This window comes from Muscardinus avellanarius (genome assembly GCF_963383645.1).
Source record: "Muscardinus avellanarius genome assembly, chromosome: 10".
Lineage (NCBI taxonomy): Eukaryota > Metazoa > Chordata > Mammalia > Rodentia > Gliridae > Muscardinus > Muscardinus avellanarius.
Window position 1 is genome coordinate 62,258,683 of NC_137796.1, and position 69,556 is coordinate 62,328,238.

At 52.7% G+C, this 69,556-nt stretch overlaps 3 protein-coding genes across 4 annotated transcripts; all 3 read right to left on the bottom strand.

Annotated features, from left to right (window-relative positions):
* Positions 1-1,744: 1,744 nt before the first annotated feature.
* Positions 1,745-5,681, bottom strand: JOSD2 (Josephin domain containing 2; the record flags this gene model as incomplete). 2 transcript variants are annotated; one of them, XM_080702561.1, is made up of 4 exons in its annotated part: positions 1,745-1,844; positions 1,947-2,141; positions 2,734-2,859; positions 5,522-5,681. In XM_080702561.1, the coding sequence occupies 4 exons, from the start codon at positions 5,665-5,667 to the stop codon at positions 1,745-1,747; spliced, it is 567 nt and encodes a 188-aa protein (XP_080558687.1). The 2 variants fall into 2 exon arrangements, with proteins under 2 accessions (XP_080558687.1, XP_080558688.1); XM_080702562.1 differs by lacking the exon at positions 2,734-2,859 and having other exon boundaries at positions 5,522-5,667.
* Positions 5,682-6,871: 1,190 nt separating this feature from the next.
* On the bottom strand, positions 6,872-9,474 carry ASPDH (aspartate dehydrogenase domain containing; the record flags this gene model as incomplete). Its single annotated transcript, XM_080702554.1, has 7 exons — positions 6,872-6,915; positions 8,036-8,190; positions 8,262-8,482; positions 8,563-8,712; positions 8,808-8,892; positions 9,120-9,264; positions 9,420-9,474. 7 exons carry the CDS (start codon positions 9,472-9,474, stop codon positions 6,872-6,874), a joined length of 855 nt encoding a protein of 284 aa, XP_080558680.1.
* Positions 9,475-13,222: 3,748 nt separating this feature from the next.
* On the bottom strand, positions 13,223-45,943 carry LRRC4B (leucine rich repeat containing 4B; the record flags this gene model as incomplete). Its single annotated transcript, XM_080702543.1, has 2 exons — positions 13,223-15,082; positions 45,647-45,943. The coding sequence occupies 2 exons, from the start codon at positions 45,941-45,943 to the stop codon at positions 13,223-13,225; spliced, it is 2,157 nt and encodes a 718-aa protein (XP_080558669.1).
* Positions 45,944-69,556: the final 23,613 nt, after the last annotated feature.

Below are 69,556 nucleotides of genomic sequence, written 5' to 3' on the forward strand. Positions count from 1 at the left end.
CCCGTGTCCCGCAGGACCCCTTCGAAAACCCACATATTGGCTCCAGGGCCCAGGCGCCCCTTCGTCTTCTCCAGCGCTTTATTTTTGGTCCTGGGGATTGGACTTAGGGGTGTTTTATCTCTGAGCTACACCCCTAGCCCTTTTTATTTTGAAACATGGTCTTGCTAGGTTGCTGAGTCCTGCTAAATTGCTGAGACTGGTCTAGAACCTGTGATCCAGTCTCGCCTTCCCAAGTGCCAGTATTACAAGTGTGCCACTATGCCAGGCTCTCCTCCAGCTTTGTGTGTGTGCGTGTGTGCGTGTGTGCGTGTGTGTGTGTGTGTGTGTGTGTGAGAGAGAGAGAGAGAGAGAGAGAGAGACAGACAGACAGACAGACAGACAGACAGACAGACACAGACACTGAGCCTAGGGGCATTCTACCTGTGAGCTACACTCCCAGCCCTATTTTATTTCGAAGCAGTGTCTTATTATTTGCTGAAGCTTCCTTGAACCTGTGCTCCTCCTGTCCCAAACTCCCAAGTACTGGGATTACAGGCGCACCATCATGCCAGGCTCTCTCCCAGCTCTTGAGCCAGGAGGGTGGGCCATGATCGCTCCAGTCCTGTGTCCACCAGCAAGGCCAGACCCGAAGGAGCCTCTCTGTACTCAGGGCCTGGCAGGGCTGTTCTCCAAGTTTTGTGTTTTTTTGGGAGGGTGGGAGCTTTCTGTCTGCTCCTCACTTTCTTCAAGTTTTTGTTCCTCCCTCCCCACCATTTATTATTTATTTATTGGTACTGGAGATGAAAACCAAGGGCCTTCTACCTCTGGGCTACACTCCCAGATCTATTTTATATTTGATGTGGAAACAAGGTCTCAGTTGCCGAGAGCCTCACTAAGTAGCTGAGGTTGGCATCGAACCTGTGTGATCCTCCTGTCTCAGCCTCCCAAGCGCTGGGATTACACCATGCCTAGCTTCTCACCACTTAAAAAAAAAAAAAAAAAAAAACAGGGAAGGTCTTGCTAAATTGTTGAGGCTGTTCTCAAACCTGTGATCCTCGTATCTCAGCATCCCAAGTACTCGGATTACAATGTGGTCTTTTTTTTTTTTTTTGCAGTACCGGGGATGGAACCCATGGTCTCACTGAGTTGCAAAGAGCCTCACTAAGTAGCTGAGGCTATCCGTGAACACGGATCCTCCTGTTTCAGCCTCCTGAATGCTGGAATTACAAGTGTGCATCACCAGGCCCGGCTTGGTCTTCTACTTTTAAGGACAAGGGCAATGTCATGGGGCCCTCTCCCAGAGCAGAGGGTCATCTCATCTGGCTGCTGTGGGGTCAGCAATCAGCAGCCTAATTCTATCTGCTACTAACCCCCCCTGGTGCTGGGTTACCTGACATATTCACAGGCTCTAGGGTTTGTGGACATCTTTGGGGACCATTTTCCTGCCTGCCTCCCGATTGAAACTCAAAAAGTAAATCCTCGATTTCTGTACATGCGAGACCAAAACAATGTGTCTGCTTGAAGTCTGGCCTCTCTGACTGAGAGTCACCCAGCAGGGGCTAGGGGTGTCAGAAGCAGGCCAGGCCGGGTGCAAATCAGCAGATTTATTGAGGCAGCAATGGCACCGGGGAGCAGGGAATGTGGGGAAGGGGACGGAGCTTCTTGAGGGTCCATGAAGCACAGGCCCTTCCCCGGCACTTGGAACTCAGGCTGGACGTGGCTGTGGGGACCGTACCAGGCAGGCGACTGCAGAGTCAGCCGTGGGTCAGTCTGTCCGCAGCCAGCAGCCCTTTTCTTCCACCTCCTTGGTCACCACCAGCAGCACCTCACACAGGCCTTGGGCCAGGGCAGCCGCCAGGAAGGCCCTGGGCAGGACAAACGGGACGCCTGAGGGCGGGCAGCGCTGCGCTTCCTTCCGGGGTTATCAGCGCTGAAGCCCCAACCTTGGCCACTCCTGCCCCGCTCACCTGACGCCGTCCTCGTTTCCCAGGGCCTCAGGTGCCCGCAGTTTGGAGTCCAGGTTGTAGTAGATGCCCTCCACCTGGCGCAGGGCCACCCAGTGTCGCCGGCGCAGTGGCAGGGATAGAAGCCCCAGTGACACCGGCGAGGGCAGGTTCAGAATCAGGCCCAGCACCTGGGGCAGGGCCAGCTGGGACAGGGGCCTGGGGGTGGGGATGCGGTCAGGTCTGCTCTGCTGGGCCCCATAAGCATCCACCGGCCAGATGCTACTGAAAGCCCAGGCGGGTGAGGGCCACGGGGTCCCATGGAGCTGCACCGACCCTCTCTACTTACCTGCTCACGCACCCGCTGAGCCTCCCTGCACCCAGCCAATCAGAAACCCCAGCCATTCACCCAACTGCCCAAATACCCACATTCACCCGAGCCCACCCACCATCAATTGGTCTACCCTATTCTTTTTTTTTTCCTTTTGCCAGTCTGGGGATGGAACCCAGGGGCATTTGACCTCCAAGCTACACACCTGCCCTATTTTTTATTCTTTATTTTGAAACAGGGTCTCACTAAGTTGCGGAGGGCCTCACTAAGTAGCTGAGGCTGTCCGCGAACCGTGATCCTCCAGTCTCAGCTTCCTGAGTACTGAGATCACCCGGCTCACCTGTCTTCATTCCCCTCCCACCCCGGGGGTCTGCCAGCCACCTTCGCGCATGCACAGCTTCCTCAATCCACTCCTGCTTCCCTCTCCCCCTCCCCACAGTGGTGGTGTCACCGTGCCACACAGAGCACTGTGGGTCCTACCTCCTCCTGTCCCACCACACGGCGGCCAGGCCCAGCCCCTGCAGGGCAGCCATGATCACGTTGACGTCATAGTTGCCAGTGCCCAGGAGGCTACGATGGGGATTCAGCCGGGAGTCTGGAGCCAACCTGGTGGTGATGGGGTGATCGGAGTCTGAGTTGGAGACCCAGAAAGGCCTTACCCATCCCACACAGCAGGAGGGCCCTAGGGCTCAGACTGACTCCTTTTTCTCTTTTTATTAATTCCATTTCTTTTAGAGTACTGAGTATTCAACCCGGAAGCATTCTATATTTGAGCTACACCCCTTGCCCCATCTTATTTTTTATTTTGATTCAGAGCTTAAGTTGTGGAGGTTAGCCTCAAACCTGTGATCCTCCTGTCTCAGCCTCCCAAGTACCAAGATTACAGGGTTGTGCCACCATGGCTGGCACTCTTCTTTCTCTTTAACCCAGACAACTCATTAGCACCAAGTCCAGTACCTCCTGGCTCTTCCCAGTGCCCAGGGCCCCAGTGTGGGCTTTTGTCTTCGTTTACCTGGACCCCCCCCCCCCCAGCCTCCAGCCTTCCCCTCCGGTCCATCTACCGCATGGCCTCAGAGCTGCACCTGTGCTTCCCCTGCTCACAGACCTCCCATGGCTCCCCAGTGCCCTTGGACAAAGTTGTTAGATGCATTAAGTCTGTAGTCCACCCCCCGCCCCCCGCCATGGGCTAAGCGTCCGTCTCCTGAGAGGCCCTGGTCCGACCAGATAAGCCACCACCTCTCCAGCTGGACCTGGTCAGTTACCAGGAACACTTGCCCTCTCCTGGTATGCCCTGGTCAATCAGTAGAAAGAACATTCCCTGCTGACCCTGGCCCAATCACCTGGCCACATGACCCCCCCCCCCCCCGGGGAACCCAGCCAATTAGTTCAAAAGGCATTTCTCCTAGACTATTAGCCCCCAACATGTAACCCCGAGCCGGTTTATAACTCTGACCCTCCTCTTTCTTTCTTTCTTTCTTTCTTTCTTTCTTTCTTTCTTTCTTTCTTTCTTTTATTCTTTCCTTCCTTCCTTCCTTCCTTTTCTTTCTCTCTCTCCCTCTCTGTCTCTTTCTCTCTCTTTCCTTTTTCTCCTCCATCTGTGTCAGCCCCTCCCCAATAAATCTCTTGGCTACAAGGCGGTCTCTGGTGTGGTCAAACTTTGCCCCTTTCAAAAGTCCCCTCCCTTCACCCCTCGTCACTGGTTCCCTCCTCTGTCCTTCAGGACACACCTCAGCTGTCACTCCCCCTGAGGGGAGTCTCCTGACCGCCAGGCTGGGGGTGAAAGGGAGCCCCCTCAATGCGCACGCTAACGGGATGGAGCGCCAGGCCCGGGTTTAACCCCACCGCCCTTGCTCACAGCCATCTGGTGTCCATCTCCCCAGGATGGAGTCCCACTTCTTTCCCACTTGGGCTTGGAGCCCTGAGCGTGGCCTTGGTGCCTGCCTCTCCGAGCCACCTGTCCCAGCTGTCTGCTGCATTCCTGTGCTCCAACCCTCCCTCCAGCTCCCCAGCCCAGGGGCCCACCCTGCCACCACATGGCTCCCTGAGCTCTGCTCCTTTGAACAACTGGCCCTTTGTCCCCCTTCTGGGCCCTTGGATAACAGAGCAGGGGGAGGGGAAGCATGTGTCTTATTTTTCCGCGCATCTGTTTTCCCGTGCCTTGCCCCTCATCAGGACAGGATGCATATCTGAATGAGCCGAGTCCCCCGCCAGGGCCTTGGCATGAAAGTGACGGACCCTTGTTTTGGGATGACAGACATGGAATTTTACAGCCATCAGCCTGAGGATGCCGGGGAGCCACGGAAGTCTGTGTGCAAGAAGGGAGACAGGGCCAGCTCTGGGTATACAGAGAGCTCTCTGCGATCACGTGGGGGCACTGACTGGAGGGAAGGGCTGGAGATGGGGCGGCTGGGTGGAAAGGACGGGCGGCAGAGGATCGGCCGGGACTGGGGCCAGACCACAGTGCTAAGAGGGGACAAATATAAAAAAATGACGTTTGAGATCTTGAGGAGGAGCCGGGCGTGGTGGCGCATGCTTGTAATCCCAGCATTCGGGAGGCTGAGATGGGAGGATCCTGGTTCGCAGACAGCCTCAACTACTTAGTGAGGCTCTCTGCAACTCAGTGAGACCCGGTTTCAAATAAAGAATAAAATATACATATATATATATATATATATATATATATATATATATATATATACACACACACACACACACACATGGCTGAAGGTGTAGCTCGGAGGTACAATGCCCCTGGGTTCCAACCCCAGTACCACAGAGGGGAAAAATATCTTGAGGAGAAGCAGCCAAGAGGAAGGAGTCATGTCAGGGAGAAAGAACGACCATGTAAAAGCCCAGAGGCATCATGGTGGACTTGCTCAGGAATGTAGAGAAACATGGTTTGAGAAGCTGTGAGACGCAGCTGTGGAGGTGGGCAGGGACCAGAGCACAGAGGGCCTTGATGTCAGGCCCTTCCCTTGAGGTACTGGGGAGGCCACGTGGGGCCAGGAGCAGGGGAGGCGCAGAGTCAGCTCTGAGGCTGTGTGGTGGATGGACTGGCAGTTGGGAAGCTCTGACAAGGGCCCGGATAAGAGAGGGCGAGGCCTGAGCTGGTGCCGAGGCCACAGGGACCGACAGTTGGAGGAGGCAACCTCTCTGTGTCTAGTCCTAAACTCTAGTCCAGGCTGTGAGTGGCCTCACTCTGATCCCCAGGTGGGATGCTCTGCCTCTGCGCCCTGCTTCTCCAGGGGCCAAGGGGGGCGACAGTCACCTCTTGCAGATCTCATCGGCAGCCTCCTGGCTAAAGAGCTGCTGCTGCAGGACGTTGTTGAGGGCGTGGACGGCACACAGCTCCAGGCGCTGCCTTTCGTGGTACACAGAGGGTGGGGTCGGCCGTGATCCTGGGGCCTGGGACATGCCGTCCTCGGCTCCTGCTGGGGGTTGGGAGGGGGAGAAGGTGCTCGAGGGCCTAGAATCTGGAGGCTCATAGTCTGAGATCCAACCTCCTAGCAAACTCCTAGGGCACCACCATTGGGCCCCTGGTTCTGAGATGCACCTCCATCTCCTATCCCTAGGGGAAAAAATGGCTCTCAGCTCACCTAGCAACAGAGAACCGTCTCCACCACGTCTCTAGGTAAAATGGTCCCTATCATTGTCACCTAGCAACAGAGGATCCTCCGTCCCCTGTCCCTAGGTAACAGGATCCCTCTCTGGTTACCTAGCAACAGAGGACCCCCTCACACACACTAGGTATCAAAGTCCCTCCTCTGATTACCTAGCAATAGAGGAATCCTCCTCCCTTGTCTCTAGTTAACAGGGCCTCTTCCGGTGGCCTAGCAATAAAAGACTCCCCTCTGCCTGTCATTAAACAAGGTTCTCTCCTCTTGTCACCTGGCAACAGGGCCCCCTTCCCAGTCCCTAAGCAACCAGGCCCCCTCCCCATACACCAAGTAAAAAAACCCTTTCCTCGACCCACACCCCAACCACCCGCTCGCCCTTTGCCTGGCAACGCCCCTCACCCCGCCTGCCTTTCCGCTCCCCAGAGCCAGCGGCTCCCGCATCCCCTTGGGCGGCGGCTCTGGACTCCGAGTGCGGGGCGGGCGGCACCGCGCTGACTGGGCAGGCAGACGAACTACAGCTCCCGGCGATGCCCGCGCACAGGACTACAACTCCCGGCGGGCCCCGCGGCACTCCCGCTCCGCACAGAACGTCCAGGCCGCGTGGCCCGGAAGTGCACTTCACCCCTAGAAATCGCGGGACTACAACTTCCGTCGCTTCCTGCGGCGAGTCTCGGAAACGCGCCTGGGAGGCCCAATCCCTCGCGTGCTGCCATGCCCACTACTGCCCAGAGGATTCTGGGAAATGTAGTGGGTAGGCTCTCGCGATAGCTTCCAGGAGGTTTGCTCCCACAGGTGCCGGCCCGCTTTCATGACGCCACGCACTGTGTGCGGACGCCGTGATCTCACAGAAGGAAACTGGGAAGCAGAGAGGCCAGATCTTACAGGGGAAACAGCCTCTTATCTTTACTGAGACCGGAGGGAGCTCCCTGTTAAGTGCCGCAGGGAAGAGTCGGGCAGTCGTGGTGGGGAGGTCTGACACAGTGTCCTCTGGAGGAGGGTTCTCAACAGAGATGGATCCCCGGCCTGGAGGGCAGCTGGCAGCAGCCTGCAGGAGGAAGAGACTGGCAATGAAGGACCGAGACAGAGGGAGAGAGGAGGAGACAGTGGGGAGAGAGTAATGAGAGGAAGGACCACCCAGAGAGAGAGAAAGATCCAGGGAGATAGCGACTCGAGTGTGGACAGAGAGACATGCTGACAGACCTAGAGAGCGACTTGAAGCATGGACAGCTAGAAAGAGAAACCTAGGAGCGGGCGTGGTGGTGCACGCTTGTAATCCCAGCATTTGGGAGCCTGAGACAGGAGGATCCTCAGCTACTTCTTAGGCCCTCTGTAACTCAGTGAGACCCTGTTTCAAAATAAAGAATAAAAAATAGAGCTGGGGGTATAGCTCGGCGGTAGAATGCCCCTGGGTTCTATCTCTAGTAGCGCGCGCGCACACACACACACACACACACACACACACACACACACACACAGGACTGGGGTGTAGCTTGAAGGTAGAATGCCCCTGGGTTCTGTCCCCCATATCACACACACAAAAGGAGAAACCTAGAGTAAGGGGACAGAGACTCAGAGATTGGGCACATGGGCAGAGATAGAGGCAGATACAAAGATTCAAGTTGTGGAGTGGGTAAGTTAAAAAGAGATTCAGAAAGACACGCAGGCATTGTAAACCTGGCTTAGTCAAAAGGATGGGTAGTTAGAGGCCAGCCTTAGCAACTTAGGCCCTCTGCAACTTAGTGAGACCTTGTTTCAAAAATAAAAAATAGGCCAGGCGTGGTGGCACACACTTGTAATCGCAGTGCTTGGGAGGCTGAGACAGGAGGATTGCCCAGGTTTGAAGCCAGCCTCAGCGATTTAGACCCTGTTTCCAAATAAAGTATAAAATAGGTCTGGGAGTATAGCCCGGAGGTAGAACCCCCCCCTTCCACCCCCAGTACCACCAAATAAATAAATAAATAAATAAATAAATAAATATACAATAGGGCTAGAGGTGTAGCTCGGAGGTAGGATGCCCCTGGGTTCAATCCCCACCACAAATAAGTAAATAAGTGATTCACAGAGACAGAGTCACCACTGCAGAGCCAGAACCTGACACTGTAAGCTCTGCAGAGCACTAGAGTGCAGGGAGAGGTGTCACCAGCTCAGGGGAGGTCTAGCCTCACCTAGGAGGCTGCGCCAGAAGGCGGTGAGAGTGGCAGAGCCGGTGACAGCGCCGGGCTCTGCAGGGTTCTCTCGGTGGGTGTGCACAGCAAAGCTTCGGCCGGTGGGCCCGGGAGATCCTTTCAGCTCCACGTCCACCACGTGCATGTCTGTGAGGCTGCAGCAAGCAGGGAAGTCAGTCTGGTGGGCCTAGCCCAGCCCTCCCTCCTCCTCCTCAGCTCGGCTCACCTGAGGTCAGCCACAAGCACCCCAATCACTTTGTCAAAGCCCAGGTGAGGTGCGGCCAGGGCAGCGGCTGCCATAGTGTTGGAGTTTCGGGGGGCGAAGGGGCAGAGGCCACGGACAGGGCCCTCATAGAGCACAGTGCGAGGCCCGGCGATGTGGGCTGCAGCCAGAGGTCCCTCAAGCCGGAAGCCATCTGGGTGTGTGGCCATGGTGACACGGAGGCTCTGGAAGTAAGAGCCAGGGTTGAGGGGGCTGGGGTATTTGCAGGCCCCTCTGATTCCTGGGGAGCCCAGTGGGCCCTTACCTGGAGGCCCCCGGCTGCATCCATTCTGGCAATGTCCTCAGTCCCCCACAGGGCCCCTCGGGCCACAAACACAGCGTGGTTCCAGCGGCTTGAGGCCTCTAGCAGCTGCTGCTCTGTGGTCTGGTCAGCCAGGGCTGAGGGGGACCCCACCTGGGGTGGATGACGGTAGGGAGGGTCAGGGAACACATTGCTGCTTTAGGTTGAAGGGGGACCAAGACAGAAGCGTAGGGGCTTGGGAGGCTCACCAGAAGGTTGGCATGGTGTAGGATTTGTGCCCCAGATTCGTGGATTATTTTGGGATGGGCCACTTCTACCACAAGATCAGGGTGCCTGGGAGGAGAGAGATGGGGCAGGGCCTTGGAGAAGAGTTGGGCTTCCCTTCCCTGGGTCCTTGTGGATTTTGTGGAGGGCTGTCATGCCTCTCTTTGGCCTGGCAGGGAGAATGGGGTGGGCTTGTCTCATTTCCTATTTGGGTGAACTAAGGCCCAGAGAGGGCACCTAAGGGAGGCCAGGGCAGGAGCTTCGGAAAGTCCCTCTCTCATGGTAAGGCCACTGACCTTTCCCCCAGGGCAGCAAGGTCCTGGAGCTGTAGGGAAGGTGGCACGCTCCCTGCCATTCGTCCTGGGTCACGATTCCAGACAAAAACAAGTTCTAGGCCCAGTTCGGATCCCTGAGCCAGAAGGTGGGAGACGATGAACTGTCCTGGGGAGAGGGAAAGGAGGGGGCTAGAGACCCAGGAAGAGGACGGAGAGGTGAGGGGGGACAGAGAGAGGCAGGAGCAGAGGCTCAGGCTGGGCAGGCAGGCAGGCCCTGGGAAGAGGCCTGAGGAAGGAGGCCTAGGATGGTCAGGGACTCACCGAGGCGGCCATAGCCCACGACTCCCACCTTCCAAGGGGCCCTTTTGGGTTCCATGCCCTCAGATCTCTCGGGAGCTCCCTCCACAGCCCCCTGCACAAGAGGCACAAGAGGCTGGGCAGCGGCTGATCTTTGGACAGGTGACCCTTGACCGTCTCCTAAACCTCCCCCACAGTGGGGGTGGGTGGCTTTGCTGGGGTTGGGGGGTGGTGAGGATCCTGCGCTGCACTCTCTGCCCTCCAGTGGGTCCTGCGGCAGCGGCCACTGGCATGGTGATCTGAGGCTTCAGCCTTCTGTGGCCCCTGCCTTCCCGTTCTTTCCTCCGCAGCCTCTACTGCCGCTTCCTGTGTGGAAAATTCCCTCTGCAGTCCCCCGCCCCCTTTCTGGCTGGCCAGGTTGTCATGGAAACTGCATCCTGCTGGGGTGGGGAGAGGAGCCTTGACAGGCACAGGGCCCTCAGCCGGTCCCCTTGCTTCCAGGTCCTCTTCTCCCCTCCCCACTTTCTGCCAAGTGGCAGAGGTCTTGTCACTTGGGCTCCATGCCCTCAGATCAGCCAGATCCTGCCTGCTTCTCCCCCAAAGGCAGCAGGGGCACATCCTACTGGGCCTGGCCATGATGGGTCCAGTCTCCCCCTGCCCCATGGAAGGGGTGTCCTCCTGTACCCTCAGCTCTCCCAGAGCCTCCCCTCCATTTTCTGATTGCCCTCCGCCCTCCAGCTCACCTTCACTTATCACCCTTCACCCCCTAGCCACAGTGTTGAACCTGACCCCCATTCTTGCTTCAGGTCGGTCCTGCCCTCTCCCCTGCCTGCATCCCATCCCAGTGGTGAAGCGGGACCTGGGGAGTCCCTGAGTGCCCCCAGGATGAGCCCAGCCACTGCGCCTGAAGGGCCTGGCACGGAGATGGCGGAGCTGCAGCAGGCTGGCTCCCTGCCCCCACCGCCACCTGGTACCACCGCAGTGTTGCCATGGCAACCAGGATCCGCTGAAAGCGCCCAGAGAAGCCATGAAAGATGGAGCGCCTGGGAGCAGCCCCCCTCCCCCATCCCAGGTTGACCAACTTGAGAGGAAACAGACACAGGCAGATAGGGCCGGAGACCCTAGAGTTGTCACTGGGGCCCTGAAGATAAGAAAAGAATTCATTTTAAAACCCTGGGTGGGGGAAGAGATAAGATGCTGTGTGTGCAGAGATAGCTAGGAAAGAGGGCAGGCGCCAAGCACGCAGACACCAGGGGGGTTACATAGGATGGATGCGGGCTTCCTCTGTCCCCACCTTCTGTAGTGCCCAAAGGGGCCCTGAGTGCCCCCCTCCCCATGCCAGGTCTGCCATGTGTGGAGCCTGGGCCAAGACGTGGAGAAGGGGGGCTGAGCTGAGTCCTGTAATTTTCTAGACTTTGTGTGTGTGTGTGTGTGTGTGTGTGTGTGTGTGTGTGTGTGTGTGTGGCACTGGGGATTAAACTGAGGGACATTCTACTTCTGACCTCCACATCCAGCCCTTATTTATTTTGAAACGGAATTGCCAAGAGAATCAGTAAATTGTTAAGGCTGGCCTTGAACCTGTGACCCTACCCTCCTGTCTCAGCCTCCCAAGTACTGGGATTATAGGCATGTGCCATTACTCCCTAGCCTTTCAGTAGCCCCGGGAGCCTCAGTCCTCTGGAGGTGGCTTCTTAGAGACCTGGGCTCTCAGACATGTCACACCCCCTCCCCAGCAGCTGCCTGCTGTCCTCTCCCTGGCCGTCAAGGGCTCTGTCCCTGATTCCAGGGGGCGAAAGGAGAGCCTCTGGCTTCCCAGGCTGGATGGCATGTACCCCTCCTGCGTCTGCAACCGCCCTGCTGCACAGGCTAGCTGCCTGCAGCTGGAGCCACCCTCCTGCCACCTGCTTTTTTCCAGAGTGGCCTTGAGTGGATTTGCAGTGGAGACTGACTGCTCTGGTTTGGCTCCTGTCATGGGTTAAATGATGTCACCCCAAAAGAGATGTGCTGAAGCTCTGACTCCAGCCCCTCACATGTGGCCTAGGCAAGGTGCTTAGGTTGGAGAGCAGGCACGTGCGGAGCGGAGGAGATGCAGGGTCACGGAGGAGACTGAACAACCCTGCTGCACGGCAAGGGGTGCCCGGGGCCACCAGCACGTAGAAAAGGCAAAGAAGGACGCCTCCGCCCCTTCCAGCGTTCAGAGGTAGCACAGCCTGGCACCTTGATCTTGGGACTTGCACTCTAGAACAGTGACCCTTCCTCCTCCAACTCCTCCTCCTCCTCCTCCTCCTCCTCCTCCTCCTCCTCCTCCTCCTCCTCCTCCTCCTCTTCTTCTTCTTCTTCTTCTTCTTCTTCTTCTTCTTCTTCTTCTTCTTCTTCTTGTGACACTGTGGATGGATTGAACCCAGGAGTATTCTACCTCTGAGATACAGCCTCAACTCCCAAGCCTTTTTGTTTTGAAACACACTCTCGCTAAGTTGTGGAGGGCCTTGCTAAGTTACCCAGGCTGGTCTCGAACCTGTGGTCCAAGTACTGGGCTTACAGGCAAGGCGACCCCTCAACACGTTTCTATTGTCCTAAGCCACCCAGACTGTGGAGTACTTTGCAGTGCCGGTCCTCCCCGGGATGATGTAGACCATGGTGTGTGTGAGAATCCCCAGTGCAGACCTCAAAAGGGGCTGCTGGGGAGATGAACAGGATCGCAGCCGAGTGCTGGGTGACCAAGGCCCTCTCTCAGGTCTCAGAAGGGTGAGGGGACCATGATCACCTGGAAGTACCTGGCCAGATGGGACCTGTGAGGTTTTCATTCTCCACCCTCTTATTCTTTTTTTTTTATTATTATTTTTTATTTCTTGGTTGTACTGGGATTGGACTCAGGGGCATTCTACCCTCAGCCCTTTTTATATTTATTTATTTATTTATTTATTTATTTATTTATTTATTTATTTATTTATTTCGGGTCTGGGGATGGAACCCAGGGCATCCGACCTCCAAGCTACACCCCCTGCCCTATTTTTATTCTTTATTTTGAAACCGGGTCTCACTGGGTTGCAGAGGGCCTCACTAAGTAGCTGAGGCTGTCGGCGAACCTTGCACGATCCTCCGCTCTCAGCCTCCCAAATGCTGGGACCACGAGCGTGCGCCTCCACGCCCAGCTTACATATTTATTTATTTTGAAACAAGGTCTCACCGAGTTGCCGAAGGCCTGGCTAAATTGGCTGAGGCTGGCCTTGAAACTACGATCCTTTTGTCTCAGCCTCCCAAGTACTGGAGTGGCAGGGCCTCTGGTTCCCACCCACATCTACTGTGTTTTTGTCTCCTCCGGTACTTTCATGACAATAATAATTAATAATAATAATAATAATAATAATAATAATAATAATAATTTTTTTTTTACTTTTTCCGTGTTTTTTTTTTTTTAAAGTAATTACAGAGCAGGTAGTCGTTGACGCAAACTTCCCTTCAGTATCAAAAGAGTCTGTGTGGGCGTGTGGGGCTGGGGCGCGGAGGCTACCCCCCACCCCCCAGCCATGGGCCGGGGCGCGGGAGTGGAGCTTGGCGCTGGGGACAGCGGGGGGTGTCGCGCGCGGAGCTCCTGCGGTGTCTGTCTCTTGGGTACCGAGGGTGGCGGGGGGGATGGGAGGGACAGGGACGGGCGTCAAACTGCAAAAAATGAACCGTAAAAGGAGGGCGGTTGGGGGCGAGGGGAAAGGAACCCCCCCCCTGAAAAAAGCTCCTCTCTCCCCTGGAAGGCGGCGGGCGGGGCGCGGTCAGAGGGCGCAGCAGCGCGCGGGCTCCGTCGGGCCCCCCCCCCCCGGGCCGGGCGGGGGTCAGATCTGCGTCTCCTGCACGTTCTCCTTGGAGCCGCTCTTGAAGAGCAGAGGTTCGTGAATGGAGTTGAGGCCGGCCGGGCCCTTGGCCCCGCAGCCCCCGCCGCCCGGGGCGCCGCCGTAGTGCGCCTTGAAGGCGGCCGCCACGTAGTGGTGGTGGTTGAGGTGGTCGCGCTCCAGCGCGGGCAGGGCCAGGTGGCTGTCGCCCCCCACGCCGGGCCCGCCCGCCACGGCGGCCGCGGCGGCCACCGACACGGCCGAGGCGGCGGGCAGCTCGTCCTCCACGTTGATGATCTCCACGGTGCGCGTGGGCCCGTGGTGCTTGTGGAGCTGGTGCTGCTTGCGCAGCTTGTAGAAGGCCACGAGCATCACGGCGGCCATGAAGGTGATGGCCACGAAGCAGCCGATGATGATCTTGGTGGTCTTCATGACGTCGTCCAGGTCCTTGAGCGCGTTCTCCGTCACGTCCGTGATGGGCACCGTGAACGCCTTCTCGGTGGGGCGCGAGGAGCGCGGGGCGGGCGCCGTGGTGGACGAGGCCGGGGCGCCCCCCGCCTCCCCGGGGCGCCCCCCGCCCCACGCGCCATCCGTCGTGGGCCCCGGGGGCTCCTTCTCCGTGCCCCGCGGCTGCAGGACCTCCTCCCCGGGCTGCGTCTCCAGGGTCTCCACGGTCACCGTGGTGAAGTAGGTGTAGCCGCCGGCGCCGCCGCCGCCGCCGCCGCCCCCGGGCCCCCCGCCGCCGCCCGCGCCCCCCGGGCCGCCGCCCGCGCCCCCCGCGGCCACGGGGTCCACGGCCGAGACGTTGAGCGTGGCCGAGGCCGTGGTGTTGCCCGCCGAGTTCGTCACCATGCAGGTGTACTGGCCGGTGTCCTGCACCGTGACGTTGGTGAAGTTGAGGGTGCCGTCGTGCAGGACGGAGATGCGCACGCGGTAGGAGCCGTGGGTCATGAGGGTCCCGTTGGGCGTCAGCCAGTTGACCGAGGTCATGGAGGTGCCCGTGCGGCACTTGAGCTCGGCCGCCATGCCCTCGGTGACGTTGAGGTCCGTGGGCGGCTCCACGATGACCGGCGCGTAGCAGGTGAAGTGGGACTGGTCCAGCTCGCCGATGTAGCGGCCCTTGAGGCCGGCCGGGGCGTGGCAGCGCGCGCAGCACGTGGTGTTGCTGGGCACGGTCTCCTTGAGCCACCAGCTCAGCCACAGCACGTCGCAGTTGCAGTGCCAGGGGTTATGGTTGAGGTGCACGCGCTCGAGGCGGTGCAGGGGCGTGAAGAGGTCGTGGGGCAGCGACATCAGGTTGTTGTGGGACAGGTTGAGCTCCTCCAGCGACTTGAGGTCGTCGAAGGCGTTGCGCTCGATGGTGGCCACCTGGGCGTGCATCAGCCACAGCTTGCGCAGGCTGGTGAGGCCCTGGAAGGAGCCCGGGCGGATCAGGTCCAGCCGGTTGCCCGACAGCTCCAGCTCCTCCAGGCGCACCAGGGCCGTCAGGTTGGGGATGTCTTTGAGGTTGCACATGCCCAGGTTGAGGTAGCGCAGGTTGACCAGCCCCTCGAAGGCCGCCTCCGAGATGTACTCCAGCCGCTTGAGCTCGCCCAGGTCGAGGCGGCGCAGCGAGGGCACGCGGTTGAAGGCGTAGGAGGGGATGCTCTCGATGGGGTTGTTGCGCAGCCAGAGCTCCCGCAGCTTGGACAGGTACTCGAAGGCCTGCGTGGGCACCGTGGTCAGCCGGTTGTCGAAGAGCTCCAGCGTGTTGAGGCTGGGCAGCCCGTTGAAGGCGCCCACCTCGATCTTGCGTACCAGGTTCTTGCTCAGCTGCAGGATCTCCAGGTGCCGCAGGTGCTTGAACGTGTCCGTGCGGATCACCTGCGTGGGTGGGGGGGGGGGAGATGGGTCAGTGACGCTGAAATTAATGGCGGCTTTATTTATTTATTGCGGCACTGGGGATAGAACACAGGGGCGTTCTACCTCCGAGCTACGCCTCCAGCCCTATTTTTTATTCTTTTTTAAAAAATTTAATTAATTAATTAATTGATTTTTTTTTTTTTTTTTTTTGGTGGTGGTACTGGGGTTCCTGGAAGCCCTTCTACCTCCGGGCTACACTCCCACGGGGTACACTCCCAGATCTATTTTTATACTTTTTTATGTGGAAATAGGGTCTCTTAAGCCAGCGCGGCTGGCTTCGAACCTGCGCGATCCTCCTGTCTCTGCCTCCCAAGCACGGGGATTACAAGCGTGCGCCACCACGCCCGGCATTATTCTTTATTTTGAAACAGAGTCTGAGTTGCAAAGGGCACATGTAGTAGCCGAGGCTGTCTGGAAACGATCCTCCCATCTCAGCCTCCCAAATGCTGGGATTACAAGTGTGTGCCACCATGCCTAGCTAATACTGTGTGTGTGTGTGTGTGTATGTGTGTGTGTGTGTGTGTGTGTGTGTGTGTGTGTGTGTGTTACTAGGGATTAAACCATTGGGGGAAGGGTGTGTCTATATTCCAGCCGATCTATCTAACTATGTATATGTATATGTATATTGGTGGTACTAGGGGTGGAACCCAGGGGCTTTTCTACCCCCAGGGGCTTTTCTACCTCTGGGCTACACTCCCAAACCTATTTTATATTTTATCTGGAAACAGGGTTTCACTAGGTTGCTGAGAGCCTCACTAAGTAGCTGAGGCTGGCTTCGAACCCGCGCGATCCTCCTGTCTCAGCCTCCCAAGCGCGGGGATTACAAGCGTGCGCCCCCGCGCTGCGGCTCTAACAGTGATAATTGTACAAGCGGCAGTTTCTGGCGAGGGCGACACGCGAGCGGGTTTCTCATACTTGCTTGGTGGGAGAGCCACTTTGGAAAACAGTCTGGTAGTTGCCTACAAAGTTAAGACCAGAGCTGCCACGCCTCCGGGGGGGGGGGCATTGTGCTCCAGGGCGCTTCCTCAAGAGCGAGGAGAGCAGATGTCCAAGCAACAGCTGACACGTGGGTGTTCACAGCATTTCTCTTCATTACAGCAGAGACTGGAAATGACCCAGAAGTCCACCAACGGCGGAACAGACAGCGCGGCGCTGCGTCCACAGGAGCACTACCGCTCCGCCCCAAAACCAGGGGCTGCTGGCCAAGGCCATGAGGAGACTCCCTCCGGGTCACACTGAGCGGGGCTGCCTGGGGTGGGGAGACGCTGCAGGCCAAGCTCTGGGGTCCCCATGGGAGTGGCTCAGCGTGTGCGTGCCCTGGTGGCCGGCTGGGAAGGGATTCCAGGGAAGGTTCACGGGAAATGAGAAAGTCGTACATAGGGGTGATGGTTCCTTGGGTAAATGCATCTGTCCAAACTCACTAACTGTACACTTAAAATGGGGGCACTTTATTATATATGTTATACCTATTTAAAACGAAAAAAGATTAAGAATAGTAACACCAAGACGGGCGTGGTGGACACACGCTTGTAATTCCAGCTTTCGGGAGGCCGAGACAGGAGGATCGCGGTTCTCAGGCAGCCTCAGCTATTTAGTGAGGCCCTCTGCAAATTAGTGAGACCCGATTTCAAAATAAAGAATAAAAAAAAAAAAATAGGACAGGGGGTGTAACTTGGAGGTCGAATGCCCCTGGGTTCCATCCCAGACCCGAAAAAAAAAAAAAAAAAAAGAAAGAGAAGGAAGAAAGAAAGAAAGAAAAGAAAGATAGTATAGCATTACACATTTATTTGGTGCCAGGCACTGTTCTAAAGGCTTTATGGAAACAACTCAGCCCTCCTAATTGCTAATGAGTCTGCATCCAATACCTGCAATCCCAAAATTCATACAGCCTTGAAAATAGAATTTTTCACAACTTTTCGAGGGGAGGGTATTGAGTATTGAACCCAGGGGCATTCTACTCCAAGCTACACACCCAACCTATTTGATTTAAATAATTTACTTTTTGCAGCACCGGGGATTAAACCCAGGGGCATTCTACCGCTCAGCTACAACCCTCAGCCCGATTTTATTTTTTTTTGTTTTGAAACAGAGTCTCACTAGGTCGGTGAGAGTCTCAGTACTTGCTGAGGCTGAGCTGTCCTCAAAACCTGCAACCCTCCTGTTTCAGCCTCCCGAGTACTGGGATTACAGGTGTGCGCCACCAAGTCTGATTTGGATTTTTTCTCACTTTGACACCACATGCCATTCAGTGACAATGCCTGATCAGAATTCATAGGAAGCTATTTAAAGTTTTTGGTTTTGTGTTATGGCGCTGGGGATGGAACCCACACCTGTAATCCCAGCACTTGGGAGGCTGAAACAGAAGATTGTGGGTTCGGAGTCAGCCTCGGCAATTTAGCGATATCTTTTTTCCAAGTATAAAATAAAATAGGGCTGGGGGTGTAGCTTGGAAGTAGAACACCCCTGGGTACTGTTCAATACCCAGTAACCCCCCCTGCCATTATATATATACTGTGCTGTAGTCAGGCATGGTGGTACATGCCTATAATCACAGTACTTGGGAGGCTGAGACAAGAAGATCACAGGTTTGTGGCCAGCCTCCACAATTCAGTGAGGCTCCCAGAAACTTAGTGGGACCCTGTTTCAAAATTAAAAATAAAATAGGGTTGGGGTAGAGCTTAGAGTAGTCTGGTATGGTGTCGCATATCTACAATCCCAGTACTTGGGAGTTTGAGGCAGGAGAATCAAAGGTTTTTTTTTCTTTTTTTCTTTTTTCTTTTTTTGGTGGAACTGGGGCTTGAACTCAGGGGCAGTCTATCGCCAAGCTACACCCCTAGCCGTACCAGCCCTATTTATTTTTCTTTGGAACCGGATCTCACTAGGTTGATGAGAGTCTCACTACTTGCTGAGGCTGTCTTTGAACCTGTGATACTCCTGTCTAGTACTTAGAAGGAGAAAGGTTTGAGGCCAGTTTCAGCAACTTAGCAAGACTCTGTTTCAAAATAAAAAATAAAAAAAGGGCTGGGGTATAGTTCAGAAGTAGAATGGTCATAAGTTTCAGCCCCAGTAATCCATGTCCTCCGAAAATCAAGGGGATGAACCGGGTGTGGGGACGCAGGCTTGTAATCTCAGCACTTGGGAGGTTGGGACAGGAGGATCGCACAGGTTTGAAGCCAACCTCAGCTACTTAGTGAGGCTCTCAGCAATTTAATGAGACCCTGTTTCCAAATAAAGTATAAAAAAATAGGTCTGGGAGTGTAGCCAGGAGGTAGAAAAGCCCCTGGGTTCCACCCCCGGTACCACCAAAAAAAAAAAAAAAAAAAAAAGGTTAAGCTGGACATGGTGGCGCACACTTGTAACCCCAGCATTCAGGATGGAGACCGGAGGATCTTGGTTTGCGGACAGCCTAAGCTACTTAGTGAGGCCCTTTGCAACTCAGTGAGACCCTGTTTCAAAATAAAGAATACAAAATAGGGCTGGGGGTGTAGCTCAGAGAATGCCCCTGGGTTCATCTCCAGTACTGGGAAAAAAAAAAAGAGGCTGGTATGTTTGGGATTAGACCCGGACCCTCCGGTACTAGAGTCCTGGTCTTTAGTCTCTGACCTTGGCTACCACTTGTAGGAGCTGGAAGTGGGGGACCACAGAAAGGGTAGCACTGGGCCGAGGATTGGGGGACAGAGTCTCACAGGATTCCCCTTACCTTTACCTCACCAGGTCCACTGAGGCACAGAGGCCACGCAACTATTAGATCACATGGTTTTGTTTTTGTTACTGTACTGGGGATTGAACCCAGAAGCATTCTGTCTTTGAGAAATACATGCAGCCATATATATATATATATATATATATATATATATATATATAGAGAGAGAGAGAGAGAGAGAGAGAGAGAGTGTGTGTGTGTGTGTGTGTGTGTGTGTGTGTGTGCATGTGTGTTACCAGGAATGGAATTCAGGGGCATTTTACCTCTGAGCAGCACCCCCAGCCCTATGTTTTAGTCTTTCTAGTTTTGAAACAGGGTCTCACTGAGTTGCCAAGGGGCCTCGCTAAGTAGCTAAGGCTGTCCACGAACCGCGATCCTCCTGTCTCAGCCTCCCGAATGCTGGCATTATACATGTGCGCCACCACGACTAGCCTTTTTTCTAGTTTTGAAACAGAGTCTTGCTAAGTTCCTGAGGATCTACTGAATTGCTGAATCTGGCCTCAACTCTGGGAGCCTTCTGTCTCAGCCTCACAAGTACCGGGATGAAGGGTGCACTGCCGTGCCCAGCCAGATCACGTTTGAAGCCTAATGGCATGCAGGTGCTTGTGTTATACATATTAAGGTAATCACAACCTCATAAAACCAAAAATTAGGTATTTGTCTACGTGTGCCATAAAAGCTGGGAAGAAAATCCTCCAAGCTGTTCTTAGGGCTGAACTCCAGCTGTTGGGGATTATGGGCATTTTTTTTCCTTTTGTTATATTTTTCCCCTTCAATGCACAAAAATTACTTTCATAAAAATCAAAAAGCAAAGCAAAAAACAAAAAAATTAAAGAAAAAAAGCTCTACCTGAGAGGCTCCCAGCATAAGGAACAGTAATATTCTTGGCAAAGTCAAAGTCATAAAATAATAATAGTGGCAACTACCTATGCTAAGGCTTCCCCGTAGAGATGCCGTGGGAACCGCACGTGCAATTAGAAATTTCCTAGATGCACTTTTTTTTTTTTCCCCGGGTCTGGGGATGAAACCCAGGGGCATTCGACCTCTGAGATATACCCCCTGCTCTATTTTATTATTCTTTATTCTGAAACCCGGTCTCACTGAGTTGCCAAGGGCCTCACTAAGTAGCTGATGATGGCCGCGAACTGCGATCCTCCTGTCTCAGCCTCCTGAATGCTGGGATTACAAGTGTGCGCCACCACGCCCGGCCCTATCTTCTATTTTTTTTTATTTTGAAACAGGGTCTCACTGAGTTGCAAAGGGCCTCACTAAGTAGCTGAGGCTGTCCTCGAACCACGATTCTCCTGTCTCAGCCTCCCAAATGCTGGGATTATGTGTGCCATCACACCTGGCAATGTTTAGATTTTTAAAAAACTGTGCATAGGTATAGCTTGGAGGTAGAATGACCCTGGGTTCCATCCCCAGCGCTGCCAAAAAAAAAAAAAAAAAAAAAAGAGTAAACATGCCGGGCATAGTGGTGCATGCTTGTTATCCCAGTTCTTGTGAGGCAGAGACAGAAGGATCGCAGTTTTGCAGCCAGTCTCAGCAAGTAGTGAGACTTTCATCAACCTAGTGAGACCCTGCTTCATATAAAAATAAAAAATAGGGCTAGGGGTATAGCTTGGAGGTAAAATTCCTCCAGATACAATCTCCAGTACTATAAAAACAAAATAACAATTTAAAATAGGGCTGGGGGTGTAGCTCGGAGGTAAAATTCCTCCAGGTACAATCTCCAGTACTATAAAAACAAAATAAAAAGTCAAAAGATGTAAACACATGAAATTAATTTTTCATTTTTTTAAATTGACATATGCCACTGGGCACGGTTAGCACACCTCTGTAATCCCAGGATTTAGGAGGCTGAGACAGGAGGATTGCAGGTTTGAGGCCAGTCTCAGCAACTTAGTATAAGCCAGCTAGATCTCGTATCAAAGAAAGAAAGAAAGAAAGAAAGAAAGAAAGAAAGAAAGAAAGAAAGAGCGAGCCTGAGGTTGTAGCTTGGGGTAGAATGCCTCTTGGTTCAGCCTCCAGGACCAAATACATAGTAAATAATAATAAAAATAAAAAGACTGGGAGTGTAGCTCAGAGATAGAATGCCCCTGGGTTCAAATCCTAGTATCACAAAAATTTTTTTTGATACATAATGAAATAAATTTTAATAATATATGTAATCCCATATATCTGAGATATTACTCTTTTACCATGACAAAAATTTATGAGTGAGATGTTTGCACTCTTTTCCTACTGAATTTTCAATATCCAGCCTGTTTAACACTCAGGGTGCACCTCAGGTGGCACTTACTTGCTTAGTTCATGTGCAACTATTAGACGACACAGGTTTACACCGTGCTTTCTCTGTGCTGGACAATGCTTTACAAATATGGTGGTATTTTCGCCTCCAGCAGCCACGCAAAGAAGGGCTCTGCCCATTTCATTCATTCATTCATTTATATTTATTGATACTTATATTTATTGATTGATTGATTTTTGCAGTACTGAGGATTGAACTTGGCATTCTACCTCTGAGCTACACTCCCCAGCCCTATTTTATATTCTTTATTTGGAAACAGGGTCGCACTAATTTGCAGGGGGGGGGGCTCACTAAGTAGCTGAGGCTGGTCCTCCTGTCTCAGCCTCCCGGCTAACTCTGCCCGTTTTAGAAGGAGGGAAAGGAGGCCCACAGAAGCGGTTAGCTCTGAGGCAGATCCAGGGAGGGCACTGCCCTGTGGGCCGCCTGGCACCCACCGCAGCGCTGTGCACACTTGGAAGACGCGGACACACAGGCCCGGGTGTGGAAGGCATAGCGGAGCTCTGTCAGATCCGGCCTCCCCTGGCTGGCTGCCGGCATCTCCTGAGCTCTCTGTGCTCTGCTCCCGAGGGGAAGGAGGGAAGAGAGAAGCCACTTCCGAGTGCAGTTAGGAAGATAAAAAGAGGCCACCGTGCAAGCGCTCGGGCAGCACCTGGGTTCTCCAGAGTGCTCGGGGGACTCTCACCATCCCCTTATTATTTTAAATTATTATGATGATTATTTGGGTACTGGGGATTGAACCCAGGAGCCTTCTACCTCTGAGCTACACTCCCATCTCTTTTTATTTTATTTTATTGGTATCGGGGATTGAAACTAGAGGCATTCTACCTTCATTCAACACCCCAACCCTATTTTATTTTTTAGTTTGAAAAAGAGTCTTGCTAAGTTGCCGAGGCTAGCTTCGAACTTGCAATCCTCCTGTCTTAGCCTCCCAAATACTGAGATTATAGGCATGAGCCACCACACCTGGCTTTTATTTATTTATTTTAATTTTTTTTGTGGTACTGGGATTGAACCCGGGGGCATTCTACACCCCGATTTTATTTTCTACTTTGAAATAGGGTCTTGCTAGGTTAATGAGAATCTCCCGGCTTGCTGAAACTGCCCTCAAACCTGCGATCCTCCTGTCTCAGCCTCCTTAGTCCTGGGATTACAGGTGTGTGCCACCACGCCTGGCATTTATTTTTATTTTGAAAAAGGGTCTTTCCGGGTGTGGTGGCACACACTCACAATCCCAGCACTTGGGAGGCTGAGATAGGAGGATCACGGATAGCTTCAGCTACTTAGTGAGGCCCTTTGCAACACTGTGAGACCCTGTTTCAAAATAAAGAATTAAAAAATAGGGCTGGGGGTATAGCTCAAAGGTAGAATGCCCCTGGGTTCCATCCTCAATACTGCAAAAAAGAAAAGAAAAGAAAAGAAAAAAAAAAGGGGTCTCATTAAATTGCTGAAGGGCTCGCCAAGTTGCTGAGGCTGGCCTTGAACCTGCAATCCTCCTGTCTCATTTTCCCAAGTACTGGGACTACTGAAGTACATCACTACACCCATCATATTCTTTTTAAGTATTATTGGCATAGAGTAACGGGGCCACACCCTTGGGACTAGGGCACTGAGCCTTCCAACCCAAAGCCATGCGCTCTGCACCCCGCTGCAGAGGGAGGTAGGTTCCACCATTTTCCGGGTCGCTCGCTCCGCATTACTTCCCCTCCTCTCCATCCTCACGGCCCAGCTCCACCTCAGCCGGGTCCTCCCCCGCCAGGCCCCACGGGGTCTGTTTATACCCACAGACCCGCTCACACCCCTCCTAGAACTCCCTGTCGGTTCTGGCTAGATTCTACCAGTGTGCTGCACGCCGGCGTGTCAACGGCAGTGAGAGCCCGGAAATAAGGCTTGGTCCCTACCCACGCCTGGGCTCATCCCCGGCAAGACCGCTTCCTTCGTTCCCGTGAGGCTCTCCCTTCCTCTCCTATGCTAGCCAGTCCCAGCAAACACTTCTGTCTCCTGGCCTTTGCACTGGCTGTTCCCACTGCCGGACACCTTTCCTGCTCCTGCTCCTCCTCCTCCTCCTCTCCTCCTCTCCCCCTCCTCTTTTTTTTTTTTAATTGTTGTACTAGAGATTGAGCCCAGGAGCATTCTACCTCCATGCTATATCCCAGCCTTAATTTTGTTGTTGTTGTTTTTGGTGGTACTGGGGTTCCCGGAAACCCTTCTACCTCCGGGCTACACTCCCAGACCTATTTTATATTTTTATTTGGAAACAGGGTCTCTTCAGCCAGCGCAGCTGGCTTCGAACCTGCGCGATCCTCCTGTCTCCGCCTCCCAAGCGCAGGGATTACAAGCGTGCGCCACCACTCCCGGTTTATTTTTTAATTTTTTATTTTTAAAATAGAGCTTACTAAATTGCTGAGGCTGGCCTTGAAACTTCAATCTTCCTGTCTCAACCTCCTAAGTAATTGGGATTATAAGAGGACGCTAACATGCTTGGAAGTCTCCTCCTCCTCCTCTTCCTCCTCCTCCTCCTCCTCCTCCTCCTCTACTGGGGATTTGAACCCAGGGGTATTCTATCTTCTTTTTAATATATATTAATTAAAGTCTCTCATGGAACAACAGATAAAACACTTTTCAAATGCCCTTGTTTTCTGCTGACAAAAGTCACATGTACTCATTTCAGGAAAAGAAATATAAGAAAAGGAAAAAAAAAAAAAGTGCTGGGTGTGGTGGGGCACACTTGTAATCCCAGCATTCAGGAGGCTAAGACAGGAAGATCGCAGTTCACAGACAGCCTCAGCTACTTAGCGAGGCCCTTTGCAACTCAGTGAGATCCTGTTTCAAAATAAAGAATAAAAAGCCGGGCGTGGTGGCGCACGCTTGTAATCCCAGCATTCGGGAGGCTGAAACCTGGAGGATCGCGGTTCGCGGACAGCCTCAGCTCCTCAGTGAGGCCCTCTGCAACTCAGTGAGACCCAGTTTCAAAATAAAGAATAAAAACTAGGGCAGGGGGTGTAGCTCGGAGGTCGAATGCCCCTGGGTTTCATCCCCAAACCCGCAAAAAAAAAAAAAAAAAAGAATAAAAAAAAATAGGGCTGGGGGTGTCGCTCGGAGGTAGAACCTGGGTTCCATCCTCAGTATCACAAAAGAAAAGAACAAGTCAGTAGAGTTAACATATATAACCTACTTGATATATATCCTTCTCATCCTTTTTTTTCTATGTTTTATCTTTTTTTTTATGGCACTGAGAATTTAACCCAGGTGCATTCTACTTCCAAGCTATATCCCCAGTGCTATTTTTAATTCTTTATTTTGAAACAGGGTCTCACTGAGTTACTGAAGCTGGTCTTGAACGGGCGATAGTCCTGTGTCAGCCCCCCAAGTACTGGGATTACAGGCGTGTGCCGCCATGCCCGGCTTTCATCATGCTTTGATTTTGTTTGCTTGTTTTTTGGCACTAGGGATTAAAGGGGCATTCTACCTCCAAGCTGCGCCATCAGCCCTATTTTTAACTTGTTGTTGGATGGAACCCAGGGCATTCCACCCCTACATTTCTCGGACCTGCAATTCTCCTGTCTCAGTTTCCCAAATACTGGGATTTTAAGCATGCACTACCATGCCCAGCTTTTTAATTTAATTTAATTTTGGTATTGGGAATTAAACCCAGGGGCATTCTGCTTCCAGTCAATACCCACAGCCCTTTTTATTTTTATTTTATTTTGAAACAATGTGAAGAGTCTTGCCGAGGCTGACACAGAACCTGTGACCCTCCTGTATCAGACCCCAAGTACTGGGATTACAAGTGTGTGCCACCACGCCTGGCTCAAAATTTTCATGATACACTTTCCTGGGTCCTGTACTTCTCCTTAATAGTATTATATTGTGCGCATTTTCTGATATCATGAACAATGCTTAAAAGCATGATTTTGATTTTGGCTGTATGGAATTTTGGCCCAGGGATGTACCTACTTTTGGACACGGAGTTGAAATTGACAGCCCTTCCTTCCTTCCTTCCTTCCTTCCTTCCTTCCTTCCTTCCTTCCTTCCTTCCTTCCTTCCTTTTTTGCAGTACTAGGGATTGAAACTAGGGGCATTCTATCTCTGAGCTACACCATCAGCCCTATTCTTTATTCTTGCCTTGAACCTCCTGTCTCAGTCTCCCAAGTATTGGGATTACAAATATGTGTCACCGTGCCTGGTTTGCAACTTTTTTCTTTTTGGCCCTGGGGATTGAACCCAGGGGCATCTACTTCTGAATTACACCCTGAGCCCCTCTCCTTTTAAATTTTAAAGCAGGGTATCGACGAAGGCAGTGGCACACACCTGTAATCCCAGTACTTGGGAAGCTGAGACTGGAGGATTGCAGGTTTGAGGCCAGCTTCAGCAACTTAGCAAGAACCTGATTTAAAATAAAATCTAAAAAGGGCCAGGAAAATATCTTGAAGGCAGAACACTTCTGGGTTCAACCCCTGATTTAAAAAAAAAAAAAAAAGTTTAGACTAGAGAGTCTGCACCGAGACATCGAGAATAAGGGAACTGCTGGTCCAGGTGCCAGCATGACCTCCCTGGAATTCACCTCTCAGAGGGCTCAGTCACACTGAGATGGCCAGGATGTCCCCAGTCCCCAGCAAGCACTAAGTGCTTGATTCCGCTCTGTCCTCCTCCCAGGGCCCCAGCTTTCAATGTGGCCTCTCTAGCCAACCTTTCCAGTCAGAAGCTGGGCTAGTGCCAGGCATGATGGCAAACACCTATAATCCCAATGCCTCGGAGGTTGAGACAGGAGGATATTGGGTTCAAGGACAGCCTCAGAATTTAGCGTTGTCCTTTGCAACTTAGTGAGACTGTTTTTCAAAATATAAAATAAGAAGCCAGGCGTGGTGGCGCATTCTTGTAATCTCCGCTCTTGGGAGGCTGAGATATGAGGATCACGGTTCGCAGACAGCCTCAGCTACTTAGTGAGGCCCTCTGCAACTTAGTGAGACCTGTTTTAAAATAAAGAATAAAGCCGGGCGTGGTGGCGCACGCTTGTAATCCTGCACTTGGGAGGCGGAGACAGGAGGATCACGCAGGTTCGAAGCCAGCTGCGCTAGCTTAAGAGACCCTGTTTCCAAATAAAAAAGTATAAAAAATAGGTCTGGGAGTGTACCCCGGAGGTAGAAGGGCTTCCAGGAACTCCAGTACCACCAAAAATTAAAAATAAATAAATAAATAAAATAAAGAATAAAAAATAGGACTGGGGGTATAGCTCAGAGGTAGAATGCCCCTGGGTTCCATCCCCAGTACCACACACACACACACACACACACACACACACACACACACACACACACACAAAATAGGGCTGGGGGTGTAGCTTGGAGTAGAATGCCCTGCGTTTCTGACCGCTTGACCATGGGTGAGCTGTCAGGGCCCACCCCTGCCACCCCTTTGTGAGGTCTCACAGCCATGCCCTGTGTATCCCCCCATTTCCTCTCTGTGCAGAGACTAATCTCATCCTCTCTCCCCATACCCCTAATTCAGCCTCCAGACTCCCCACTGAAGCCTGTCTCTGGGGTCTTGCAGCCCCTAGAGTTGATCCTGCCTCTGCCCTCCTCTAGACCCCTCCATGGCTCTCCAGTGCCCCAAGAGGAAATTCAGCCCGTGTGGGAAGCTCACCTGGCCGACACCTGCCTCCCTCTTGCTACCCTGTCTCTAGATACACAGCGCCCAGCGAGCGCCAGGCTGCCTCACCGGCACTCCGCCTCTGCTCCGGACACCCTTTCCTTTCATCTACCTGGAAAGCTCCTGCTTGCCCTCCTGGCCCAGCCCGAAGGCCTCTACATGCTCTCGCTCATCCACAAGCGTGGCAAGCGGCTGGCATCTGTGGAAGGGCGTCACAATGTCAACGGGGAGCATGTTGCGAAGACCCCGGGCAGTCCGTGTGGTTTCCTCAGCATGAGTGCAGGCGGCGATGCCGGGTCCTGGGCTGGCGGTCTGTGTTTGCACCTCCAGCTCCTCCTCTCCCGGGTCTGCCAGGCAGGTGGTGCTGGGCTTCCGTTTCTGAGACAGGGGATGGCACAGGAGGCACATGCCCCCAGGAAGCGCAGAGCCGGGCCTGACCGTGGCACAGCACCAATGCCCTTGCCCTCCTTTCTGCACGCCCGGACTCCTCCTGTTTACACCCCTGGAGGTGAGCATCACACCCCACTTCAGAGGCCAGGAGACCTAGCGACTAGTAGGGCGGCCAGGCGGCCCTGCGCAGCTGACCTCTAAGGCTCTCTGGGCAAAGGACAGTGACACAGCAGGTCCAGAAGAGTCTCCTCACTCCATGGGCTTCATCCAGGTTGCAGTGGGAAGGGAGTGTATGAAGGGGGATGAGGGAGTCCCTGGAGTGCTCCATGGGGTGGGGGTGTTGCTGCAAAGAGAAGCCTGGGTTGTTTCAAATAGTGAGGTCCCCCCCCCTTTGGTACTGGGAATAGAACTCAGGGGCATTTCTGATCTACACCCTCAGCCCTATTTTCTTTTTTCTTTTAAAACAGGATCTCACTAAGTTGCTGAGGCTGGCCTTGAACCTGAGGTCCTCCTGTTTCAGCTTCCCAAGAACTGGGATTAGAGGCGTGCCCCACCACACCCAGCAAGCCCCTTCATTCTGAGCAGGATTGCAGTGCACTCTCCTTGTCTCTGCAGGACACCTTCCTAGCAATGCAGCAAGGAAGGGTTGAGGTGGGTTCGAGTCCTGGCTTTTTTTTTTTTTTTTTTTTTTTTTGGTGGTACCGGGGTTCCTGGAAGCCCTTGTTCCTCCGGGCTACACTCCCAGACCTATTTTATATTTTTGAAAGAGGGTCTCTTACGCCAGCACGGCTGGCTTCGAACCTGCGCGATCCTCCTGTCTCCACCTCCCAAGCGCGGGGATTACAAGCGTGCGCCACCACACCCGGCAGAGTCCTGGCTTTTTGACGCCCAGCTGTGTGGTCTTGGGCTTGGCCCAGCCTCTCCGAGCTCACCTTCCTCACAGATACCACGGGGGATTGTAATGCTCTGACGGTACAGTGTGGCTCAGAATAGGACTGGGACCTGACAAGTACATGGTAATATTTACTTTTAACTTTTTTCTTTCTTTTTGTGGTTCTAGGGATTGAACACAGGGGCGTTCTACCTCTGAGCTACACATTCAGCCCTATTTTATTCTTTTATTTTGAAACATAATCTCACTAAGTCGCAGATGGCCTCACTAAATCTGCAATTCTCCTGTCACAGCTTCCCAAGTACTGGGATTACAAGCATATCCCACCATACCCAGCTTAAATTGTTAATTCAGCTAGTAATAATTGTCATTACTATTTGGCCTCTCTCTGGGCTTCTAGGTTCTTCCCCAGCATCTGTCCTCTACACTGGTTGTCCAAATTGCCTACAATGAGCTGAGCCATCCTGGTACAAGCTTGGAACCCTAGTACTTGAGGCTGAGACAAGGAGAATTGCAAGTTCAAGGCCAGCCTCAAGAACTTAGCAAGACCTTATTTCAAAATAAAAAATAAAATAAAATGGGGCTAGGAGTGAAGCCTAGAGGTAGAATGAGTTTAGAGGTAGCCCTAGGTTCAATCCCCAGTACAAGAAAGAAAGAAAGAAAGGAAGGAAGGAAGGAAGAAAGAAAGAAGAAACTCTGCTTTTTTGAACTGGAAGTTTAGTCCATTTACATTTATTATAATTACTAATGTATTTAGAGTTATTCCAATAATATTATTTTATGCTTTCTATTTGTTGTGCTTTTTTTTTTTTTTTGGTGGTATTAGGAATGAAACCCAGGGGCATTCTACCTTTGAGCTACATCCCCATCCCCAGCCCTATTTTTTTTTTTTTTTTTTTGGTGGTACTGGGGCTCCTGGAAACCCTTCTACCTCCGGGCTACACTCCCAGACCTATTTTTGTACTTTTTTATTTGGAAACAGGGTCTCTGAGCCAGCATGGCTGGCTTCGAACCTGCACGATCCTTCTGTCTCCGCCTCCCAAGCATGGGGATTACAAGTGTGCACTATCATGCCCAGCTCCCAGCCCTATTTTTTATTTTTTATTTTGAAACAAGATCTCACTAAATTGCAGAGGGCCTCACTAAGTAGCTGAAGCTGTCTGCAAACCCTCAATCCTCCTGTCTCAGCCTCTCAAGTACTGGGATTACAAGCGTGCGCCAGCACACCCAACTTCTTTTGATTATTTTTGTGTGTGATATTGGGAATGGAAGTCAGGGCCTTCTATGTCCAGGCTATACCCCAAGACCTATTTTATTTTATTTTATTTTATTTTATTTTATTTTATTTTATTGCGGATCTGGGGATGGAACTCAGGGGCATTCAGTCTCTGAGCTACACCCCCTGCCCTATTTTTTATTCTTATTAGGGTCTCACTAAATTGAGGAGGGCCTCACTAAGTAGCTGTCCACAAACTGCAATCCTCCCGTCTCAGCCTCCTGAATGCTAGGATTATAAGCGTGCGCCACCACGCCTGGCCCGATTTTTTATTCTTTATTTTGAAGCAGGGTCTCTCTAGGTTACAGAGGTTACAGAGGGCCTCATTAAGTAGCTGAGGCTGGCCACGAACCCAGATACTCCTGTCTCAGCCTCCCAAGTACTGGGATTACACCCAGTAATCCACCACCATGCCCAGCTTTGTTGGGATTTTTGTAGCCTATATTTTCCCCTTTCCTTTCATCTTTTGTATTTTATTGAATTTCTTTTTATTTCATTTATCTTCTATATTATTTTATTTTATTATTATTATTTTTTGCGGGTCTGGGAATGGAACCCAGGGACATTTGACCTCTGAGCTACACCCCCTGCCCTATTTTTTTTAAAAATTATTATTCTTTATTTTGAAATTGGTTCTCACTGAGTTGCGGAGGGCCTCACTAAGTAGCTGAGGCTGTCTGGGAACTGCGATCCTCTGGTCTCAGCCTCCCAAATGCTGGGATTACAAGCGTGTGCCACCATGCCCAGCTCCTCTATATTATTTTAGGATTTATATATTTTCTCTTCTTTTAGAGGTCACTCTTAAAATGTAATATTCATACCTAATGATCAAAAACAGTCAATTCCTTATTTTCCTTCTAAGCAATAAAAGGCTGGTTCCAAACTGGGTGCAGTGTCTGTAATCCCAGAATTTGGGAGGCTAAAACAGAAGGATTGAAGGTTCAAGTCCAGTCTCGGCAATTTAGCGAGACCCAGATAAAAAAGTAAAATAAGGCTGGGGGTGTAGTTCAGAGATAGAATAACCCTGGATTCAATCCCCAGGTATGTTTCCCTCTCCTCTCCTCTCCTCTCCTCTCCTCTCCTCTCCTCTCCTCTCCTCTCCTCTCCTCTCCCCGTCTCCTCCTCCTCCTCCTCTCCTCCTCCTCCTCCTCTCCTCCTCCTCCTCCTCCTCCCCTCCTCCTCCTCCTCCTCCTCCTCCTCCTCCTCCTCCTCCTCCTCCTCCTCCTCCTCCTCTTCTTCTTCTTCTTCTTCTTCTTCTTCTTCTTCTTCTTCTTCTTCTTCTTCTTCTTCTTCCTTCTCTCTCTCTCTATCTCTATCTCTATCTCTATCTCTCTCGGTTCTTGAGCTGGGCGTGGTGGCGCACGCTTGTAATCCCAGCATTTGGGAGGCTGAGACAGGAGAATCGCGATTCGAGGACAATCTCAGCTCCTTAGTGAGGCCCTTTGCAACTCAGTGAGACCCTGTTCCAAAATAAAAAATGAAAAATAGGGCTGGGGGTGTAGCCCAAAGGTAGAATGCCCCTGGGCTCCATCCCCAGTACCAAAAAATAAAAAGTAAATAAATAAAAAAGTAAGTAAATAAGGCTCTTATCCACCCCCCCCCATATTTTATGGTTTACAGCTGAGGAAACCAAGGTTCAGAGAGGTAAAGTTACTCGTTCTCAATCTCACAGCTCCAAAGTAGTCGAACCAGCACTCAAAGCCTGCTTCTCCTGAATCTCACACAGAGGTCTCCACCATATCTGTCCCCCTAAACCAAGAGACTTAGGCTGCTGGTAAGTTTTCTGTGCTTCCTCAACTATGGGGCTCATTCACTCCTGCATCGTCATGTACTAATATACTCAGGATTGCGTGTGTGCGTGTGTGTGTGTGTGTGTGTGTGCGTGTGTGTGCGTGCCCAGTGTGTGTGATAGGTTAGTGGGGATTGAACCCAGGGGCATTCAACCTCTGAGCCACATTCCCAGCTCTGTTTTTCTTTTTATTCTTTGTTTTTTATTGTTTTTGTTTTTGTTTTGGTGGTCTGGGGTTCCTGGAAACCCTTTTCTGGGCTACACTCCCAAACCTATTTTGTATTTTTATTTTGGAAACAGGGTCTCTTAAGCCAGCGAAGCTGGCTTCGAACCTGCGTGATCCTCCTGTCTCTGCCTCCCAAGGGCGGGGATTAGTGCCACCACGCCCGGCTATTCTTTGTTTTGAAACAGGGTCTCATGAAGTTGTGGAGGGCCTCACTAAGTAGCTGAGGCTGGCAGCGAACCTGAGATCCTCGTGTCTCAGCCTCCCAAGTACTGGGATTACAAATGTTTATCGCCATGCCCGGCTCCTAGCCCTTTTTTTCTTATTTTGAAACAGAGTCTTGCTAGATTGATGAGGTCTCACTAAGTTGCTGAGGTTGGCCCCAAAATTGAAATCCTCCTGTCTCTGCCTCACAAGTCCTGGGACTACAGGTATGCACCACCACATCCAGCTTATCCTGCAATTTGGCCTCTGTTGGGGACTTTATACTTTATTTGTGGTAGGTAACTATCAAGAGAACTGAAAAAAAAAGAAAAAGTAAAAAAGAAGCCGGGCATGGTGACGCACCTTTGTAATCCCAGTACTTGAGAGGCTGAGATGGGAGGATCGCGGTTTGTGGCCAGCCTCAGCTACTTAGTGAGGACTCCACAATTTAGTGAGACCCTGTTTCAAAATAAAGAATAAGAGCTGGGCATGGTGGTGCACGCTTGTAATCCCAGCATTCAGGAGGCTGAGACCCCAGGATCGTGGTTTGCCGACAGCCTCAGCTACTTAGTTTGCTCCCTTTGCAACTCAGTGAGACCCGGTTTCAAAGTAAAGAATAAAAAAATAGGGCAGTGGGTGTAGCTCGGAGATCAGATGCCCCTGGGTTCCATCCCCAGACCCACCCCCACCCCCACATACACATACACATACAAATAAAAGAAAGAAAGAAAGAAAGAAAGAAAGAAAGAAAGAAAGAAAGAAAGAAAGAATTAAAAAATAGGGCTGGGGGTATAGCTCAGTGCCACAAAAATAAATAAATTTATAAATAAATAAATAAAAATTTAAAAAGAAAAAAAAAACCCACCACTGTGTTCTGCCCAGGCTTTTAAGAAAATAAACTGTCAAGAAATCCTTTATTAAAAATTTAACTGTGGTAGGAAAATGATTAAGTGAACTGTTTGTCTTAATGCTATTAAGATAAATTGCTTTTATATGTTTTGAATGTAATGAACCGGTAACAAAATTTTAGTAAGCTAAATGGGGGCGTGTCCCTTAATTCTTACATTTAAATATCAAGTAGATTGTTCTTTTCCACTCGAATTATTATTATTATTATTTTTATGACGACTCCTCACGTTTCTCCCCTGTCCTCTTGGGCTCAGCAGGGACCTGCCTGGCTGCAGGATGCCCTGGTGGCCGCGTTGGGGCCGCTGTGAGCGCTGGGCATGCGCATCGCCTCACTTAGGGAGGCCGGCCCCTCCTCCTCCAGTTGCTTCTTTTTCCTGAGGATTGAACCCCGGGACATTCTACTTCGGCGCTCCCTCCACCCCCGGCTCTTTTTAAAAATTTGAAACAGGGTCTCTAGGTTGTTGAGGCTGTCCTCGAACCCGCAATCCTCCCATCGTAGCCACCCTCTCCTGAGGTTGCCAACTGGTCCACCTGACAGTGGGTTTGGGCACCTCTAGTGTTTCAGGCTCTGTGGCCATGCCGGGCTCAGCGGTGACGGAGAGGACGGCGCGGCGCAGTCAGCCAGCTTGGGGCCCTGCGGGCCGGTGGGGTGCGCCTGCGCCCCGCCATCGCTCCCTCCTGACACAGGTCCACCTCAGCGTGCCCTGCCCCGACCCCAGCCAAGGCCTCACCTACCTGCTGCCCCCTGCGGGCAGTGGCCCTCAGCACTCTTATTTTTTGGTGGTACTGGGGGTGGAACCCAGTGGCTTTCTACCTTCAGGCTACACTCCCAGACCTATTTTATATTTTATTTGGAAACAGGGTCTCACTAAGTAGCTGAGGCTGGCTTCGAACTTGTGATCCTCCTGTCTCAGCCTCCCAAGTACTGGGATTACAAGTGTGCGCCACCACGCCCGGCTCTCAGCAGTCTTTTTATTTTGGTGTGACGCTGGGGATTGACTACAGGGGCCTTCTGCCTCTGAGTTACATTCCCAGCCTATTTCTATTTTTTAATTTTGAAACGAGGTCCCACTAAGTTTCTGAGAGCCTCTCTGAGTTGCTGAAGCTGGCCTCCAACCTGCAATCCTCCTGTCTCAGCTTCCCAGGTACTGGGATTAAAGGTAGGCGTCACTGCACCCAGCGTCTCGGCACACTTCGTGTTCAAAAAAATGGAGGAGTCAGAGTTCTCTGCGACTCTGTGATGGGTGGACTGTCATTGTCCCCATTTCACCCACAAGGAAACTGAGGCCCAGACAGCTCCAATAATGTGCTGGCGACAACTCTGCCAGGAGGCAGCAAGGCCGAGAGTCTAATTTCAGCTGTCTCTCATACTTGGTAAAACCCTGGTGCTGACTAGGTGAACAGGAGAGGGAGTGGAAGAATGTCCCAGAAGATGGAATGGCAGGAGACAGTGGAGGACACCTGAGGAAGAGGTGCCGTGGCCCGAGGGTGTGTGCGTGCGTGCGTGCGTGTTAGTTACTGGGGATGGCACCCAGGGGGCATTCTACCTCTAGCTATTCCCCCAGCCCTGTTTTTTATTCTTCATTTTAAAACAAGGTTTCACTTAGTAGCTGAGGTTGGCCTCGAACCTGCAATCCTCCTGTCTCAGTCTCCCAAGCACTGGGATTATAAGCGTGTGCCACCACGCCTCGCTTCTTTATTTTTTTGAAACAGATTCTCACTAAGTTGAGCCTGTGATCCTCTGGTGTCAGCCTCCCAAGCACTGGGATTACAAGTGTGCACCGCCATGCTTGGTTTATTTTTTATTTTGAAACAAGGTCTCACTAACGGGCTGAGGGTCTCATTTTCTTCTTTTAAAGGTTCTAACTGCCGGGCATGTTGGCGCATGCTTGTAATCCCAGCATTTGGGAGGCTGAGACAGGAAGATCGTGGCACAGCCAGCCTCAGCTACTTAGAGAGGCCCTTTGCAACTCAGTGAGACCCTGTTTCAAAATAAAGAATAAAAAATAGGCTGGGCGTGGTGGCGCACGCTTGTAATCCCAGCATCTGGGAGGCTGAGAGAAGGATCACGGTTCAAGGACAGCCTCAGCTACTTAGCGCGGCCCTCCGCAACTCAGTGAGACCCGGTTTAAAAGCTAGAAAGACTAGCCGGGCGTGGCGGCGCACGCTTGTAATCCCACGCTTGTAATCCCCGCGCTTGGGAGGCGGAGACAGGAGGATCGCTCAGGTTCGAAGCCAGCCGTGCTGGTTCAAGAGACCCTGTTAACAAATTAAATTATAAAATAGGTCTGGGAGTGTAGCCCGGAGGTAGAAGGGTTTCCAGGAACCCCAGTACCACCAAAAAAAAAAAAAAAAAGACTAAAAAATAGGGCTGGGGGTGTAGCTCAGAGGTTCAATGCCCCTGAGTACTGCAAAATTAATAAATAATAATAATAAAAAAATAATAATAATAAATAGGGTTGGGGGTATAGTTCAGAGGTACAATGCCCCTGGGTTCCACCCCCCAGTACTGCCAAAAAAAAAAAAAGAAGAAGAAGAATAAAAATAGGGCTAGGGTGTAGCTCAGAGGTACAATGCCCCTGAGTTCCATCCCCAGTATTGCAAAAAAAAAAAAAAAAAAGTTCTAACTGGGAAATGTCTCTGTGTTCTACACTGACTGAGGGGATCCGCCATCTAGAAAAACTCCAACTAGTGGGTAGTCACAAAACCATGTCTAGAGCCAGGCATGGTGGTGCACACTGGTAATCCCAGTACTTGGGAGGCTAAGAGAAGAATATTTCGGGTTCGAGGACGGCCTCAGCAAGTAAGTGAGACTCTTCAGCAGCCCAGGGAGACCCTCTTTCAAAATAAAAATAAAGCAAGGCTGGGGGTGTAGCTCAGAGGCAGAATGGCCTTGGGGTCCAGTCCCTGGTAGTACACACATGCACACACACAGGCACATGCCTTGTCCGGCGTTTCCCTCGGTGGTGTGCGACGGTGGCTTCCTATTTACGGCGGGTTTTCATTCCCAACGCCGCACACTGTGGCTGTCTAGACCTGGTTTCTTCACACTGACTCCTGAGGAGCGGGAGCAGCCTAGGGGGGCCACAGCTCACTGGCTGACCCTGTCATCAAAGCCCCCCTGAGCCTCAGTTTCCACGTCTGACCTCCTCCAGGGAAAGGTGAGCAAATCCCAGGACAGGTGTTTTTTTTTCTTTCTTTTTCCCCAGCTTGCATAACATTTCGTGCTTATTATTTTTAGGTTTAATATGTCCTGATTACAAGAAGCATTAATGGCTCTCAGTGAAAAAGAATTAGAGAATAAAGAAAACATAAAGAAAAAATCAAGTATTCCCCATAACTCTATCACTGGGCAAGGAGAGAGGCACTGTTAATATTTCCTGGTTGTCCCCTGGCCTTGTACAAAAAAAAATCATCATTAATTTTTTTTTATGGTATTGGGGGTGGAACCCAGGGGCTTTCTACCTCCGGGCTATACTCCCAGACCCACTTTATATTTTATTTGGAAACAGGGTCTCACTGAGTTGCTGAGAGCCTCACTAAGTAGCTGAGGCTGGCTTCGAACCTGCGCGATCCTCCTGTCTCCGCCTCCCAAGCGCGGGGATTACAAGCGTGCGCCACCACGCCCGGCTCATCACTAATTTTTAAAAATAAATCAGAGCTCCTATTTGTGTTCTTTGAAAGCTCAGTGTTACATTTTTCTTTTCTCTTCTTTTCTTTTCTGGAGGGGTTACTGAGGATTGAACCCAGGGACTTTCTACCATGGAGCTACACTCCCAACCCTATTTTCTTGTTTATTCTTAACAATGCCTTGCTAACTTTCTGATCGCCTAGCTAAATTGCTGAGGCTGACCTCGAACCTGTAGAGACAGGCTACCATGCCCACCTCCCTTAACCTTTTAAAAGAATTATTATAACTGGGAGTGGTGGCACATGCCAGTAATCCCAGTACTGCAATCCCAGGATTGCAGGTTCAAGGCCAGCTTTAGCAAGTAATGAGACTCTCATCAACCTAGTGAGATGCTGTTTCAAAATAAAAATAAGCCGGGCGTGGTGGCACATACCTGTAATCCCCGCGCTTGGGAGGCTGAGACAGGAGGACTGCACAGGTTCGAAGCCAACCTCAGCTACTGAGTGAGGCTCTCAGCAACTTAGTGAGACCCTGTTTCCAAATAAAATATAAAAATAGGTCTGGGAGTATAGTCCGGAGGTAGAAAGCCCCTGGGTTCCACCCCCAGTACCACCAAAAAATAAATAAATAAATAAATAAATAAATAAATAAATAAATAAATAAAAATAAAAATAGGCTGGGTGTGGTGGCGCACGCTTGTAATCTCAGCATTCGGGAGGCTGAGACCAGAGGATCGCGGTTCGCATACAGCACAGTTACTTAGTGAGGCGCTCTGCAACTCAGTGAGACCCTTTTTCAAAATAAAGAATAGAAAATAGGACTGGGGGTATAGCTCAGAGGTAGAATGCTCCTGGGTTCCATCCCCAATACTGAAAAGAAAAAAAAATAGGGCTGGGGCATAGCGTGGAGGTAGTCTTCCTGAGTTCAATCCTCAGCACCACAAAAATATAAATAAATAAATAAATAAATAAATAAATAAATAAATAAATAAATACTGCCGGGTGTGGTGGTGCACGCTTGTAATCTCAACACTCGGGAGGCTGAGACCCAAGGATCGTGGTTAGCGGACAGCCTCAGCTACTTAGTGAGGTCCTTTGCAACTCAGTGAGACTCTGTTTCAAAATAAAGAATAAAAAATAGGGCTGGGCCGGGCGTGGTGGCGCACACTTGTAATCCCCGCGCTTGGGAGGCGGAGACAGGAGGATCGCGCAGGTTCGAAGCCAGCCACGCGCGTTGGCTTAGGAGACCCTGTTTCCAAATAAAAATGTAAAAATAGATCTGGGAGTGTAGCCCGGAGGTAGAAGGGCTTCCAGGAACCCCAGTACCACCAAAAAAAAAAAAAAAAAAGGGCTGGGAGTATAGCCCTGGGTTCCAACCCCAGTACTGCAAAAGAAAAAAATTAAGTTTTTAAAATAAATTGTCCAGGCATATGCCTGTGATCCTAGTACCGAAGAAATGAAAATAAGCCGGGCGTGGTGGCGCACGCTTGTAATCCCCGCGCTTGGGAGGCTGAGACAGGAGGATCGCACGGGTTCGAAGCCAGCCTCAGCTACTTAGTGAGGTTCTCAGCAACTTAGTGAGACCCTGTTTCCAAATAAAATATAAAATAGGTCTAGGAGTATAGCCCGGAGGTAGAAAACCTCTGGGTTCCACCCCCAGTACCACAAAAAAAAAAAAAAAGAAAAGAAAGAAAGAAAGAAAGAAGGAGAGAAAGAAAGAAAATAGGAAGATCATCAGTTTGAGGCCAGTCTGGGCAACTCAATGAAACCCTATCTCAAAATAAAGCCGGGCGTGGAGGCGCACACTTGTAATCCCAGTGATTGGGAGGCTGAGACAGGAGGATCGCAGGTTTGCAGCCAGCCGCAGCTACTTAGTGAGGCCCTCCTTAGACCATTTTTCAAAAATAAAGAATAAATCCGGTTGTGGTAGCACACACTTGTAATCCCAGTACTTGGGAGGCTGAGGCAGGAGGATCGCAGGTTCATGGCCTCAGCTACTTAATGAGGCCCTCCAGAAATGAGTGAGACCCTGTTTAAAAATAAAGAATAAAACATGGAGCTGTGGATGTAGCTCAGAGGTAGAATGCCCCTATGTTCAATCCCTAGTACCACCAAAAAAAAAAAAAAAAAGAATAAAAATAGGTCTGGGAATGTAGCTGACGTAGAATTTCCTGGGTTCAATTATATGTAGGGGGTGGGGGGAGAAGAGGGCGAGCGCATGCGCAGGCGCTCATTGATAAAGCACCCAGCACCCTGGGTTCGAACCCTATTACCAAAATAAAATGGAGCTCCCACTTGCATCCTTTGAAAGCTCAGTGTAATGCTTTCAACATTTCCCTATGTTGTCCAATATTTTCCTAAATTCTATCTTTTTGGGGGGAAAGGTATGCTGGAGACTAAACCCAGGGTCATTCTACCTCCAAGCCACATATCCAGCCCTGTTTTATTTTTTATTTGGAAATAGAGTCTCACTAAGTTACATAGGCTAGCCTCAAGCCTGCGATCCTACTGTCTCAGCCTCCTAAGTACTGGGATTACAGGCACGTGCCACCATGCCCACCTGGCTAAACTCCATCTTTTTATTTCTTTATTTTAATATTACTAGAGATTGAGCTCAGAAGCATCCTACTTCCAAGCTATACCTCTAGTCCCCCTCTCTCGTTTGTGGTGATGGAAAATGAACCTAGAGGCATTCTACCCCTAAGCTACACCCCAGCCCTATTTTTATTTCTCATTTGGAAACAGGGTCTCACCAGGTTGATGAGAGTCTCACTATGTTGCTGAGGCTGTCCTCAAACCTGAGATCCTCCTGTCTCAACCTCCCACGTACTGGGATTATAAGCATATGCCACTACACCCAGCCCCCCCAGACTTTTCAAAAAAATTTGTGTGTGTGTGTGTGGTGCTGGGGATTAAACCCAGGGGCAGTCTACCTCTGAGCTACACCCCCAGCTGGATATTTTTATTCTTTATTTTGAAACAGGGTCTCACTGAGTTGCAAAGAGCCTCGCTAAGTAGCTGCGGCTGGCCAAGAACCGCGATCCTCCTGTCTCAGCCTCCCAAGTACTGGGATTACAAGGGTGTGCCTTCATGCCTGGCTTGTTTGTTTTGTTTTGAAACAGGGTCTCACTAGGTTGCTGAGAGAATTGCTAAGTTGCCGAGGCTGGCCTCAAACCTTTGGTCCTCCTATGTCAGTCTCCCAAGTATTGGGATTGCAGTGTGCATCACCGTGCTTGGCTTTAAATTTCATCTTAAATAGCTGCATACTATTTTGTCATAAGAATGTACTATAGTTCACTTAACCAGTCTAACTGTTGCTGCCAGGACATCCTTAAGCACGACTCTGAAACTGTTTCCTTAGGATGGGTTGGTTTGCATCTTAGAACTCTACCTCGTGGCCATCCGACCTCCTGGTGGACTCCTGGGGGGATCAGGACAGTCTGCTAAAAGCCCCAGGTGGCGGGACCCAGTGGTACTTTGCTTAATTAAGTGCATAAATATCCGATAACCCAGCAATCCCCACTGGGTCTATATTTCAAATAAATGATCACGCAGCTCCCAAAGGAGCCCTGAGTGTGGCTTTGTGGTGGGGAAGTGAGAAGGAGGCGGGGAGGGCAGGTGCCCATCATCAAGGAGCCTTCTGCAGCAGCCAAGGCCACAAAGTAGACACACACACACACACACACACACACACACACACACACACACGGCGCCGTGCGCGGCTCTCAGAGACACAGGCCGGGCGAAAACTGCCAGACAAAGGAAGCGATCTAAAACACAGCCTCATTTGCATAAATTAAAAACACACGCTCACAAGGCAACAATAAGCATTCTGCAAAACGCACACAGGCAGAAAGATCCACAGTAAACACAAGCCGGAGGGCCGTGGCAGGAGGCCTGGGGGAGAGAGGGGATGCCCACGGGGACCCAGTGCCCAGCCCTGGCAGTGGCAGAGGATTCGGGACTGCAGGCCCAAGCCCTTCGGAGGCAGAGTCCACCCTACTCCCCCAGCTGCCCTCTGCAGGGGCCGGTGGCCTGTGACCTGGCCCGAGTGACCCTGGGACCGGAAGGTGGGAGGGAGGGAGGAGAGCTTCTGGGCCTCTGCCTTGAGATTCCCAGTGCTGGGGAGGCTGAGACAGGAGGAGCGCAGGTTCACAGCCAGTCTCAGCAGCTTAGTGAGGGCCTCCGCAATTTAGGGAGACCTTGTTTCAAAATAAAAAAATTATATTTTTAAATAAACAAAACACATGCAGTGCCGGGCGTGGTGTCGCACGCTTGTAATCCCAGCATTCGGGAGGCTGAGACCAAGGGATCGCAGTTCGCGGACAGCCTCAGCTACTTAGTGAGGCCCTCTGCAACTCAGTGAGACCCTGTTTCAAAATAAAAGAATAAAAAATAGGGTTGAGGGTGTAGCTTGGAGGTCAAATGCCCCTGGGTTCCATCCCCAAACCCACAAAAGAAAAAAAAAAATCAAATAGGAGCCGGGTGTACGTTTGTAATCCCAGCACTGGGGAGGCTGAGACCAGAGGATCGCGGTTCGCGGACAGCCTCAGCTACTTAGTGAGGCCCTCTGCAACTCAGTGAGACCCTGTTTCAAAATAAAGAATAAAAATAGGGCAGGAGGTGTAGCTCGGAGGTTGAATGCCCCTGGGTTCCACACCCCAGACCCTCAAAAAATAAATAAATAAAATAAAAAATAAAAAGATTAAAAAGTAAAGTAGGACTGGGGGTGTAGCTTGGAGGTAGAATGCCCCTGGGTTCCATCCCTACTACTGCAAAATAAATAGCGCTCGCTTTGGCAGCACATATACCAAATAATAAATAAATAAATAAATAAATAAATAAATAATAAAATACAATAGGGCTGGGGTGTAGCTCAAAAGTAGGATGTTCAGTCCCCAGCGTGCCCCCCGCCCCAATCCTTCATCCTGCCCGTGGGGACCACCCATGGTCCGTGTCTTGTTACAGAATGGCATTTTGCACCCAGCCTCACCATCAAAGGTGGATGCCGAGATCCCAGAGAGAGGACAGCGCTCAGTGGACCTACGAGTCCCTTGTGGTCCTGGCTGTCCACACTGCACCCCAGGCTGAGGGCGTCTGGGAGTGGGTGATAGGAAGCTCTGAGTCACCCCTAGTTCTCACAGGAGGGAGCTGCGGGGACCCCACCAATGGAGGGTTCTACCAAATGCCCGGCAGGAGCTCTGCCGCCACTGCCCCTCCTTCGCCACATCTGCGGAGCACCGGGACTCGCCGGGCTCTGTTCTAGGTGCTGGGGACAGAAGGAGACATACGGAGCCAGGTGACGGAGGCTCTCAAGTCCCCAGCATCCAGCCTTTCCCTACAGGCACTCTGGCACCGGGCCTTGGGTGGGTGTGTTTTGGGGGCGAGGGGGTGTGTACTTAAATGAGTGCGACACCCAGGATCCATGAGGCAAGCGTGCCCCTCTGGTCTTCCCCAGGACCCAGCGAGTCCACCCCAAGGGCAGAATCCGGGACTCTAAGAAGAGCGACTGCCATGCCCTTAACATCCACTCAGAACCGGGGACTGAGATGGGACCAGTAACTCTTCCCTGATATTTTGGAGTGGCATTACGAATTGAGCCCAGGGACATTCTACCTCTGAGCAATGCCCCCAGCCCTTTTGTTTGTTTGTTTGTTTGTTGTCGTTTTTGTTTTGGAAACAGGGTCTCACTAGGTTAAGGAGAGCCTAACTAAATCGCTGAGGCTGTCCTGGAACCTGTGATCCTCCTGTCTCAGCCTCCCAGGGTCCTGAGATTACAAGCATGAGCCACCACGCCCAATTCTGGTAATGTTTTTAATGACTATGTAGTACTCCATGTATGGGCATCCTGTCACTTAACTAGTCTCTCTCTCTCTCTCTCTCTCTCTCTCTTTTTTTTTTTTTTTGGCATCCCTGGGTGGGCACAAAACTGGTCCCTTCTTAACGACAGGACATCGTATGCTGGAATGGAGTGCAGTCACTGAAAATGACAGCAGAGAAGAATATTTAGTGGCGTGGAGGAAGATATTCATGGTTATGCTACTGGGTGCCAAAAACCAGTTTCAGAAATAGTGTTATTTCTATTTTCTTTGATGCTGGGGATCCAACCCAGGCCTCACACATGCTAGGCAAGCACTCTACCACTGAGCTACACCCCCAGCCTTTTTTAAAAATTTTATTTTGAGACAGGATCTTGCTAAATTACCCAGGTTGACCTCAAACGTGTGATCCTCCTGCCTCGGCCTCCAAAGTACCTGGGATAACAAGCGTGCACCACCATGCTTGGTTCTTTTTTTTTTCTTAAAAAAAAAAAAAAAGCAGCTGGGCGTGGTGGCGCACACTTGTAATCCCCGCGCTTGGGAGGCAGAGACAGGAGGATCGCGCAGGTTCGAAGCCAGCCGCGCTGGCTTAAGAAACCCTGTTTCCAAATAAAATATAAAATAGATCTGGGTAGGTCTGGGAGTGTAGCCCGGAGGTAGAAGGGCTTCCAGGAACCCCAGTACAACCAAAAAAACAAAACAAAACAAAACAAAAAAATCCGCCAGCCAGCTGGGCGTGGTGGCGCACGTTTGTAATCCCCGCGCTTGGGAGGCTGAGACAGGAGGATCGCGCAGGTTCGAAGCCAGCCTCAGCTACTTAGTGAGGCTCTCGGCAACTTAATGAGATCCTGTTTCCAAATTAAAAAAAAATAATATATAAAAATAGGTCTGGGAGTATAGCCCGGAGGTAGAAAGTCTCTGGGTTCCATCCCCAGTACCACACACACACACACACACACACAAGCAATCATCCCACCTGCCCACCTGCTGAGGATGTGCTTAGTGTGGCTACACAGGAGAGTCCCCAGGAGTCACTGGGGTGCTGACTATGGCAAGCTTTTGTCTCTGTGTTTTTGCTTCCATATCTTTTCATTCCTTTCTTCTTTCTCCTGTCTTCTTTCTTTCTATCTCCCTCCCCCCCCCTCTCTTCTTTCTTTGTACTGGAGATTGAATAGGGGAGTGTTCTACCACTGAGGTACACTTCTAGCCCTATATTTATTTATTTATTTATTTATTTATTTATTTATTTATTTATTTGAAACAAGGCCTTGTTGGGTTGCACTTAAGTTGCTGAGACTGGCCTTGAACCTGTGACCCTCCTGTTTCAGCCTCCCAAATACTGGGACGACAGGGTTGTACCTTGTGTATTCATTCTGTAATAAATAGTTAAATGCTTTTATATAAGCACAGAAAAGAGCCAGAAATAAATAAAATGAAATGAAATGTAAACAGTAGTTATTTATATCTAGGTGGTGGGACTGGAGTGATTTTCTTTTCTATTTTTTTTTCCATTGGGAAAAATTTATTTTTAATTTTTTTAATTTTTTAGTACCAGGGATTGAACCCAGGAGTATTCTACCTCCAAGCTAGGACCCCGGTCCTTTTTTATTTTTATTTATTTTTTTCAGTACTGGAGATGGAATCCAGGAGTATTGTACCTTCAAGCTATATCCCAGCCAGACCTATATTTTAGTTTTTTTAAAATTTAATTTTATTTTTTGTGGTACTGGGGTTCCTGGAAACCCCTCTACCTCCGGGCTACACTCCCAGACCCATTTTTATATTTTTTAAAATTTGGAAACAGGATCTCTTAAGCCAGAGAGGCTGGCTTCAAACCAGCGCCATCCTCCTGTCTCTGCCTCCCAAGCGCGGGGATTACAACCGTGCGCCACCACGCCCGGCAGTCTTTTTTTATTTTTGAAACAAGGTCTCACTGAGTTGCGAAGGGCCTCACTAAGTTATCGAGGCTGGTCTTGAACCTGCGATCCTCCTGTCTCAGCCTCCCAAGTACTAGGGTTAGAGGCATGTGCCACCAGGCCCGGCATGCGTTCGGATTTCTATCCGTGCTTTTCATTCCTTAACAATGACCATTTTGGTGGTTGTACGGATGCACAAACCTGTGTGTGGCTTTGAAATGAATTAACACACTGTCTGCTGGTGGCACTCAGAAGATGTTTGTGGGACCAAATTAACCCCCGGGCTCCCCAGAGGAGAGGCTCTCCAGGCGGCTGGTGAGTGGACACAGCCTGCCACCTCCTTGCAGACACTCCCCGGCACTCCCACGTCCCTCTCATCTCGGCTTCCGCTTCTCTAAGGCATTTGTCCCCAGTGCACCATCCAGTCTGTTTGCCTGTCATTTCTTCCTGTGGCATCTTCCCCTTCCACTGCCCCGGGGCAGGGGCGGGCTGGGCCTGCCGTGCTTATCACTTAGAAGCAGGCTTGGTGCTGAGCCGGGCTGTGGTGTCTGTTGGCTGTCACCTGAATGAGCACACAGGATAGGGAAGGGGTCTGGTGTGATGGAGAATGGGCATCCTGTTGGCCAGGGCCAGCTCAGCCCTGAGGGGGTGGAGTCAAAGCAGACCAGCAGGGGCGTCACCTGTGCCTGGAGGTGGACCTGGTCACAAGGCAATTCCTCAGGAGCGGGGCTGGGATGACCCAGGGCCTTCAGCCTCTGAGCTGCACCCCAGCCCTTTTTATTTTTCCTTTGGAAACAGCGTCTTGCTAAATTGCTGAGGCTGGCCTTAAACCTGTGACCTTCCTATCTCAGCCTCCCAAGTACCTGGGTTGGACCCAGGAAGGGCTAAGGGATCTCTTCTGGCCCTCCTAGTCTGGCTCTCCAGGACCGTCAGATGGGGGCTGTTGACCCCTTGGCTATGGGAGCCCTACTCTCTCCCTACTGGGTCGGAGGAGACCTGCTTGGGGCCAGGGAATTGACCAAATACCTTTAAAACAGGGGTGAGTGGTTTATATCCAGGTGTGAGAATACCTAGCAACTTCCGGAGACATTTTTGGCGCCCAGGGCAGGGTGCTACTGGCATCTAGTGGTCAGCAATGCTGCAAAACACCTCCTGAGTGCCCAGCACAGCCCCGCCTCCACCGCACAACACAGGACCATTTGGTCACAAACGCTACCCCACCGGAGCAGGGGCTGAGAAACTCTGCTTGGGAACAGCACAGCTCTGTCCCGCAAAGCACCCTTCACAGCCTATCTTTATCACAGCCACCACTAATCAGACGGCCACTGCCCCAGCCCCAGCCACGTGCCCAAACCATGCCAGCTGCCCAGCTCTCCCACCGACCCTGGAAAACGGGAATGTCGGCCCTGCATCACACAGCCGTGACAATAGATGCGACTTCCGTAACCGCGGCAGAACCAACCCTAAACCTTTGGCCGGGAAGAGGCCCATCCACCGCACAGCAGCCCCGCAAACAGGGGATCTTGTCCTCATTTTCCAAGGAAGAAATTGGGGCTCAGAGTCGTGCCTGAGGCCATGCCAGGGCGCAGGGGCACAGAGATCCCCGTGGAAGGACGGCTGAGGGCGCTGCAGTGTGTCCCCCACGGCGTGGAAGCCTCTGTGCTAATACAGTAAAAGCTGCATGTCTCAGGTGCAGAGGGGGTGGACCAGAAGGGCCGGGGAGGAGCCGCCCAGAGCTCTGGGATGGGAGGGAGGCTGAGGCCGGCTAGAAAGAGAGGCGGGCCGGCCACCACCTGCATGCCTCCCCCGGGGCTCACCTGGATGGCGTTCTCTTGCAGGTTCAGGTACCGCGTGTTGACAGGGATGCTGGCTGGGACCTCGGCCAGCTCTCTCCGTGTGCAGATCACCCTGCTGGCCTGGTTGCTGCAGGAGCAGGCGGCTGGGCAGGAGGTGGCCGGTGGGGAGCCCCCTCCAGCTGCTGATGTGATGGCCACGCCGCCCCCACCGGCCCCCAGGGGTGGGGAGAAGAGCCAGAGGAAGAGTAGTGCCCCGTGGGGCCAGGACATCCTACCGGGAGGCAGCGGGGGGCACGGGGAGCCGCGGGCACACGCCATCCTCAATGTTCATGCTCCGCGTGGACGCTGGGGGGCTGCGAGAGGGGAGAGAGGGGAGAAAGAGGGTCAGTGTGGGACAGGGGACTCCCCAAACCCCGGGTAACCATCAGGGCCTCTTTGCCTCGCTCCCAGGCCTGACGGGACAGGGACGGACAGACAGACAGAGGGTGGTGGAGAGGAGGGCTGGCCAGACCCTGCCCTGCACCATCTCATCCTCTCCCAGGGAGAAAGGGTTTGTGTCCATTCTGCAGAAGAGAAAACTGAGGCCGGGAGTGGGGAGAGGAGGCTCCGGCCCAAGGTCACTGAACAGAGAAGTCAGCCAGACTGAAAATACAAGTCTTTGCATGGTTTTCAAAAGGTAAATGAATAGATAGAGACTGAGCAAGGGACAGGCAGGGGAGGTGGAAAGAGAGACAGAGAGAGAGAGAGGGAGATAGAGGCAGGCCCAGGCAGTTCGGGTCAGCCACCCAGGTTCCAGGGAGGTGAGTCCTAGCCTCTGTCTTCTCCCTGGGCCTCCCCTTACAGGACGGTTACAGACACAGACCCCAAACCCATCCTCAGCCAACCATGTGGCGGACCCTCCCCCTGCATACCGGCCGCCCACCCCTCCATCACTGACGGCCCGGCCTGCCCAGCGCTGTAGGCCCCATGGCAGCTTCAGGGACTTTAGTCCGAGGGCAGGGGAGGGAGGAGATGCAGGCTGCGTGGGGCCTGGGAGGCAGCGCAGATGGGAGGCCACCAGCAGCCACCATGTGCCCTGAGACTGCAGGTGTCCCGGCAGAGGTGGCCTCTGGTGGGCCCCCTGCCAGCAGCTGCCGCAGGACAGTGCTAGGAGTTGGTGAGGAGGGGGTGGGGACCCTGCTCTTGAGTTTGGGGAGAGGAGTCGGGTCCTCTGAGAAGTCACTGCCAAACCTCTCCACTCTGTCCCCCATGATTCCATAGGCACAGAGAGGCGAGGAGGAGGGGCTCCTGATAAGAATAACAACGAGGGCAGAAATAACAGTAATGGCTGCTGAGCCCTGGGCAGGCTCTTCTCTGCACCAAAAGCTCCTGGCTGTCTCATTTAAGCCTCATGACAGCAGCAGGAAGAAGCTGTTCGGTGCCCAATTTACAGACCAGGACACAGAAGTACCGGAGGGTGAATGGCTTGTACGAGGGCGCAGGGCTGCCGGTGGAGGAGCAGGGGGGCATTTGCCCTGGGACACCCCCTCCGGCTTCCAGCTCTCCATTCTATGCAGTGTCCCTGGAATCCACACAAATGCACCCACGCAGCAAGCTCACAGCCCCAAAGAGTCCACTAGAGGCTGGGGTGGCGGTGTCTACCCACCGCTCACACACAGGCAGAGGCAGGGGCACGCCCGAGCCTCGCCAGTGGGCCACCCCACACATGCAGGTGTGTGTGCGTGTGCGCGTGCCTGCGTGCACACACTCACACGAGTGCGCGCGCGCACACACACACACATCCACGCCTCCTTCTGCAGTTCCTAAGACCATTTTAACCCAGATAAAAAATGAGTGTGCGTGTGTCTGTGTCGGAATTGCATGTGTGAGAGCAAAAGACAGACAAGCAGACAGAGAGGCAGAGATGAGACAGAGAGACAAAGACAGATGGAGACAGAGAGAGAGATGGAGACAGAGGGAGATGGAGACAGAAGGCAGAAAGATGGAGACAGAAAAAACAGAGACATAGACAGAGATGGAGACAGAGGCAGAAAGATAAAGACAAAGACAGAGAGACAGAGATGGAGACAGAGAGAGACAGAGATAAAGAGAGAGCGAGATGGAGACAGGGCCGGGGGTGGGGTGCTTCCGCACCCGTACCAGCTCATTTTGTCCCTGGAGGGCTGGCCTGCAAAAGCGTCTGCTCCTGTGTGAGGGCTGAGGGCGGTGGGGTCTTTGTTTCCCCCGCAGCATGTGACCGAGACTTGTCCCAGAGCCCACCATTCCCACCTCCTGAGACTCTGGCAATGAGCCAACCCACACCCTCTGAGCCAACCCCCCTCCCAATGCAACAGGCCCCGGGTTTGAGGCTGCCCCCCCCAGGGTGGGGGGTGTGAGCCCGCGGCACCTACTCCAGGGCTCCGGGCCTGCCACCTCCGCATCTGTCCCCATCTCTCCCGCTGCCAGCCTCCCCCCACCCCATCACAGCTTCTGCAGCGGGTTGGCCTCCCTCCTCTTCCCGCTTAGCCCTCCGCCATCTCCCGTTCTCGTCCTCCCCCCCCCCCTGCTAACTGAGCGACACTCACCCCAGTGGCTTCCGCTGGGCGCCTCTCGGTGCCCCAGGCCCCCCCTGCACATGCCTCCGGCTGGCTGGTGGGGGGCTCTGCCTCCCCAGTTTTCCAGGGCTTTCCGTCGTTGAGGTGATGGTGGGGGGGCGCAGGGTCTTCTTGGGTCTCCCTGCGCCCCCCCACCCCGGCCTGTCGCCCTTCCCGCCCCTGGGGGAGGCTGTCCCCGGCCACTGCAGCAGTCCTCTCTCCCCCACCCAGCTGGCCGCCTCCGGCCTCTGACTGGCCCACTCCCCCCTCTACCTTCGAGCTCCCCCCACAGCCAGCCTCCCTTCTCTCTGGGCCGCAGACCCCGGCCCTGCTCCCCTCTCCAGCACTCGGAGCCCTGGCCTCAAAATCTGGTCCCCTCCTCCGGCTCCCCCCTCACTGCCTCGCCTCCTTTGGGACCACCGGGCCCCCTCTCTCCTTCTCCTCCATCTGTGCCTTACTCTTCCTCCATTCCTATCAGCCCCTCATTGCAGGGAGCCTGGCTCGGTCAGGGTCTCTCTGTCCCGCGGTCCGTCTGTTCGTGGGTCTCTGTCTCCCTCCCTGGCTCAGTCTCTCTCGCCTTCTCCGTGATTACAATTTCTAGTCACATGGCAGTGCAGAGAGAAGCCGAGCCCCAGCTCCCTCCCTCCCCGCCCCCTCCCTCCTTCTTTCTCTCCTCTGAGCGGGGAGGGCGCCTCTCCTCCCTCCTCTCCACTCCCCCTCCTTCCCCTGCCCACCAGGGGGGCTGCCTCCCCCTCCCCTGCTAATCAAAGGCTCCGTTATCTAATTAACCCATTGGTTCTGGGCAGCCGGGGAAGGTCGGGGAAGCGGGGGAGGAAGGTTGACGGCTGAGCTGCCCAGGGAGGGGGGTTTGGGCTGTGCCAAGCCCGAGGAGCCCAGCCTGGAGCGGACAGTGGCAGCCTCAGTGGCTGCATAACCAAGCTGGGCTGCACCGATCCCTTGCCTGGGCCCAAAGCACCCCTCCTGCACCCCCGGTCCAGGGTCCTCCGCAGTTGCACCAGTACTCCAGGACTCCCCAACCCCCAACACAGCCGCACAGCCACGTACTCCAACCCCCACCCAGAACCCCACAGAGAACCAGGGCTTCGCTGGTCACTGCACCCAGTCCTTCAGGGGGAACAGGTTCTATTCATGCCACGGAGAAACCTACCCCCAGGCGCTCTGCCCCAAGCTCAGCCATAGCCTGACACCTGCCTCCAGATACCCTTCTGCAAAAGGCAGGGCAGCCACATCCACTCCTCTGAGTCATCTCTCCCTCTATCCCTCCATCTATTTACCCCCTACTCACCCAGCCACCCCTCCCTCCCTCCATCCACCCTCCACCCGCCAGCTACCCATCCATCCATCCATCCATCCATCCATCCATCCATCCATCCACCCTTCCACCCAGCCAGCACCCCTATCTTTACATTCACGGCTGCCCAGCCATCCATCTCCCCTCTACCCAGCCACCCACCCCTCCATCTATTCCTCCATCCCTCCATCCATTCATCCCTCCCTGCGTCCTTTCATCCATCCCTCCCTCATCCCTCCACTCTCCATTCATCATCCTCATCCCTCCACTCTCCATCCATCATCCTTTAGCTCTCCAACCATCCCTCCATGCCTGTCCATTCATCCCGCTCTCCATCTCATCCCTCAGCCTTCATTTATCCCTCTCTTGACCCCCTTTATTCATTCATCTCTCATCTAACCCTCTATCCTTTCATCCTTCATCCATCCTGCCCTTCTGCCATTCCTCTCCACTCCTCCTTCCATTTCTCTACCCATCCATCTATCATCCCACCATCCATTATCTATCCTGCCATTCATTCATCTATTCCTCTCTTCATCCATTTATTCATCCTTCCATCTGTTCATCCATCATTTCATCCATCTGTCCATCTATTCACCCACACCCATCCCTCCCTCCCTCGCTCCTTCCATTCCTTCATTTATCCATCCATCCTTCCATCTATTTATCCCTCTATCATTAATCTCCATTCATCCATTCATGATCCTTGCCACCATTCCACCACCCATCCATCTGTCTATTCATCCATTCCTCCATCCATTTGCCCTCATCTGTTCTTCTATCCATGAATGCCCCATCTGTCTGTCCATCATCCATCTATCCATCCATCTATCCCTTCATCCATCCATCCATCCATCCACTTATTCATCCACTCCTCCATCCATTTACCCTCATCTATTCTTCTATCCATGAATGCCCCATCTGTCTATCCATCATCCATCCATCCATCCATCTTTCTATTCATTTATCCCTCAATTCATTAATCCTCACCCATTCACCCATCCATTCATGATCTATCCACCACCCACCATCCATCCATCCATCCATCCGTCCATCCATCCACTTATTCATCCATTCCTCCATCCCTTTACCCTTATCTATTCCTCTATCCATGAATCCCCATCTGTCTGTCCATCCGTCCATCCATCCATCCATCCATCCATCCATCCATCCATCTTTCTATTCATTTATCCCTCAATTCATTAATCCTCACTCATCCACCCATCCATCCATTCATGATCCATCCACCACCCACCACCCACCATCCATCCATTCATGATCCATCTACCATCCACCATCTATCCATCTCTCTATTCATCCATTCCTCTATCCACTTATTTATTTTTATTTTTATTTTATTTTTATTTTTATTTTTATTTTGCTGGTTCTGGGGTTCCTGGAAGCCCTTCTACCTCCGGGCTACACTCCCAGACCTATTTTTACATTTTCATTTTGGAAACAGGGTCTCCTAAGCCAGCGCACGTGGCTGGCTTCGAACCTGCGCGATCCTCCTGTCTCTGCCTCCCAAGCGCGGGGATTACAAGCATGTGCCACCACGCCCGGCTCCTCTATCCATTTATTCCTCATCAATCCCCCATTAATCCATCCATGATCTACCCTGCCATCCACCCACCCAGCTCCCTTCCTTTCCTCCCTCTATTCACGCTTCCCTCCCTTCCTTATCCCAAAACCATTCACCAAGTCCCTGCCCCGTGCCGGCACTGGCAGGGATGCTGGCGAACACTACTCAGAGGCTCGAGGCCCAGCACGGCCATGGGCCTCGGGAGGCAGCAGCTGTGGCGGAGGCTGGGCTGGGCTGGGTTTGAAGCCCGAGATTGCTGCCTTTCTCCTCCCACTGCTCAGTAAAGTAATGGAGTGCTCCCGTTTGTGTCTCAGCACGGACAGAAGGAGACCACGCCTCAGCTCCACCCCAGTATCCAGTATCCAGTGGGGTGTGGGCCGCCCAATCACCGCCTGTCCCGCCGGCCCATGCCTCACCTTGCCCTCCCTGTCTGACTCCTGTGACTACGGTGGGTGCTGCCCTCCTCTGCTCTGCAGCCTCCTGTGGCTCCACCTGGTATGGGATAAAGGCAAAGGCTTCCCTGTGGTTTACAAGAGCCCCTCCCGCCCCACGGGCCCCGGGGCTTCGCACTGGCTCCTCCTGGCTGCCTTTCTCCTGCCTTTTCTGGCTGTCACTTCTCAAGGAAGCCTTCCTGATGTCCCACATCTGATGGCGCCCTGTCCCTCTCCTAATCCTTCTCTTTGTTCCCCCTCCGTCCCCATACTGGGGACTGAACCCAGAAGCATTCCATCTCTGAGCTACATCCCAGCTCTTTTTATCTTTTATTTTGAAACAGGCTTCCACTAAGTTGCCGAGGGTCTCGCCAAACTGCTGAGGCTGGTCTCCAACCTGCAATCCTGTGGCAGCCTCCCAAGCACTGAGATTATAGGCCTGTGCCACCATGCCTGGCTCCCCTGTCTCACTTCCCTCCATGAAGCCTCTGGCCCCTGACCTCCTCTATCCCCTTGCACTTGGCTGCCAGAAGACAGAAAGACAGAGGAACAGATCTGAGGCAGGACAAAAGAGGGCGGGAGGTCAAGAACAACTGGGGCTGAGACCCAAGAGGCAGCGGCTTGGAGAGAGAGGACCAGGCACCGAGGCTGCACCCGCTTCTCCATCCTTCCCAGCCCAAGCTCTGAGAGATGTTGTCGGCACCGTGCCTGGGAGGATTTAGGCAGATGGCAGATCGGAAACTCGGGGGCCCAGGGGAGGCGGGGTGAGCAGAGAAGGGAAGCAGGAAACATTCTTGTCAGGAGCACTCATTTTTCTGGGTGAGTTCAGAAGGTGAGGGAAGAGATAGGAAATCGACTGCCGTCACAGCAAGAGGGATGGAGGTTAGAGCTTAAGAAGAACTTTCCCACTGTGAGCGACTAAGGCAGAAGTGGAGTCTGCAGCCAGGAGGGTAGAGAGGCATCAAAGCCACGGAGAGAGATGGATACTTCTTTTCCGGGGAAGCCTGTCCTATGGGAGGGCCTGGAGAGGTTAAGGCCGAGGGCGCAGGGCGGGGCAGCAAACTTCGGGGACAGATGAAATGACTTCATAAGAGTCTTCCCAAGCCCGTGTATAAGTGTTTTCACACTAAAAGCAGCTGGCACACGCCTGTAATCTCTGTACTTGGGAGGCTGAAGCAGGAGGATGGCAGGTTCAAGGCCAGCCTCAGCAACCCAGCAATACCCTCGGCAATGTAGTGAGCCCCTGTTTCAAAATAAAAAAGAAAAACTAGGAGTAAAATCACACACCTGTAATCTCAGTACTTGGGAGGCTGAGGCAGGAGGATGGCAGGTTCTAAGCCAACCTCAGCTACTTAGCGAGGCCCTCTGCAACTGAATGAGACCTTGGTTTTTTTTTTTTTTTGTTTGTTTGTTTGTTTTGTACTGGACATTAAACCCAGGGACATTATAACTCTGAGCTACACCACGAGCCCTATTTTTTTACTTCCTTTTTTTTCCTTTTTTCTTTCTTTCTTTCTTCTTCTTTTTTTTTTTTTTTTGTGGGTCTAGGGAACCCAGGGGCATTCTACCTCTGAGCTACATCCCAAACCCACCATATACATACATACATACATACATACATACATACATACACACACACACACACACACACATATGTGTGTGTGTGTGTGTGTGTGTGTATATATATTCTTTATTTTGAAACTGGGTCTCACTGAGTTGCAAGGGGCCTCACTAAGTAGCTGAGGCTGTCTGTGAACCACAATCCTCCGATCTCAGCCTCCCAAATGCTGGGATTACAAGCGTGCGCCACCATGCCTGCCTGCTTGCCTGCTTGCCTGCCTGCCTGCCTTCCTTCCTTCCTTCCTTCCTTCCTTCCTTCCTTCCTTCTTTCCTCTTTCTTTATTATCTTTTGCCAGGGATAGGAACCCAGGGGCATTCTACCTCGGAGTTATACACCCTGCCCTATTTTTTCTTTATTTTGAAACCAGGTCTCACTGAGTTGCAGAGGGCCTCACTAAGTAGCTGAGGCTGTCCGCGAACCACGATCCTCCTATCTCGGCCTCTCAAATGCTGGGATTACAAGTGTGCTCCACCATACCAGGTTTATTCTTTATTTTTATTTATTTACTTTTTTGGTGATACTTGGGGGTGGAACTCAGGGGCTTTCTACCTCCAGGATACACTCCCAGGCCTATTTTATACTTTATTTGGAAACAGGGTCTCACTAAGTTGCCAAGAGCCTCACTAAGTAACTGAGGCTGGCTTCAAACTTGTGTAATCTTCCTGTCTCAGCCTCTCAAGCACTGGGGTTACAAGCATGCGCCACCACGCCTGGCTCTTATTCTTTATTTTTGAAACAGGGTTGCACTAAGAAGTTGCAGAGGAGCTGGGGCGCATGCTTGTAATCCCAGCATTTGGGAGGCTGAGTCAGGAGGACTGCAGTTCATGAACAGGGCCTCAGTGAAGCCCTTTGCAACTCAGTGAGACCCTGTTTCAAAATAAAGAATAAGCCGGGTGTGGTGGCACACGCTTGTAATCCCCGCGCTTGGGAGGCGGAGATAGGAGGATCATGCAGGTTTGAAGCCAGCTGCGCTGGCTTAAAAGACCCTGTTTCCAAAAATAAAAAAGTATAAAATAGGTCTGGGAGTGTAGCCCAGAGGTAGAAGGGCTTCCAGGAACCCCAGTAACACCAATAAATAAATAAATAAATAAATAAATAAATAAATAAATAATAGGCCTGGTGATATAGCTCAGAGGTAGAATGCCCTGGATTCCATCCCCAGTATCGCAAAAAAAAAAAAAAAAAAGAAAGAAAGAAAGAAAGAAAGAAAGAAAGAGTTGTAGAGGGCCTCACTAAGTAGCTGAGGCTGACTGCGAACCTGCGATACTCCCTTCTCAGCCTACCACATACTGAGATTATAAGCGTGTGCCACCACGCCTGGCTGAAACCTTATTTTAAAATTAATTAATAATAAGCCGGGTGTGGTGTCGCACGCTTGTAATCCCAGCATTCGGGAGGCTGAGACTGGAGGATCCTGGTTCGCGGATAGCCTCAGCTACTTAGTGAGGCCCTCTGCAACTCAGTGAGACCTGGTTTCAAAATAAAGAATAAAAAAATAGGGCAGGGGGCGTAGCTCGGAGGTCAAATGCTCCTGGGTTCCATCCCCAGACCTGCAAAAATAAATAAATAAATAAATAAATAAATAAATAAATAAAATAGGGCTAGGGTGCTTCAGATGTTGAATGCCCCTGGGTTTGATCCTCAGAACCATAAATATGTAAGTAAGTAGATAGATAGATAGATAGATAGATAGATAGATAGAAGCAACTCTGTAGCTTCAGAAATTGACTTTCCTAAATTCTGTGGTAGACTGGCCTTCAGGAAGGAGCAGAGCAGGCACACAGAGGGGCTCAGATGAGCCCAGGGCTCTCCCAGCCCTTGACTTTGGGCGGCAGACCCAGCTGGGCTTCCTGGGCAGGCCGAGGAGCCACCACTTGCTTGGCACCGGGCCTTTCCTGTCCAGCCAGGTTCTCACTCGGTGAGGCCTTTACCCTGCACTCTTTCTGCCTGGAGGACTCTTCCTTGGGTCTCTGTGACTCCTTTGATCCTTCTGGGGTGTTCCTCTGGCATCTGGGGGGGGGGATTGAAGCCCTGAATACCCCCCACTCCTCCTCCTCTCTTTTTCTTCTGTACTGAGAATTGAACCCAACGGTGTTCTACCTCCAAACTACACCCCTAGACCTATTTTATTTGGAAATTGGGTCTAGCTAATTTGCTGAGATTCTAAATGGCTGGGCCTGGTCTTGAACCTGTGATCCTCCAGCTTCAGCCTCCCAAGCAAATTATAGGAATTTGCCATGGTGCCTGGCTGCTCCTCCTCCTCTACAATGGGGATTGGACCCAGGATATTCTACCTCTGAGCTGCACCCCAAGCCCTTCTTACTTTTATTTTGAAATAAAGTCTTGCTACATTGTCAAGGTTCTCCCTAAATTGCCGAGGCTGGTCTTGAGCCTGCAAATTCTCCTTTCTCAGCCTTCCAAGTATTGGGATTACAAGCATGCTCCACTCTACCTGACTTCTTTCTCTGGGCGGAGGGGTTAGTGCTGGGGATTGAACCCAGGGGTATTCTACTTCTGAGGTACACCTCCCGCCTTATTTTATTTTATGTTTTTAGTTTGAAAAAGGTCTCACTATGTTGCTAACAGCCTCACTAAGTAGCTGATGCTGGCTTTGAACCCGCGAGCCTCCTGTCTCAGCTTCCCAAGTACTGGGATGATTACAGGCGCGCACCACCATGTCCGGCGCACCTGGCTTCTTTATAACTTCTTGTTCATTTGTTCATTGTGTGTCTGCCACTAGAATGGGAGTTTTCCTGTGGGCAGAGAGCCTGGTTGGCGGCTCATGGCTGCACCCCCAGGTCTGGGGACAGCGCTTGGCCCCGGGGAGCCTCTGCCGATATCACTTAGTGAAGGAGTAAGGGTTGGGTCCTCTGCTGGCGCTTGATATACAGAGGCCAGAAAGACCTGCGCCTTGGAGACTGGTGTAGGGTCAGAGAGGAGCCATCCAGGCCTAAGCGAGAGAGTAAGTTCAAGGTGGTGGATGGGGCCTTCCCGGTCCGGGTGGAGGTGTTCTGCAGGAGGTGATGTCAAAGCAGAAGGACCAGCAGGAGAACAGCAGTCAGGTGAACAGTGTGTGCAAAGGCCCGGGGCACTGGGAGACACACATGGGGGGAGTCAAGCTCAGTCACAGAGGCAGTGGCCACGCGAGGGGGGCACCTTCCACCCGCTCCAGGCTGTGCACAGGGGGTCCATTCGCGGGACAGCTCTACGTGTGAAACATCCCCCTGAGCAGACAGGAGTGGAGATGCCTGAGGCCGGGAGAAACTGAGTCGAGAAAGGGGGAAAGGGTGATGTTGAGGTTGGAAAATGAGGACTGAAGGAGGGAAGAAGGAAGAGACACAGCAAGTCAGGCGTGGTGGCGCACACTTGGAATTCTAGTACTGGGGAGGCTGAGACAGGAGGATAGCAGCCTCAGCAACATAGCAAACCTCTCTCCACCTAGTGAGACTCTGTTTCAAAATACAATATAAAACAGGGCTAGGGGTGTAGCTAAGATGTAAAATACCCCAGGCTTCAATCTTCAGTAAACACATATGTGCATGCCTGCACACGTGCACACACACACACGCGTGCACACACGCACATACACACAAAGATACAGTAAATTTGTATAAGTGGAGAACATGGGGGAGGCACAGGCTCCTCTTATTACCTGGGGTCAAATCCTTAAAGCTGGGAGAGTAGTCTGGGCAGGCAGGCAGCTGGGACAGGAGGATGGAGAGGCCCCTACACACAGGTCCCACTGTGGAGGAGTAGAGAGGCTGTGTGACCTCGGGTGAGCCCATCTGCCTCTCTGGTCCTCCTCCTCTGTTCCAAGAGGCCAGGTGGTGCACTGGGTGCACCCAGTCCTGCCCAGAGCCCAGGGGAGGAGCTGGCTCTGTGCCATTTTATAGAAAGGCACACTAGGCCTGGTGCGGTTTTTCCAGTACCCATGGGCACCCACACCCAGGCGGGCTCTGAGGTAGAAAGTAAATTTCTGGGTCCCTAGACTCCTCATAATGAGGAGGGGGATAGCTCATACCCTCTACCTGGGAAAGGTCGGAAACCTGGTTCCAGATCAGTATCGATGGTTGTTAAAACAGAGTTCAAGAGCCGGGCGTGGTGGTGCACACTTGGAATTCCAGCATTCGGGAGGCTGAGACCTGAGGATCGCGGTTTGCAGACAGCCTCAGCTACTTAGTGAGGCCCTCTGCCACTCAGTGAGACTTGGTTTCAAAATAAAGAATAAAAAATAGGGCAGGGGGTATAGCTCAGGGGTCGAATGCCCCTCCCTGGGTTCCATCTCCAGACCCGCAAAAAAAAAAAAATAAAAAATAAAAAATAAAAAAACCCCAAAAAACAGAGTTCAAGCCAAGCATGGTGGTGGCACACACCTGTATGTAATTCTAGTACGTGGGAGGCTGAGACAGGAGGATCGCAGGTTCCTGGCCAGCCTCAGCAACTTATTGAGGTTCTCAGCAACCAAGTGAGACCCTGTTTCAAAATAATAATAATAATAATAATAATAATAATAATAATAATAAGCCGGGCGTGGTGGTGCATGCTTCTAATTCCAGTACATGGGAGGCTGAAACAGGAGGATTGTGGGTTCGTGGCCAGCCTCAGCTACTTAGTGAGGCCCTCTGCAACTTAATGAGACCCTGTTTCAAAATAAAACATAAAAAATTGGGCTGGGAGTGTAGCTTGGAAGTAGAATGCCCCTGGGTTCAAATGCCAGTACCAAAATAAATAAATAAATAAATGTAAAATAAATACATATAAAATAAATAAACATAAATAAATACATATAAAATAAATACATATAAAATAAATATAAAATAAATACATATAAATAAATATAAGATAAATAAAAAACAAATACATATAAAATAAATATAAAATAAATAAATATAAAATATAAAATAAATATAAAATAAATAAATACATATCAAATAAATAAAAATAAGTAAATATAAAATAAATACATATCAAATAAATAAAAATAAGTAAATATAAAATAAATAAATAAATAAATAAATAAATAGGGGCTCAGTGGTACAGCAACCCAGAGTCCAATCCCCAGTACAACAAAAACAAAAACATAACCCCCAGCAGTCTGAACTAGAGCAGTCTTTCTAACCCTGCTCATGCATCCAAATCACCTGGGAATCTGTTAAAAATGCAAATTCTGAGTCAGAGCCTCCTCCGGGGTGAGCCAGAGAGTCTGCATTCCCTTGGAAAGCCTGCCCCAGCAGCACCGAAGTCCCGGTGATGTCTGAGCATTGCCTGGCTCTCAAATTCTACAACAGGAGGAAATCCCCCCCACCCCGCCCCAGCGCTGCAGAAGGCGTGGCCCTGGGCCCGAGCCTCCGTGCCACCGCCGCTCCGCTCCTCAGGGCTCAGTCTGCTCATCTGGAAACGGGGAAGGTCAGACATCTGTGATGGGCTTAGCACCTGGTGTGTGGACAGCGCTCCACAGAATGATTCCACAACTGGATGTTCCTGTCTCCCACACCATCGCACTGTTCTCCCAAGAGGAAGGATGGACAGGTGGAAAGGGCGTTAGGGTTGGGGAAAACGCAGCCGGACTCTCCACCCTGCCCTCATCTCACATTCTGTGGAGGTGAGGACCCTAGCTTGGCAGGGATTTAAGGTGACAGGTACAGTGCGGGGTCTTAAACGATAGTTATATCCCAAGAGATCATTTCATCTCCCTGAATGAGAACAGCCAATCTTTCTCTATTCTGTCACTCCTGGCTGGATCTGAACCATGCATTTGTCCAGAGTAGATACCACACAATCACGGTTTTTTGGTTTTGTTTTGGTGCTGGGGATTAAACCTAGGGACGTTCTCCTTCCAAGCTACACCCCCAGCCCTTATTATTTTTTGTTTTGAGACAGGGTCTCACTAAGTTGCTGAGGCTGGCCCCAAATCTGCAAACCTCTTGTTTCAACTTCCCAAATGCTGGAATTTTACACATGTGTGCCCCTCACCTGTCTTTCTCTCTGGGTTTTAAAGGTATAAAGCAGGATGGAGAGGCAGGGACCGTTCCTGAGTCACACAAACTCTTGTCTTTTAGAAGTCCAACCTTCCCGCTGGGCTTGGTGGCACACGCCTGTAATTCTACTACTTGGGAGGCTGAGACAGGGGGAGCACAGGTTTGAGGACAGCTTCGGCAAGTAGCGAGACCCTGTTTCCAAATAAGAAGTAAAATCGGGCTGGGGGTGTAGCTTGAAGGTAGAATGCCTCTGGGTTCAATCCCTGTACCACAAAAAAAGTTCAACCTTCTATGAGTATGTTATTACAGTCCAATAAATGTCATTAATATTCCCAATTCCACCTGGGTGGAATTAAGGTCCAGCATCCCAACACTTTCACACCCGTACCTCAGTTTCCCCCCATTAGGCATTGGGAGAGGCAATCTGCAGGGTAGCTATTGCCTGGGTTTGAAGTCCAGGCCAGGTCTGAAGTCTGCCCCTTCTAGTTATGTGATTTTGGGTGGGGGCCCTCCTCCATCCCTTCCTGCCTAAGTTTCCCCATCTGTCAAACTAGAGGTGACGATTGTGTCTCCCTCGCAGGATCAATGGGACGAATCCACATGAAAGGCTCGGCCCAGGCCAGATGTGGGTGGCACGTGCCTATAATCCCAGTACTTGGGAGGCTGGGCTGGGACAGGAAGATTGCAGGTTCCAGGCCAGCCTCAGCAACTTAGTGAGCCCCTCAGGAACTTGGTGAAAACCCCGTTTCCAAATGAAAAACAAACAGAAAATAGGGCTTGGTGTGTAGCTCAGAGATAGAATGGCCCTGGGTTCAATCTCCAATACAAAAAAAAAAAAGGCTCAGAGCAGGGCCCAGCTCGTGGTAAGCTCCCAATAAATGTTAGCTATTATTGTTATTATCTGCAGCTCCCCACTGGAGGGGTCTGAGTAAGATGACGGATCTCTCCTGCTTCCCTCCTTCATCTGCGTGGGGGATACCCTTCTGTGAAGTTGGACCTGCTTTACAGATTTGGACAAGAGTTCTGGCCCTAGGCTCAGCTCCCAGGCAGGCAGGGGCTCTGGAGGGCAGGGCTGAGGCAGCGGGTGGCCCGGTGGCCGCAGCTGTGCCCTGCCCCACCTCAGTCTCTTCCTTTTCCCTGTCTGAATTACACACACCGTGCTCAACCTCCTACCAGGACCCCAGATACTACCGAACCAGTTCCCCATCATTCTCACTCTTAGCAGCCCTCTCCTCACCTCCCAACTGCAGGGCCTTCACCAGCCGCCCATCTCCCAGGTCTCTGCAGCCCCCCCCCCCCCCCGCCTCTGCCTGCCATGACAACAGCTGTGAGTGGGTTTCCAGGCAACAGGGGACATCCTGCCATTCTTCTTACTCTCCTGCCACCCCCTGTCTGGCAGAGCCACCCAGCTTCTGAGACCAGGGAGGGAAAAGGGGGATCTTCCGAGCAGAGTCAGAGGGCCTCTAAACTCCGAGATGATGATGGTTCCTGTACCCGGTGTCTGAGAAGAAACAAAGATGGGCCCTTAGGTGGGTGTGGTGGCGTGCACCTCTAATCCCATGACTTGGGAGGCTGAGATAGGCAGGTTCAAGGTCAGCCTCTGCCACTTAACAAGACCCTCAGCCACTTAGTGAGACCCTGTTTCAAAATTAAAAAAAAAAAAAAGATAGGGCTGGGATATAGCTCGGAGGTAAAAAAAAAACATCCCTGAGTTGAATCTGCAGAACCATTAAATAAATAAATAAGGGCTGGGGTGTAGCTTGGGGTTATCTCCAGTCACACTTTCTCTCTCTCTCTCTCTCTCTCTCTCTCTCTCTCTCTCTCTCTCTCTCCCCCTCTCCCCCACCCCTACATTTCTCATTGGTGGGCCTCACTATCTGGAGGTGAGACCAAGTGGGGCCATCTGTCTCCTCCTGGATCAAAGACCCACCAGGACCATGGTTCTAGCCTGATTCTGACGTGAGGACAACCACACAGGAAACCTGGCCCTGCCTCTGGGCTGTGATGGGAGGCCAGAGAGTGGGGTCTGTGGCCCGCCCTTGCAACAGCCATCATATGATGGGTAGCATGGTGGCTTCAGGCAAGACTGACGCTAGAACATGGCCAGGGGTGGGCAGCTTCCAAGCCGACCCTGGCCCTGGAGAACTTGCGCATGTGTACTGCTACCCTGGTACCCAAGAGCCCGTTGTCCCAGGCAAGGGACTCTCCCTGGCCTTGGCACAGGGTGGACCTTGGGCCCGCTGCAGGGATGCCCAGAGTTAGGGAAGAGAGATGGAGGACAGGAGGGAGCAGGGAGAGCCCTGGCAAAAGAAGCAAGGGGAGGAGATCAGACAGCGACAGGGCAGAAGGAGAGCGAGTGAGAGGCAGAGAGGAAAGGGACTGGGCGCAGGAGGTGACAGCTGATGGCAGGTAGAGCCCTGCAGGGGCCATGGCCCTGGGGCTCCTGAGCACCGCACCTATGGCCCAGGGGCAGGAAGTTCTCAGAAGAAGCTGGGGGTCTGGGTTGTTATGCAAAATCACTACTAAAATGAAGAAGTTGACAACCAGGTTGTTGGGATGCAGTCGGGACTTGGAAGCCATGGGAGCCGGTTTGGGGGACAGACAGAAGGCACCGTAGAGAGGGACGGAGGGCAGGAGGGAGGGGGATGGATGAAGGAGGGAACAGAGAAAAGGAGTGGGGGGGGAGAGGCCGGGTGGTGGAGAGAGGGCTGAGGGCCAGGTGATAAATAGGGGTGGGGATGAGAGGGTACAGGAGCTACGGACCCGGCAGGGAGGTAGAAACGGGCACAGAAAGAGGCCCAGGGTCCAGATTCTTCTCCTCACCATGGCATCTCAGCCTGCAGAACCGCCTCTCCACGTGGGCCCTCCGTGGCAACCCAGGCTCTGCTTGCGAGCTGCCTCCAGGGCCCTCTGCTTTCTGAGGTCCTATTTCCACTGTACTCTAGGACTGTTGGACCTCTGAGGAGTCCCCTGAGGTCGGAGATTGCCTCCCAACGATCTCTGGTGGTGGTGGACACCTTCTGTCCACACTCCCGTGCGCCCCTGGGGCAAGGCACCAGTTTGGCGGTGTGTGCACAGCCCTGTGGTCAGAGCGGCAGCAGGAAACCTCTGTGCCTTTGTACCTCTGAGTGTGAAGCCACGGGCAATGAATGCCTCTGTCTTGGTCTTTCCCTCCAGGTTCCTGCGTAGGAGGGACCGTGTGTGCGCCCTCGTGGGTGCTGGTGTGCGCTTGCGTTCAGGACTCCCGGTCTGGGGATGGCTCCCCAGGTCCCTCCAGGCCCCTTGGCTGGCTCTGAGCCCCGCAGCCTCATTTGTCTGTGATCCCACATCTGGGGGCCTCTGACTGCCACTGAATGACTGTGAGCCTGGGACCATGGGCTTCTCCTCCCGCGTGTACCTCTGTGTCTCTCTCACACAGTCTAGTTCTCAACTATGGCTGATTTGGGGGTCCCCTCTGCTCCTTATGGTGGGGGCTCCCTGAGTCTCTGCTTGCTTTGTCTGGGAATGGCGTATGTTCTCCTGCCTCCTCCCCAACTCGCCCTTTCTTTTGGAAACTAAGTGAGTAACTGTGTATGTCTGACTCCATGGTGATGTGTGTGCATGCGTGCGTGTGTGTGTGTATGTGTGTATGCGTGCGCACGTGCGTGTGTGCATGTGTGTGTGTGTGTGTGTGTGTGTGTGTCTAGGTCTCCCTCTCCCTCTTGCTATGGCTCCCACCCCTATCTCCTTGTCTGAGCTTCTCTCTCCTCCACTTCTCTGTGGCTTCACTTTTAGTCCCTCCTTTTCACTGGGACATCACCGTGGCCCGGACATCACCGTGGCTGGCTGGATGAGAGTGGCCGGTCGGATGAGAGTCGACGGGGAAGAGGAGGAGGAAGGTGGGAAAGGGAAGAGGAAGCTGTGAAATGCGGGGTCAAAAGGAGCAAGGAAGCAGAAGATGCTACCGAAAGAGGGAGGCGCCGATCCTGGCTGCGGTCCTGGGAGGGGGCAGTTTTAAGGGAGGGGGGAGGAGGCCGCGGCTGCCTGGACCAGGAGGGAAGCCCGCTCGGCTACTCCCAGCTGCCACTGGAGCCCGAGTTCCTGTCTGGCGGCTGCGCGGCCGGACTGGGGATGTGTGGCGCATAGCAATGGGGCTGTAGGGAGAAGCCCACAGCAGCTCCCAGCTGGGGAGGGGGTGGGAGGGGCGGGGACGGCCCCGTCTCCTGGCCCCTCCTGCTCCCCAGCTGGGCTCTCCCCAGGGGGATTTCCCACCCTGGGAAGAAGCTGCAGGAGGCTGCAGGGCAGGGGGGAGGCAGGGGGGCAGTGCCGGGCTGGGGGAGAGGGAGCCGGTGCCTGGGGCTCCGAGCCCTGGAGAGAGAGGATGGCCGATCTCTATAAGCAGCCAGGGAAACCTGGAGGTACCCTGGACAGAGCCTGGGGCTCCCGCCCAAACCACGGTTGATGGGGCATTGGAAAGAGATGAGGGTCCCGGAGAGGTTCCAGACAGGAGAGTCCTGGAATTTGTGTGTGTGTGTGTGTGGGGGGGTCTGCGACCAGGGGATCCATGGGTTGAGGAGAAAAAGATAGAGGCATCTGTGGGTGAAGAAAGGTTGCAGAAAGGGGTTCCAGGAAGAGCTGGGTCGGAGGAGGAAGAGGCTGGGGTGCTGGGGAGGAAGGGGAGAACCTGGGGTCCTGAGCAGAGAATGGAGGACAGGAACCAGGTAAAGGAGAGGAAGGCTGAATTCAGGTGTCCTGCGCTGAGGGTCAAGGGACAGGATACTGGACACAGAGGACCAGAGATGGAGGGAGGATCGTGAGGGGAAGAGGTGCGCTTGGAAGGGCCTAGAAGAACAGGTGCGAGGGTGGGAAGACCCAAGAGAAGGCAGAAAATGGGGGACAAGAGGCCCCCAAGAGGAGAGGGCTAAGGACGGCGGGAGAGAGCGGTGGTCCCCAAGAGACACGTGCGGAGGACAGAGGCCTGAGGCCCAATGGGGTCGAGGAAGGAGGTCCTGGGAAGAGCGGGGAGCAGGGACTCCGCTGCAAAGGTAGAAGGGCTAAAGATTGGGGAGGGGGCTGCCTCGGTCCCAGTCACCCCCTCCATCTTTCCCATTTTCACTTCCCAAACTCCCCGGTTCTCCCCGGTTGCCACGGCAACCGCTCCTGCCAGGCGCGGTCACCAAGGAAACCCCGTGCCCGCCTCTCCCCCCTCCCCATCACTGCCGTCCCCCCAGCAGCGGCGGTGTGGAGGGTGGGAGGGGCGACGGGGGCGGGGAGAGGAGCCCGGACTTCGCCCCAGAAAGGGGGTCCAGACCTACGCCTGGCTGGGAGGACCCTCACCCCGGCCTCCACGCTCAGCCCAGAGCTGGGTGCGCAGCGACCGCCCGACGCACCCCCCAGCCGTCCCTGGGCAGTAGCCACCCCCCAACACCGAACTCGCACGGCCCGTAGAACCCCCACCCAACCGCCTCCCCCACCAGCCTCTGCTCTCCATCAGGCCCCGCCCACTGTCCTCTGCTGTCCCCCCCATCCCAGAAAAGGCCAAGACCACCGTCCCCCAATTAGAGGATGGCCCTCACCCCCGCCCCGCGCTCAGCCTGCGGTCCCCGCCCCCATCGGGCCGGGGCCCCTCGGAGGCTACTCACAGCGAGGAGGGGGCTCGTTCCAAGAGGCGGCATGCCCTGCCGCGGGGGGGGACCCCCCCAGTGAGGCGCCGGAATCTGGGGTGCGAGGCCCGCTGCGGGAGGCGCGGGGGGCGGGGCTGCGGCCGGGCCCGGGTCTCCCGCGCTCTCCCCCCTCCCCGGCTCCGAGGTGGGGAGGGGGCCGCCGCCGCCTTCGCGGGGCTCGGGCCGCTCCGCGCTCGCCCGCCGCCGGCCCCGCCGCGCCGCTTCCTTCTTGCCTTCCTTTCTTGCCTTCTTCCTTCCCTCGCTTCCTTCCTTCCAGCCTTCCTTCCTTCCTTCTTCCCTCCTCGGGCCCGCGGGCGCCGCTCTCCCCCCACCCCACCCCCCCCAGGCCCCGGCCCCGGCCCCGGCCCCCGCCTCGGACGGTGCGGCAGCGACCGAGAGCAGCCGAGAGCGGCGGAGACGGGAGCGGAATACTGATGACGGTGGGGGGGCGGGAGGAGGAGAGGGAGGAGGGGAGGAAGGGAGGAGAGAGGGGGCAGGCGGGAGGGAGCGAGAGGAGGGAAGGAGAGGACGGGGAAGGGAGGGAAAGGAGGAGGGCAGGGAGGACGGAGAGCGCGAGAATGGAGGGAGGGCCGAGGGTGGGGGAGGGAAGGGGGAGGGACTGGAGAAGGGGAGGGAGGCGGGAAAAAGGCGAGGAGAGAGAGAAGGGATGGAGGAAAGAAAAGGAGAGGGGGAGAGGAAAGGAGGAGAAGGAGAGGAAGAAAGGGTGAGTGGAAAAGAGGGAGGGGGAGGGGAGGAGAGGGGGCGGGGAGGAGAGCCGGGAAGCGCGAGGGCGCTCTGGGGACCCTCCTAGACACCTGTGGAGCTGGGGCAGGGAGAGAGGTGGGGAAGTGGAGGACAGGTGCTGGGGAGCTGCAGATCCAGGGCCCGGGGGAGGGGCGAGAGGACGGCCCAGAGGGAGGGGGTCCAGAGGAGAAAGTAAAAAGGGGAGAGGCTGGAAGGGACCGGGTGGAAGAAAGGAGAGAAGCCAGGCACCTGTCATCCAGCACTTGGGAGGCTGAGACAGGAGGCTCTCAGGTTGAAGGCCAGCTTTGGCAATTTAGCAGACCCTGTTTCAAAAATGAATAGAAAAACCCAGCCGGGCATTTGGGGCACGCTTTTAATCCCAGCGTTTGGGAGGCTGAGACAGGAGGATCTTGGTTCCTTCGCGGACAGCCTCAGCTACTTAGGCCCTTTGTAACTCAGTGAGACCCTGTTTTAAAATAAAGAATAAAAAATAGGGCTGAAAGTGTAGCTGGGTGGTAGAATGCCCCTGGGTTCCAGTACTGGAGAAAAAAAGAAAAGAAAAAGAAAAAGAGTTGGGTGTAGTGGCACAGGCTGTGATTCCAACATTTTGGAGGCTGAGACAGAAGGATCTGGTTCGCGGCCAGCCTCAGCTACTTAGTGAGACCCTTTGCAACTCAGTGAGACTCTCTTTCCAAATAAAGAATAAAAAAAAAAAATAGCCGGGCGTGGTGGCGCACGCTTGTAATCCCTGAGCTTGGGAGGCAGAGAAAGGAGGATCTCACAGGTTCGAAGCTAGCCGCGCTGGCTTAAGAGACCCTGTTTCCAAATAAAAATGTAAAAAATAGGTCTGGGAGTGTAGCCCAGAGGTAGAAGGGCTTCCAGAAACCCCAGTACCACCAAAAAGAAAAAAAAAATAGACCGGGGTGTAGCTCAAAGGTAGAATGTGCCTGGGTTACATCTCTGGAACTGAAAAAGAAAAAGATAAAGAAAAATGAAAAAAGAAAAGAAAGAAAGAGAAAAAGAAAAATAGAAAGGGTTGAGGGTACAGTTCAGGGTAGAATACCCCTGGATTCAATCTCCAGCAAAACACACACACACACACACACACACACACACGCACGCACGCACGCACACATGCACACACGCGCACACACGCACACACACGCGCGCACACACGCACACACACCCGGGAGGGGCAAAACTCTGAGGGAATATAGGAAGGGGTAAGTGTGGGGAAAATATAGGAATGAGGCAGGGACTGCAGAGAGAACCAGAGGGAGGAGGCGGGACAGAGGGAGGGCAGAGAGGAGAGGAGGAAGTGGAGGGCTGGTCCTGCCAGTGGGTGGTGGAGAGGAGAGACCTGGGCTGACCAAGAGCAGCTGGGGGGCTGGGGCTGTGGAGGCCCAGGATGGAGGAGCGAGGGCCTGGTGGGCGCCGGGGTTTGCGAGCCCTAGTGTGTGCCTACTTGGCTGTATGTACCATGAGAAGGACGCAGCTGGGGTGTGGCCGTGGCAACACACACCTGTGATCCCAGTACTTGGGAGGCTGAGGCAGGAGGATTACAGGTTCAAAATTAACCTTGGCGATTTAGCAAGCCCCTGTTCTCAAATAAAAAAAAATTAAAAGGGCTGGGAGTATAGCTCAGAGCTAGAATGCCTCTGGGTTCAATTTCCAGTATCAATAAACCCAGAGTCCGGGGCTCTGGCAGCCCTCCCTCCCCCAGAGATGGTGAAGAGTGGGGCCCTGCCTCAGAGCCCCAGACCAGTCCAGTGGTAGCCATGGAGGGCCAGAGAGTCTGTGCCCAGCCTCCTCTGCCCCACTCTCACCTCCCCCAGGTGCAGACACACTTAGACTTGTGAAGCTGCTGCTGCACCTCAGAGCAGGGAAGGGAGGAGGGAGAAGGCCTAGGTGTTAGAGAAGTCACAGTGACACCCTCCTTTTCTCCTAACATCTGTCCCTCTCCCCAGGGGCTGAGGCACCCAGGAAGGTGGGCTTTGGGAATTAGGGACAAAGAGGCCCAGAAGTGCCAGGCACGGTGATGCCCGCCTGCAACCCCAGGCCTTGGGAGGCTGAGATGGAGGTCGACAGGTTCCAGATCAGCATGCAGGAGCTTAGTAAGATCCTGTTTCAAAATAAAAAAGGCTGGGGATGTAGCCCAGAGATAGACACCCACCCCCAGGGGTCAATCCCCAGTACTCCCTCACCCACATACGCACAGGAACCCAGGACGGGTCAGGGAGGAGGCAGCTTCTGCCCAGGTGTTAGAATTAGGGCAGAGATTTCATGAACCTTTCCTTGTGCCCCTCAAAGTCTGTGTACTAACCCCTCTTTTTTGGTGGTTGTAGTAATAAGGACTGAACCCAGGGACGTTTTACCTCTGAGCTACACCTCAGCCCTTTTCATTTTTTAGTTTGAAACAGGGTCTCACTGAATTGCTGAGCCTGGCCTTGAACCCGTGATCTCCTGAGTCCCAAGTACAGGGATTACAGGTGTGTGCACCTTGTCCAGCTGCCTGCCACGTTAAGATACTGAGGAAAGGGCCCCAGAGAGTCTGGCTTTTTCTTCTCCTATCTTCTTAGGGCCTGGGTGAGGGGAGGAGATGTGCCCCTTCACTGCTTCAGTCTGGAAGGAAGAGACAGGACTGGAAGAAAAGTGGGACAGACAGACATCTATAGTGAGCCAGAGCCGGGAGAGACCCAGAACTCACAAGAGGAGAGGAGCAAGGCCACCCGTGGGTGCCTAAGAAGTCGACTTGGGTGGCTGTTGGTGGACACAGGGGCAGGAATTCTGAAGAGACTCAGGAAAGGCGGGTAGGGCAGGGCCGGCTTTAGCAGGTGAGACTTTGGGGCTCTGCCTTCCACACTGGACCACTGCTAAAGTCTGGTTTACAGCCGGGTGTGGTGGCATACACCTCTAATCCCAGCACTTAAAAGGCTGAGATAGGAGGAGAGCAGGTTTGAGACCAGCCTATGCAATTTAGCAAGATTCTATTTCAGAATAAAAAAATCAGCTAGGTGTGGTTACGCACGCTTGTAATCCCAGCATTTGGGAGGCTGAAACAGGAGGATCACGGTTTGCAGACAGCCTCAGCTACTTAGTGAGTCCCTTCGCAACTTATTGAGACCCTGTTTCAAAATAAAGGATAAAGCCTGGCATGGTGGTGCATGCTTGTAATCCCAACACTTGGGAGGCTGAGACAGGAGGATTGCACAGGTTTGAAGCCAGCCTCAGCTACTTAATGAGGTGCTCAGCAACTTAGTGAGACCCTGTTTCCAAATAAAGCATAAATAGGTCTGGGAGTATAGCCCGGAGGTAGAACGCCCCTGGGTTCCACCCCCAGACCCTCAAAAATAATAAATAAATAAATAAATAAATATTAAAAATCAGCCAGGCCTGGTGGCGCACGCTTGCAATCCCAGCATTCAGGAGGCGGAGACAGGAGGACAGGAGGATAGTGGTTGGCGGACAGCCTCAGCTACTACTTAGGCCCTTTGCAACTCAGTGAGACCTCCTTTCAAAATAAAGAATAAAAAATAGGACTGCGGATGTAGCTTGGAGGTGGAATGCCCCTGGGTTTAATCCCCAGTACCAAAAAAAAAGTCTGGTTTATGAGACTGGATGTACCCCATGTGCCTGTACCCCAGGCTCCTACCCAGAGCAGATCTAGGACCCAGGGCCAGGTCTAGGAAGCCAGTGCCCCCTGCCATGCTGAGCACCTCTTCAGTGTGCGTGGAGTCCTTAGCAAAGAAATAGACCAAAGAGCCAAATTCCTTGGCTCAGGGTGAGCAAGGCCTTAGAGGCCCGAGCATCGGTAGCCAGCATGAACCCCTTAGCTACAAGTCGGCCAGGCTGGAGGCGTGAGCAGTGAAGTGGGCCAGTGAGTCCTTGGATTCTTGGGGTCTGAATCTCAGCCCCGTGGGCAGCGTGTGATTGCGTGTGTGTGTGTGTGTGTGTGTGTGTGTGTGTGTGTGTTGTATGCGTGCGCCACTGTAATTATACATCACAGTGAGATTCAAAGTCATGAAAACAAACACACACACAGGGTTTG